The 70,419-nt window shown below is 40.9% G+C and overlaps 6 protein-coding genes across 10 annotated transcripts in view; 4 read left to right on the top strand and 2 right to left on the bottom strand.

Moving 5' to 3' along the window:
• LOC147145523 (protein AF-17-like) overlaps positions 1-17,509 on the top strand; it is a 28,890-nt gene extending 11,381 nt beyond the window's left edge. Inside the window, exons 6-20 of one of the 2 annotated variants that reach the window (XM_086034241.1) lie at positions 25-118; positions 352-456; positions 1,723-1,812; positions 2,426-2,573; positions 2,678-3,475; positions 6,176-6,375; positions 7,038-7,146; positions 7,338-7,404; positions 7,559-7,707; positions 11,858-12,055; positions 12,539-12,615; positions 12,812-13,173; positions 13,289-13,367; positions 14,691-14,900; positions 14,987-17,509. In XM_086034241.1, coding sequence (XP_085890367.1) covers positions 25-118; positions 352-456; positions 1,723-1,812; positions 2,426-2,573; positions 2,678-3,475; positions 6,176-6,375; positions 7,038-7,146; positions 7,338-7,404; positions 7,559-7,707; positions 11,858-12,055; positions 12,539-12,615; positions 12,812-13,173; positions 13,289-13,367; positions 14,691-14,900; positions 14,987-15,022 — 2,722 coding nt within the window. In that variant the 3' untranslated portion in view covers positions 15,023-17,509. Of the gene's footprint in view, positions 1-24; positions 119-348; positions 457-1,722; positions 1,813-2,425; positions 2,574-2,677; positions 3,476-6,175; positions 6,376-7,037; positions 7,147-7,337; positions 7,405-7,558; positions 7,708-11,857; positions 12,056-12,538; positions 12,616-12,811; positions 13,174-13,288; positions 13,368-14,690; positions 14,901-14,986 lie in introns of both variants that reach the window. The other variant, XM_086034240.1, reaches the window with a different exon arrangement.
• A 1,877-nt stretch (positions 17,510-19,386) lies between these two features.
• Positions 19,387-23,805, top strand: LOC147145522 (uncharacterized). Its single transcript, XM_086034628.1, has 3 exons — positions 19,387-19,583; positions 21,915-22,030; positions 23,513-23,805. Exons 1-3 carry the CDS (start codon positions 19,512-19,514, stop codon positions 23,700-23,702), a joined length of 378 nt encoding a protein of 125 aa, XP_085890754.1. The 5' UTR covers positions 19,387-19,511; the 3' UTR covers positions 23,703-23,805.
• A 5,013-nt stretch (positions 23,806-28,818) lies between these two features.
• Positions 28,819-31,132, top strand: LOC147145521 (uncharacterized). 2 transcript variants are annotated; one of them, XM_086032457.1, is made up of 4 exons: positions 28,819-28,981; positions 29,076-29,248; positions 29,683-29,799; positions 30,532-31,132. In XM_086032457.1, the coding sequence occupies exons 2-4, from the start codon at positions 29,150-29,152 to the stop codon at positions 30,709-30,711; spliced, it is 396 nt and encodes a 131-aa protein (XP_085888583.1). In that variant the 5' UTR covers positions 28,819-28,981; positions 29,076-29,149; the 3' UTR covers positions 30,712-31,132. The 2 variants fall into 2 exon arrangements, with proteins under 2 accessions (XP_085888583.1, XP_085888584.1); XM_086032458.1 differs by lacking the exon at positions 28,819-28,981 and having other exon boundaries at positions 28,988-29,248.
• LOC147145520 (polycomb complex protein BMI-1-like) lies at positions 30,995-43,675 on the bottom strand. Of its 2 annotated transcripts, none has more exons than XM_086032455.1 (9): positions 43,459-43,675; positions 42,701-42,828; positions 39,525-39,621; positions 39,401-39,456; positions 39,158-39,287; positions 37,025-37,064; positions 36,825-36,923; positions 34,383-34,463; positions 30,995-32,834 (listed from the first exon to the last, which is right to left on the bottom strand). In XM_086032455.1, the coding sequence occupies exons 2-9, from the start codon at positions 42,816-42,818 to the stop codon at positions 32,454-32,456; spliced, it is 1,002 nt and encodes a 333-aa protein (XP_085888581.1). In that variant the 5' UTR covers positions 42,819-42,828; positions 43,459-43,675; the 3' UTR covers positions 30,995-32,453. The 2 variants fall into 2 exon arrangements, with proteins under 2 accessions (XP_085888581.1, XP_085888582.1); XM_086032456.1 differs by lacking the exon at positions 43,459-43,675 and adding an exon at positions 43,322-43,420.
• Positions 43,676-47,418: 3,743 nt separating this feature from the next.
• LOC147145519 (phosphatidylinositol 5-phosphate 4-kinase type-2 beta-like) lies at positions 47,419-63,286 on the top strand. 2 transcript variants are annotated; one of them, XM_086032454.1, is made up of 10 exons: positions 47,419-47,520; positions 51,975-52,072; positions 53,197-53,293; positions 53,370-53,522; positions 53,717-53,863; positions 58,191-58,229; positions 58,417-58,530; positions 58,697-58,955; positions 59,079-59,182; positions 62,280-63,286. In XM_086032454.1, the coding sequence occupies exons 2-10, from the start codon at positions 52,008-52,010 to the stop codon at positions 62,358-62,360; spliced, it is 1,059 nt and encodes a 352-aa protein (XP_085888580.1). In that variant the 5' UTR covers positions 47,419-47,520; positions 51,975-52,007; the 3' UTR covers positions 62,361-63,286. The 2 variants fall into 2 exon arrangements, with proteins under 2 accessions (XP_085888580.1, XP_085888579.1); XM_086032453.1 differs by having other exon boundaries at positions 47,473-48,102.
• Positions 63,287-65,982: 2,696 nt separating this feature from the next.
• On the bottom strand, positions 65,983-69,129 carry psmb3 (proteasome 20S subunit beta 3). The gene is made up of 6 exons (XM_086034594.1): positions 68,978-69,129; positions 68,024-68,208; positions 67,847-67,954; positions 67,588-67,765; positions 66,314-66,408; positions 65,983-66,247 (listed from the first exon to the last, which is right to left on the bottom strand). The coding sequence occupies exons 1-6, from the start codon at positions 68,978-68,980 to the stop codon at positions 66,199-66,201; spliced, it is 618 nt and encodes a 205-aa protein (XP_085890720.1). The 5' UTR covers positions 68,981-69,129; the 3' UTR covers positions 65,983-66,198.
• Between the last annotated feature and the right edge of the window lie 1,290 nt (positions 69,130-70,419).

The following is a 70,419-nucleotide window of genomic DNA, read 5'->3' as shown; positions in this document are numbered from 1 at the left end:
TGACCTACTGGATGATGCTGTTAGCGCTCAGATGGCAGGCCTGCTGTGTGAGGAGGAAGGCCCTGAAGCTGACAATGTCAAATATTGTGGCTACTGCAAGCATCACTACAACAAAATGGTAGGAGCTCCAGCCATTCTTACTACCTCCTCACTGTGTGCACCAGTCACAGATACTTTGTCGTTGAAATCCAAAAATTGTACATGCTGTGTTGAATTTATTTAGCTTTGTTATTCACATACTTTAATATGCATGTTCAAGTATTTCTTTTCAACTATTTTTTAATGAAAAATTACTGACATGAGTCATGTCTAATGTCTTATTTTCCATAATGTTTACATATTTTTCAGCAGAAGAAAAGACGTTCCAGTGAAAATGCAAGTAGTGCCTTTAGTCATTCCCGGGGGCGCGCTACCTCTCCATCACAGGACAAACACCACCACCACAGGCAGAGGAAGGTAAACAGATGACTAATTTATTCAGTTGATATCCAAATTATATTGGCCAGTTTTTGTTTACTGATTTGTACTATTTTGCTCAAGGGAGAAGTAGGGCTAAGAGTCCAAGAGTAGTCGACTAGCCACGACTACTTGGGCTGCACAATAAATCGACAAAACATCGATATCAAGATGACGGCCTATACAATACGCATATCGCAAAGACATGCAATCATTTTCATCTGGAATTGAATCCTTTTATCCGAATTTGACAGATGCACACGCCACTCAATAGTTGGACATTATTTAGGGGGATTACAATTAAATAGCTAAGAACACATTGAACTTTCTGATTTTGCCAATGTGATATGCTGCAGTTTACATGTGATCCTACTATTGGTGATATCGTTGTGGCAGCCAGATCTGGGCATACCGCCTATGTGACGGACCGGTCCGCCTATCCGCCTATGACGGGAAACTTAAAAAAAACAAACAGTCGAACTAAGCATAGTCGGAAGCCCTTTTTTTCCATCTATGTAATCGTCTATTTTCGCTATTATGAAATTACACAACAACACTGACACTGAATTAACTGATCGTAACTTGGTAGCTGACGATCTTTGGTCACGGACCATTCAAGCAGGAGTAAAACAAGGGCTACCAACAAGCTCGCAGTTGTCCCACGTTTTTATTTGTTCAATTAAAGAACACGACACACGACATATGCGTGTCAAGAAGACGAAGAAGAAGACAAGAAAGAACGGAGATGGAGGACTCGAACGCAGGAGAACTCCACTAAATCTTCAAGCATCTTAAACTGTGAAAAAATGGGGATCTCTCAAAAGTAAGCCATTTTAAACTTATAAATATTTGGGCGTTTTAAGTTTGAAAGTAAAATAAGTGCACGTTAGGCTTTGTAAAGCTCTTTGGGCAGAATGATGTAGATACACAAAATAACCACATAATAGTGCCCTATCTGTTGGAATATGACATTGAGGTTGGGGGGGGGTGAATTAGACCGATAGACGGATCAAAATTTAGCTGTAGTTGGTCGCAGTTTGTCGGAAACGCTAACAGAAGCCCGTTTAAAAATCATAGGCGGACCGGCCCATTGGCGGGTACTATTTTTTTCCGGCCGGACAAAATGGCGGATAAACGGACGGGGGAAGGGTACCGCGGCTGTAGGCGGAAGGCGATAAACGGACCGTGAATTATTCGTAAAATACCCAGCTCTGGTGGCAGCCCTGGTGAGAAATGTAAACTGACCACTGTGTAATGTCTTGTCAGAGTCACAAGGACAAGATTCGTCAGAAGGAGCGCCACAAGAAGGCCTCTGACAGCCTGGTCCCTTCAGTGATGTCAAGCAATATAGACATGGTATGAAGAGCAGGGTGAAAGGAGTTCTTGGATAAACTACAATAGGGATAAACCGAGTATTGGTCAGGCTGATTGTCAGCCGGCCTTGCGATGGCCGATAAGAGCTCAGTTTAAAACTGTGTTAACGTCAGGGGACAATTTATTGAAGTTTTCAGTTGACTTTACAAGAGATGCTGATGACTCTGGGAACTTTGAATTTTTCTTTTTGTTTGAAATTCCAATAAAGTTAAGTGGAAATTTAACTTTTTTTTTTTTATTGTAGAAAACTAATGTGAGCTATTTCCTTGTTAAAGTGGAAGTCAACCTTAATATTTTCTATGCAAGAATATGTTCTATGCAGGCCCACATGGCATTTTGATTATTATTGCATTTGTGGAATATGAGTTAAGCATTAAAAGCCACCCGTTTTTAATCCATCTGAGGGGCGGCCATTTTGTCACTTCAGTTTCAGAAAATGTGTTCACCCGTTTAGGTTGTTACCTGAGCTCTGAGCAACTGTGGTGTCATTTTCAGTTGACAGAAGTGACAAAATGGCCGCCCACAGAGATTGCTAAAAACTTTGTCTTCTCAGTAAAATTTCAATTTCAATTCATTTTTGTGTGTGTTGGGATAGCTCTCTTCCAGTCACCACAGTTCCAAAGACAGTGAGGGAAAGTCCAAGAAGCTGATTTCGCACAGTCATGGTCACCACAGTAAGAAAACGGGAAGCAGCGGCAAGAGTGGCTCCTCTTCTTCCTGTTCCTCAAGTCCATTCAATCCAGGTATTACACTGACAGTTTAACAGGAGCAAGAATAAAAAATGTTCCGGCATCGGAAAGCTTGAAGAGGAGCATTGTGTTTAATCGGCTCTGTCTTGCTCATGAAGGCGGAGTCCTGTCTTCAGCTCAAGATTCCCATCAGTTCTCCTCCTCTTCCCGCCTGGAGCGTGACCACGAGCGCGCAGGTGGCGACCACAGCGGCGAGGATCGCAAAGAGCGTCACCGGAGGCCCGCCATCCAGGGAGCCCAACAGGACGGCGATAAGGAGGAAGACAAAGATGAAGATGAGGAGGAAGACGAGGATCGCAGTTATCATGAGCCGCCGGCGCTGACTCCTGCTGAGGGCCCCCTCGCAGGGTCACAGGGTCACGATCGCTCGGATGGAAACTCGAGCCCTTTTGAGAACAAGGTCACAATTTCAACTTTTGGATCCATCATGCGCATCACCTCCAACTCAGTGCTGGGTAGTAGCAGTAAGATCCGCAAGATCTCCTCTTCAGGAGACTACAAACCTTCCAAGTCTTTGTGCAAGTTGTCTACACTGAGCACACCGCCGATCCCGGAAGAAGCAGAGCTGGAGGGCAAAATGACCCCGCCGCACCTGTCCCAAGAGAGAAGGCACCGTGGCAACAAAAAGAGCCGCCACGGTCCAGGCCGACCTCGGGGAAGCAAGAACCGAGAGAGGAAAGAGGACACTCTTCATCATCATCATCATCATCACAGCACCGCACCTCCTCCTCCACTCCCACCAGTCTTCACCTCCTCACTCTACCCAAGCCCAATGTCAGTTCCACACCTCGCCTTCCCCTCCTCACTGCCCACCACCACCTCTTCCTCTTCGTCATTCTCATCCTCCTCAGCGAGCAGTTTTTCCACAAGCCGTGGCAACTCGCTGCTTGGCTCGGGTGAGTGGGTGTGTGTGGTCGCCCTCAAGTTTCCGGTGTGTAGAAAAAAGTGCATGCACTTTAGCATATTCCTTTGCAGCTTGACACAAAATGCTTGGTGAATGCCACAATAGCAGTTTATCTAAAGAACCCCCCCCAAAAAAAAATACCGTACTCATTTTCAGTCTGATCAACGTTTTCTTGTTAGAGATCTTTCTAAGGTTGGTATTTGTTGTGCTCAGTGTAACTAACTTCTACATCGAGTTATGCGCTCTGCCTGTCTGTCTTCGAAGCAATCCTTTAGTCAACTGTACAGACTCAGGGTCCAGGGTGAGGCAAACAAGATAAACAATGCCAAAGTACAACAATATGCACACACAAAATCAACTTTAAAAAAAAGCATCAAACAAGAGGCCTCTTTTCCAATATCTCCAAATCTGAGACTGCTATTTTGTAGTAGCCCTGACCCTTACGCTGGCATAAGTACAGTACATGAAAATGACCTTCTTAGTCATAAAACCAGCAAATAGTGTCGATTTATACGTTAGAATGACCTTAACTGAGCTGTCTGTGAAGTGTTGCTCTTGCAGTTAGAAACGTTTCACTTGCACTAGACCACTTAGGCCTATTGAGTTATATTTTCAAGGCATCATTAGAAGATACTTAAGTTTCTGTCAGCTAGTTTGACAAGAATGTGTCCACAAATGTGCATCATTTGTGCAACATGCTGAGACATCTTTACTCCAGCCATACGTGCGTGCCTGCATGTTTACTTGTCCAACAACATGCATTGATTTTTTGAATGTCTTCATCATCTGGCATTTCTTCTGTCGCAGAATGTCTGCGATGTCTCGCCTGTTTGACCTTATTACAGATAGTGATATATTTACACTGGTTAACATGTATTTTTGAAACCGATTTCTAAAATGTCTTTACTCTTTTTGTAGCACATCAGCTTTTTGAGTTATTTTCATTTTTGTGTTTTTAAGTTTGACCTAAAAAAAAGCTTGCGCAATACATATTGTTGTAATGTATAGCTATGAAGTTTCATTTAAAAAATTCTACCTATTGCTGAACCTAATGCACTCGTTTTTAGCCATCGCTGGGGGCGGCCATTTTGTTTTCTGGCGACTGAAAATTACATCACAACTGCTCACAACGACCAATCACGATGTGGGTGCCAGATGTGATCGGGTGCAAAATTGACTCGGGGGGGCCTCCGCGCGTGCGGATGACGTCAGTATATACGTACGTCACTCTATAACCTATTTCTACAATATATAATTCTTTGCCACAATGTTTGTTACCCATAGCTGTTGTATTTTTATATTCTGTGTTACTAAATAAAAACTAAATACAAAATTGCTTCGTGCCACATTGGCGAGACAGCGCCTACGTCACTTCCACTTATGCCCTTAGAATTAGCCACTACCTGTTTAAATGAAATGTTTGCGTTTCTCCTGCCGAACTGGCAACGATTTTGCGGTTGACTCAGGCTGCAAGATTCTATGTATATGAAGTGAAGTATTTCTTAATAAAACGTGTTTACCCTCCGAATAACCATGAACCACAATCTGATTCCCAAAGCCACGAATTGACGTGACGTTTTCAGTGGGCATGTAGGCCACCGAAGGACTATCTTCGCAAAAGTGGCAATAATGTACTTTATTTTGTTTTATTTTTTATTTAGTAACCCAGAACATACAAACAACACAATTAGGGGAGTGACAAACATAGAGGCAAATAAATATATTACAGAAATACATTATAAACCGTGATGTCACTAGCACGCACGCAGGCCACCAAAGGATCCCGAGACAATTTTGCATCCCGATCACATATGGTACCGACAACGGCTCAGATTCAGAAAACAGGTCAGCCGTGTTTGGTCGTTGTGAGCAGTTGTGATGTCATTTTCAGTCGACAGAAGACAAAATGGCCGCCCCCGGTGATGGCTAAAAACGAGTGCATTTTGCTGCTTAACTAATATTCCACAAACGCAAAATTAATCACAATGCCGTGTTTCAACTAGTGGGCCTGCTGGGAACATATTCCTGAAAAAAAATATGTTTGGGTTGACTTCCGCTTCAAGCAGTAAAATCCACCCGTTTTTGGACATCTCACGGGCGCCTATTTTGCCACTTGCTTTGGGCCGAAAATGACATCACAGTTGCTCAGATAACAACCAATCACGGCTCACCTGTTTTCTGAAGCTGAGCCGTGATTGGTCGTTACCTGAGCCCCGAGCAGTTGTGATGTCATTTTCAGTCGACAACAAGTGGCAAAATGGCCGCCCCCTCAGATTGCTTAAAATGGATGGATTTTGCTGCATAACTCATATTGCATAAAAGCAATATTAATCAGAATGCCGTGTTTAAACTAGTGAATACGCATAGAACATACTACTTGTATTGCAAAGAATTGTTTTGAGTTGACTTTGACTTTGATTCATAAATATTACTTAGTATATATTACTATATTAAGCATTATTATTATTATTATTATAAAAACCTGATGTGCTGGAGAAAAAACAGGGCAGATTTTGAATCAGTGCAAAAAAATCTACAAATGTTTATTTACATCTCTGACTAAAACAATTTTATCAAAATGTGTTGACCAGTGTTATATAGGCCTACCCGTCAAATCTGGAAAATGAAGATGTTTATCTTCTTGGACTTTCCAGACACATATAGCACATTTCCTTCTGTCTTTCACGCTCAGGTATCTATTCCAGCCTGAAGAACCCTCTTTCACTGGGCGGGGGCATCTGCAGCACCTCTGTCTCTCTGGGTGGAGGGGTGTGTAGCACCTCCTTGTCCCTGGCGGGGGGCATGTGTAGTACCTCTCTCTCGTCAGGACTCCTTCCTTCCCACGCTCTCGCAGTCTCTCTCTCATCAAGCAACGGTGTTTCAAACCCACAGGTATTTACGGTACATTTCATACAGATATTATTCTCATACAGTGAGATTACCACTTACTTGGATTGGAAAAAAAATGGTTCAGTATATAAGTGATTTTGAGTTTTGCAACCTCATTAAACAAACAAATAGTACTTTTCTCTAATATATCATTCATTTATGAAACATTATTTACACTTAATGTTTAAAACGGAAGTCAAACCAAAAAATTATTTGCAATAATATGCTCTATGCCCATTTACTAGTCTAAACATGGCCTTCTGACTAATATTGCGTTTGAGGAATATGAGGTAAGCAGCAAAATCCATCCGTTTTTAGCCATCTCGGGGTGTGCATTTTGCCACTTGCGTCCTTTAAAAATTCATCACAGTTGCTCAGGGCTCAGGTAGCAACCAATCACGGCTGACCTGTTTTCTGAGGCTGAGCCATGATTGGCTGTTACCTGGGGGCCTGAGCAATTGCCCTGTCATCTTCAGTCGACAGAAGTGACAAAATGGCTGCCCCCAGAGATGGACAAAAACAGGTGGATATTACTGCTTAACTCATATTCCACAAACACAATATTAATCAGAATGCCATATTTTGACTAGCAGGCCTGCACAGAGCATATTGTAAAGAAAATGTTTGGGTTGATTTACCAACTTTATGGATTTTTTCTTCTATAGGTACAAGCAGGTTCAAGCAGCTCCTACAGTGCGACTTCCACGCAACCTTTCATCAGTGGTCTCTCCACATTGCCACCACTACTGAGTCAAGCCCCAACCTCACTTCCAGGTATGAGGCAGAGTTGAAAATAGTGGTCCTCATACGTTCTTTCATTTCACAAATCCAACATGTTTCCTATTACCATTCACTTATTTGGATACCCTCTATAATGACACAAACAGAACAAATTACAAACATACTTTAAATTGATTAATATTTACTGGTGCCAGTCAATTTTAACATCTTGTTCCCTTTTACAGGGTCAGACCTTGATGACTGTCGCTTCCCATGTCAGGGAAACTCACCAAGGGAAAGTCTTTCCTCACAGTACGTCTTTTGTTTTTACCTAGGTATTTTCTCCTTCAAAATTGTGTTCAGATGATAAGAGAATTAATATGGGTGAGCAGGAATTTGGCAGCAGGTTAACACACCAAGTAACAAAAGAGACACTTCACCCTCTTGCTCTCTCCGCCACACACAGGTCTCCTATGAGCTCCCTTCCTCTTCTTTTTGACCAGAGAGATGGTTTAGGGTCAGGAGTTCATGCGTGTCCTGAGAACATCCCCCAGGCAAGCTCCCACATTGAGCTCCTGTTGGAGAAACATAGCAACGGAGAGATCGGCGTCAACAGTGAGTAACCTCGTTCTTTGCCAACTGTTCAGAGGAGTGTGACCTAGTGCCAGTACGAGTGCTTATTAAAAGAAAAGGTTTCAAAAGAGTTGAAAACACCTCACCAATACATTTACAAATTGGAGTTGTTCAAAATATGCAATCTGGTTAAAAATGATCCTGATTTGTAAATCCCATTTTTTGCTATCCAGGATCAGGTAACCCGTTTGACTTTTATGCCGTTTTTTTCCAAAGCAACATTGGATTGGATCACCCTCTTCCAGATACAGCGTTTTCAAAATTACCAAATCCAGATTACCAGTGCTTTAAATGGGACAGCATATCACAATGTGGGCTACCAGCAATGTAAAGAACAACAGATAGAAGAGCCAACATGGGGTCACTTTTGAGATAATACACAAAATAACAAACATCCACTCTATTTATGACTTCATTTATGTACATTTATCAGAGCCACAAATACACATAAACAAATACATTGTTAATATTTTGAAGAAGTCTTAAATTTAAAAAAGGGCTAAAATGTCACTGAAGGTCCAATAGTTAACAGAACAAAGAAGGTTGTTTCTTTGAAATTACAGCGTTCCCTCGCTACTAAGTCATCATCTACTTTGCGTAAATACGCTGATTGCAGGGGGTGCTTGAAATGTGTCCCTCGCAAAAAGTGAGGGAACACTGTAATATGCATTCCTGTTTGTTGCTGAAATCTGTTCGGTTTATTTTATGGGGACAAGATCATTTTTATTGTTAGTTTATTTTTACTTTGCTATACTGAAAGGTTTAACTGAAGCCCATGTCTACTTTTAGCTACTTCACTGTAGCAGTTGAACAAATCAAGTGCAAAATGTAAACAAAAGTATATATGCATAATGATGCAAATTGATTGAATTGACCAATTTTAGTTTTGCTACATTTTCTTCCTGAAACCCACCTTGAAATCCTTCCCCATGTTGGGATCAGGGTAATCCATTATTTTCTTGGATCAAAATTAATCCAGGTCCTACTGAAATCCTTTCAACAACACAGACTGAAGGTTTGATCCAGATTAAAACTAGGATTGGATTCCATTATCTAATCCAATTTCACAGTCCTTCTTTCCCTTTTGAACAACCCATTTTCAAGATTTGATCCAATTCCGATAATCAAAATCCTGTCAGATTGCCTTGGAACAAGTGGTCCCTTCCAGCCCTCATAAACACACAATATTTTATTAATTTCAGAAAAGCATGCGCTGCGCAACACATAATATACTACCAACTGTAAATTGGAGTTCCACTTGAGGCATTATAATGAGTAAGGTAAAATGTAAAAAAAAAAAAAAAAATCTCTTTTGTTCATCTAAAAACTGTATATGGGTAATTTTCAAAATTGTATATCTGATCCTAATTTCAAGAATTAACCTTTTCATGCATAGTGGTCACTACAGTGGACAGCTATTTAAAAGTTGCTTTCGCCTATATTAATTAATCTAAAGTTTAAAAAATATTTTTAACTCTTTCATGCATTAATTATGATTTAATGTTATTATTTAAAATACAAATATATTTTATAGATGAATTAATATAGGCAAAAGCAACTTTTAAATGTCTTCTGTCCACTGTAGTGACCACTTTGCAAGGGTTAAAAAGATGGACCTTTGATCTAGTCACATACTGTATTCATCTTTTGAAGTCAAACCCAAATGTTTTTTCAGTATACAGCAAACATAAAGGAATTAGCCTCACTGTTAATTCTTGGAGGGAAATGTATGACTCTCTCTTCTGTAAGTGGTAGTATTCAGTCAATTTTTATTTGTTATTTGATTTGTTTTATTTTTTTTAGAAGTGCCACAAGCTTTGTAAAGAGGATTTTTTTTTAGCTCACACATTTGAGGGATTAAAACTACAATGTCATGGGCTTTCTTGTACATTAATTCGATTTACTACTAGTCATAATTTTTGGGAGGGCCATCACTCAGTCATGCATTTAATAACGTAACAAATTTGTATGTTTTCATGAATACAAACTTAGCTTCATGATGATGAAAATGAAACAACATAAAATAAAATAAGTTCATCCTGTCATGCTTAGTGTATTGAGTTCCGCACAGTTTTGTTTTCCAATTCTCATATTGGACAAGAGGTGCAACGCTTAATCGATGAATCGACAACTAGTCGATAATCAAATCAATCATTTAGTTTTTAATTGTTTAGATACCTTTTTTAATTTAATATTGTCCAAATCCTCATAATTTCAGCTCCTCAGCAGTTAATATTCTCCAATTTCTGTCACCCTTCATGAAAGCAGAGGGATTAACATTTGCTTTTACTTAATTCACTGCCAGACATTTTCAGACCCACTTTTACCCTAATGTTTGAAAAAAAAAAAAAATATATATATATATATATGTATATATATATATATATATATATCTTTATATATAAATACATTCCGGGGATTGACTGTGAATAGACAAATAAATTTGTCTTTGGCACTGAATGAGTTAAACAACTTAATTTGAACAATGATCAACATTTTTTCCCCATTTTCCAACATGTTTTGGACCAAACTAGTTTCTGAATCAAGCACGGTACTGCACGTGAAGCAAGCAGCCCATCTTAGTCTTCGCCATACTTCTGGGACTGCTGTGGAGCAAGCAATAACTCGTCACCGCGGCCACAGTATTTCCCCAATTTACATCATATTTGGACATTTCATAGTCACAAGCATTTTCTTTCAGAAAACCCACTTTTGTGCCGCCCAAACTTTATTTTGTCCCTTTTATTTGTCTCGAAGCGAGGCAAAGACACAAAAAAGCTCCATTGACCACAATGTTAAGTTTACAGTCTTCTCCTGACATATTTGAAAAATGTACTTAATTTTACACCTGCTCTAATTTCGTCATTTTTTAAAAATGAGAACATGCTCGTGTTGCCCAAACACCTTTGAGAAAGCTGTATCTTTAACTATTAAATTGGGACAGCATTTTGTTTGGGCTGTGCGCTCACCCCTTATTCTCACTTTAAAAAACTTTAGAACCTTTAAGCGCATGCGTGTGTCCACGCAGGTTTACAATAATTAACTGACAGCTGCCTGTTCCATGACAAGCCCCTCCCGCCCTCTTTCACTTGCGCTCGGCAACTGCCTAAGCCTATCTCAGGTAGGGCTTCCTGTCATACTCTACAGCAGGGGTGTCAAACTCATTTTTGTCGCGGGCCACATCATAGTTGTGGTGTCCCTCGGAGGGCCGTTAGGACTATGAACCCATACAAATGTATGATTGCCTTATATTATCATACATACACAACAAATTGATGGATAACTAGTTTTGAAAATCAGAAGCCAATAAACAGTTTGTTCAACTGTTTTTCAATGTATTTTAAAGGAGGGATTCGTAACAAATGCTTGCAAGATGTTATGTTAACAGCGAAGACAATTTCAAAGAAACACATCAAGTCAATACACATGATTTGCCTTTGCGGGCCACGTGAAAAGATGTTGCGGGCCGGATCTGGCCCCCGGGCCTTGAGTTTGATAGCACTGCTTTACAGCTATCTCTCAGTTCCAACTTTAAACTGTTTTTTTGTACACAATAAGGTGGTCATATTGGCCAAAATATTAAGTACTCTCCAAATTCTTGTCTCTAGGCATCCCCAATCGGACGGCCATATTGGCCAAAATATTAGAGGTACACCCGGGTTCATGTCTGTCGCCGTCCCGAGTGGGGCGGCCATATTGGCCAAAACATTAGGTACACCCGGATCCTTGTGTGTTGGTGTCCCCAGTGGGTTGGCCATATTGGCTAAACTATTTGGTATACCTCATTTCTTGTCATTTGCTCATTGCAAAACATTCCAACTTCAAAACTGTTCAGCTTTCCACCAAGAGTCAGCAGTTCCGTTCAAAATTTCTGTGAGAATTTTGCAGGTAATTTATATTGTTAGAATTTGAAATACTGTCCCGTTTTTTAATAAGGGGATGGAAATTAAAACTTTTTTAAAATTCTGATTGATTAATTAATTAATTAATCAATGAAATAATCTACAGATTAATTAATACTGTATAATGGTGACCATGTCCACCAACTGGGTGATTGTCCATTTAGTGTCAAATGATGTCAGCAGGACAGAATGATTTCTCAGTGATATGAATTGTTTTCTGTCTCTGCCAGTTGTCGACATGCTCCAGTCACTTCACTCGCTGCAGCAGGAGAACCAGCGGCTCCAAGACCAGATTCTCAGTCTCACTGCCAAAAGGGAACGACTGCAGTTGCTCAACACAGAGCTGGCCGTACCTTTCCCTCATGCGCATTCTGTCCAAGGCTCTTTGCACACAGTGGCCCGGATGAACTTTCTGTCCTCAAGTCAAGGTCAGGATGTGTCATGTCGACGTTTTAACTAACGAGCTTTAACGTGACACATAATTATGGAGGTTTCCCATCTGCTCTTCGTGTGTGCATTTTTGCTTCATTCTCCTCCTTCATCAGCCTATACCTCTGCATCATATGCATGGTTCATTTTGAAGCATATATGCACGATTGTCTTTTTTTTGGTTTTTTTAACTGTCTGAGATGGTCTTGCGTGCCTCATAAATTGAGAGCTCCTGGTTTCGAACCTCGGTTCTGTGTAGAGTTTGAATGGTATTTCTGGCGCTTGCATGGGTGGTTTTTCCCCGCACGGTGGCATCCTCCCACATTCTAGAAACATGCATGTTAAGCTAATTGAATATTCCACCTGATGCCCAAAATCAGCCGGCATAGGCTCCAGCTCACCTTTGACCCTAATTGGGACCAGCGCTATGGGAAATGGATGGGTGGATGAAATGGGCTTTGACTCTGCCTCTCTTTTCTCAGACCCCCTAATCACCAATAAGAATCTCCTGTCGAAGAGCAGTTTCCATAATGACCCTTCCTTTGTTACCTCCTCTGAGGTGAGAAGCGGTTCTTTTCTCCAAATATATTAACAAATACAATCATTGTCCTTTCCTGCTTGGATGTTAATGATGAGGGCGGGCAGTGGCTACTTTGCGCTACTGCACAGGAATACACATCAAGATAAAACGCCAAAAGCAAGCCGGGAGGGGAAAAAGCTCAATTGGCTTTTCGTTTATGTTTCTATCTTCCCAGGATCTCCACTCTGGTAGTCCGTCCCGCAGTAGCTCCTCCCTCTCCTTCCAGAGTTCTCCTCCTCCTCAGCAAAGCCCCGCTTCCTTGAGTCAGTCCATGACGAATGGCCGAGGTTCATGCGACGGTTTGGGGCAAATCAGTCAGGCCGGCACCTCCACCCAGCCCGCGGCAGTCGGGCTACTCACATCTCTTGCAGGAAGTCCTCAGCTGATGAATGGGGCGCTAAGCGGTTTAAACGGGGTCATACATTCTCCTGTCCAGATTGCCTCCCAGTCGACACTTCCCGCTCTGTGCCCCCAGCCGCCTCCACTCAACCACCAGACGATGGCACAGAGCTTTCAGCTTCCCAAGAGTGCGAGCCCGTATGTATTTTGTTGTGCCCGTATCACTTCAATCATCCATTATTTTAGTATCTTTAGTTATTAGCGTGTACGTATAACTCATCAAAGCGGTTTCGTTTTATTGTCCATCTTTCAGGTCTTCTCTCCTGTCAGAGCAGCAGAAACAGATCATTCTGGAGCAGCAGCAGTTCCTCACATCACAGAACTTCACTCCTGTAATGTCTTATTTTAAATCTACCGAGCAAATTATGCATTTTACAGATACATACACACACTCATACATATATATATATTAGGGCTGTCAAACGATTACAAATTTTAATCGAGTTAATCACCGCTTCAAAAAATAATTGATCGTAATTCCTCGCAATTCAAACTACCTCGAAATATGCCATATTTTTCTGTAAATTGTTGTTGGAATGGAAAGATAAAAGACACAAGACGGATATATACATTCAACATACTATTCATATTTAATGTATTTTTTTATTAGAACAACAAATCCTCATGAGATGAAAATTAAAATTTTTAAATGAAAATTATTAACGTTCTTTCAGTAGTAGACAGCATTTTATTCACTACAAAAACAAAAACGCAAAAAGCCCTCAGAACAGTGACAGAAATATTTCAAACGTGTGCAAACAAAGTGTGTGTGTAATGTACACTTTTATATGTGGCCCTTGTAATATTCTTAGAGTTTATGTTTTCCGAGTGGTGCCTGAAGTGCACACGAATTTGATTGACTCACATGCTGCAGGTGGTATCAGCGCGTCGTGTGTTCCTCCTTTAAACTGACTTTATGATCACAAAACAAGGCAGCCCTCTTCTCTACTCATCCTCAGTCGCTGAGGCAAGCCAATTTATTCACATTTCTGAGATTTAAAGCTGGCGTTTCCTCTCAATCACAACCTTCCATGTCTCACTGTCATTGGAATATCCAAAAAGAGATACCGAGAATGGCTGCCATAATATCAGAAGGACACTCTCTTATTTTAGACCGTGATTCAACATGTCGTCAGAACAGTTGTAGACAACTGTCTGGTAAATATTATTCATTTAACTTCCTTGCGATTGTGCAGGCCGAAGGCAGTCATGCAAGGTGTTGTACACATTTCCACCTCTGTGTTATTCTTTGACTCTCAAACATGAAGACTGTCCATTGAACTCGCTCAGTCTTCTTTCCGAATCGCCACATCATTTTACTATTGGGTCACATGCAAATCCTTTTCTGACTAGCAGAAGCACACAAGTAAAGGCCACAGGATTTAAACGATGGCATCTGTTGCCCTTCTAAGTGGAAGACAACATCACACAACTGAGGGTGCGAGTCACTCAAGCATTTGTGTAGGCAGAAGCTGTGAGCAAAAGCAGACGTTTTCTTGGTCCGAAGCTTTGATAGAAAATGCAATTAAAAAGGTTGTTGTTACACACTGGCTACTCGAGGAAGGCTTCTTCTCTGAGTGGCGTTGATAAGCCTTGGGTCAGTTCTCGATGAACTCAAACTTTCCCTAATATGTATGACCTGGCTGTCTTGTTAGGAGCAGAGGGCGGTCGTTTGTCAGATGCTTCAGCAGCAGAGGCAGAGGGAGCTGCAGCGCCTCACACTGGCAGGAGCCCTCACGTCCACGCCAAATTCCCCCATATTGGCCCAGTCTCCCAACCTGCTGTCCTCAGCGACTGGCTGCCCCCTGCAGGGCAACCAGGGGGGAAACCTCTTTGGCCGACAGGAGGGCGCCCTTCACAAGCCAGTGAGCGGAACTGCGCAAATGTTCAGTCATCATTGCTTCTATTCTCTCATGAGGTGTTAAAGCTCCTTGACTGTGTCATTTTTCAGGCCGCAGGAGAGAAGGGTGGAGACAAGAATGGATGACATCCCCAATGATATTCCACCATCTCAAATGAAGATATCAATCATAGGTCCCTGAGGAATAACTGAGGTCAACTCACATGACACAAGGACGCCATTTCTACTCTGTCGTTTTTAATGAATGTACAACGGGATGAACTGAGGGTGAGGTTTTTGTGTATGGAGGTTGATTTACCAGAGGTTGTTTAATGGTTTTTATATAGGCAGCTTTTCAGAGATCATGAATACAGTGGTCTCTTCTTAAATTGCACTAATTTTTTTAGCTAGACCAATGGACAGTCCTTAACTCGTCCTGACAGGTGTGGTCTAGGTTTTTGGTTTGAAGTATATTCTCAAGCACTGACTCTTTTAATGAATCCTTTCCATGTCCGTTCAGTCTGTCGGGAATTAATGACAGAATTTCATCGACGTTAGCCACCTCGCGCATTTGTCTTCCTGTAAATGTTGTCTTCCCTTCGTGTTCACCGCACCCGCATTTCTTCCAGGCACTTGATTTATTCTTACAGTAAACGTTAAATTGAATATGATTTTCTACCGCGCTTGTGACTTGCTGTAGCGATTCCTGACGGGACAAGCCAAGCGTCACATCAACAATGACAATATGTGGTCAGTGGCATCTCAATGTTAAGATAGTTATTACCTCAAATTTTTCTACACTGATGTGTGGCTTCCATTTTGTGCTAAATCCTTTGACTACCTATACTGGATATACAGTAAATGACCACCGAAAATATTGTTATAAGTTATTTACTGATGTCTAAATATTCAGAATAGCGTATTGTTCCTCCCTGCAACTGGCATTGCTATGTACTTGCGTTTATTCAAAACCAGAGAAGTTTATATCTTTCTAATTGCTGTCGAGATTAAGAGGATGAAACCAAACATTTGGAAGTTGTTATTGAGAATTTCTTTTCCCTGAATAAGTGTGCACTTTGCATGTTAGTAGATTCATGAGCTATTTAGTCATTTTTTTATTTAAATGAGAATTGGCACTCAGTTTTTTTATATATATATATATATAGTATATATTTCTGTTCAACCTATTCTTTCTTTTCATGTCTTCTAACTAGCTGTTCTTTTAGCAATACTGGATAGATAATGCCTTAACGATGATAAACAGACAGAGAAAAGGTTGTGCCCAAAGGCACTCCTTTGGTAGTCTTTTGTATTTTCATTTTATTAGGGATACGTGGCACTCATCCTAAACCCATTTATACATTTCATAAGTAACCAATTTCATCAAAAAGAAGTGTGTGAATAACCTGACAGTGATAACTATAGTGTCTTTTTTTTTTTTTTTACTGTAATTTTTGTGTTCCGATACGATGTTCTTTAGTTGTTTGTGCTTCAGAGATATGAGAAAAAAGTACTCAATGGAAATCTTACAATGAAGCCTGCACAGTGGTGTCCTGGCAAAGGATGTAAAGTACAGTATAATGAAAATGCTGTCACAATAGTGTGTTATTTGTGGTGTTATCTGCTCTGAGGATGGTGAAATGAGATGCAGGTGGAGCCTGATTAGCTACTGGCGCTCCCATTCATGGCAATGGCTGATGGAATGCTTCTTCCATTCTGTAGCTCACCAATTCATGTTTTATTATCACAGGAAGGGAATTTTTTTCTTCTTTTTTTTGTGTTTTCTCTTCTTTTGTGTAGCAATATTGTCAGGGGTCTGGTTTTCTCGCCTCTTCGATTTTGAATATCGTCTACCCCATGTAACATCTTGAATGCTAGTTAGTGTTGTCTGTAGATGTCAGAAAGCAACTTAAAACAGCTCACTAGGAGGCGATTAAATACTGTAGCAATGACAGAACGGGAATGTTTATTATGTTGATTTAAAAAAAAATATGAGCCAACATTTCAATATTAAAAGTAGGACGTCTACAATTTACCAAGTACAGTATGTCCTGAGAAGACAATGTCCAAGGAAGGGAGAGGTGCAAAAGTTTTTTTTTTCTTTCCCATGTTGCACTGGGGCCCTATAAGCCCAATTTGTTCAAACGATTTTCGTTTAATTATGAGTTGTACTTTTTTTATGGTGTAGGACACATGTTCTTTAAAGCTTTGAAGTTGGGCTAACCAAGATAATCCATGTTATGAATGTCGTACTGTGTATCTTCAGTGTAACAACATACGAGCACCCGTCTCACAATGAGGTTTAATGGAAAGCAAGTTACTTGTTGGAATCAGAAATGCATATGATGCAGTGGTTTCTCAAATATATCATTAAATACAAAGTGAAAACTATGCATGATTTTAAATGCATTGTTCCCTGGCAAAGAAAAAAATAATTAAATGTGCACTTAATTTTAATGGCAAGCCTATTGTCATTGTACAGTGTAATTGCCTGAGGGAAGTGATCAAAAATGAATTTGACAATATTCAGATTAAATCCCTGTAAAGTATTTTGATACTTTTGTGTGTAAAATTAAAACGACGGATGAATACAGTCTTTTTTTGTCAATAAATGTATTTTGCTGATCTGTTTTACATGTTTCTCTTGAATGAGTTCTGTTGCAGGGGAAGCGCCATTGGAATGTATTTATATGTATGCTTGTCTGGCACAACATAATTGTGCTTATCACTTGAACACAGATTTGGACCTGTATACAATACTTTTAAGCAATATTAGGCTATGAATTGTTGAACCATAAGGCAGCTGCATCTAGCTCGGCTTAGCCTTGCCGATAAAGGATAACTTTAATGGTGGATGCACAATTGTTGGTGGTCTAGGTGGAAGTCCTTTCCATTATTGATTAATGTACAATTTACATTGCTCAACAGTCCTGGTCTCCATTGTAACATATTTTGCACATCATAATGCATCACACATTTTTAGTGGGAGACAGGCCTGGACTGCAGGCCGGCCAGTCTCGTACTTGCACTCTTCTCCCAAAAAGCCAAATTTCTGAGTGTTGGTGATATATGGCTTTCACTTTGCATGGTACAGAGTTATCTTGCATTTATAGGTGTGGCAAACTGTGATCTGGCACTGGTTTTTTTAAGTGTTCCTGAGCCTTTGTGGCAATATCACAATGAAGTTGGGTTTTAATGTAAGTACCACCTGATTTAATATTGGTTTTCTGCATTTGCCGCTTATCTGCAGAGATTTTGTCAGATTCTCTGAATCTTCTGATGATATTATGGGCCACGGATGATGAAATTCCTACATTCATTGCAAATATACGTTGAGAAAGGTTGTTCTTAAACTGTTGACAGTGTGTTCACAAAATGGTGAACCACTAAGCGTTTTGCGGATGCTCCTTTGTAGCCAATCATGACACTCACGTATTCCAAGAAACCTGTTCAGCTGTGAAATGTTTCAAACTGGTGTTTTTTTTTAGCCTTCTTAAGCTTTCCAAGTCTTTTGTTTCGCTGTCCCAGTTTATTGGGGATGTGTTGCAGGCAGGAAATTCAAAATTAGTGAATATTTTCCGAAATAGAATAGTAGTACAACTTGAAATGTCGTCGTATTCAGTTAAATATATTGTTGAAAAGAATTTTCAAATCATTGTAAGTATTGGTTTTATTTTCATGCTTAGGCTACTGATTTCGAATCAGAACTCACTTCTACTTTTACCAAATTTTACGAGGTATTTAACTTTAGCTCTGTCTGGTTGCTCGCAAACGTACTTAGAACATAACAACACAACGCAGCCAGCAGAGAGCAGTCCTCGCCGATGGGCGGCCGGGCCGGGAGCTGGGAGCGCAGCGAGCCCGGGCGAAGCGGGCAGCGGTCCGGGCAGGTCAGCGCTGTAAAGCGCGGGGGTGCGGCGGAACCCCATTCCCTTATTCTGGGAGAAGCACTACAAGCACATTTCATCGGTAAGAATGTCATTTCAAATTTTCCCTTAGAAGGTATTTCTCTGAGTGCTACTTAAATATTCGTCTGCATCATGTTGTCAGAACCATCAACAATGAAATGAAAGCAAAGCCCATCAGGAATAGATTTGCTGTGAAATGTAAAACTAACCATTCACAGCATTAAAATGTAAAACTACTCTGAATGGTCGATGCAAACAGTGAAGTTGTTTCTTTGAGAGGATCCAATCGGGGGAAAACACGCACTTATAACAATGTTTTCAGCGAAAAAAGAATAGTGGATATGTGAAACGTCTGCTCTCTGACTTCAGCCGCGATTTGCTAGTTCATACATATTTAAGTCCCTCATTTATGGAGTAAGATACCCATACCTGCATGGAAGCGAAACACTCTAATATGGAAAAACCTACAAGTCTTTTATTCAAATTGTACAAATATCACTTTTATTTAATGTACAAATGTAATGGAAACTCAGCTATTCACAATGCTCACGACGACATAATTTTGGCACAAATGGAACCCCATAGGATGAAGACATTGTACGTCGTTTTATTTACATTTTACAACCAATCCCTTGCAAGTTGCTCTTGGAGGCCAAAGTTGTAAAACTTGTCGTGTTGAAGTTGCTGAGCTACTTGCCTACTACGTTCTCACTCCATTCGTTAGCAACATGAACACCGTCTGGAAGGGATTGCAACATTTGAGACGTGCTCAGCCGCTGTTACCTGCTCCTTCCTCGTTGGTGAGACTTATGTTTAGTCCATCTATCTAGTTAACATTGTCAGTTTAATAATACAGTTTTATGTTTTGTTTAAGTTAATATTTTCCAATATGCATGTGAGTATTTTCGTTAAAAAAGAAAGAAAGAAAGAAAGACCAAAGTTGTTTGGCTTTATTTTGGTGTCAAGTTTGGTGTCACGCCTTTTTGCAGTAAGACTTTTTGGCTTACCTTTGGTACAGACAGCCCATTACACAAACATGTACTGTAAACCAAAACACCGATATCTAGTTTGCCTTCTGTCGAGTAGTTTAAAAAAAAAATCTACACATTTCCAAAAATAATATGGAACGTGAATTTTGCATTTTAGCTCTCGAGACAAAAGGAAATGAGACTGAGTAAGGTGGTCCGAGAGGCGTGTTTATTTAAGAGAGCTTTATGTTTCTGCTTTGTGAGGGAGCTCGTTTGCTGTGTGGTTGCAATGCAGTGGCTTTAGACCAGGGGTCCCCAAACCTTTTCCTGTGAGGGCCACATAACCTTTTCCTTCTCTGATGGGGGGACGGGGTCAGTTTGTAACAGAAACAAACTGACCCCAGTTTGTAACAGAAAAAGTGTGACGGTCTCAGGGCGGTGCTTAAAGTGACACTTGGGTGAGCTTAACATTGGCACTTATATAATAGGTTTGCATGTAAAAATGACATTAGTACTAAAATGCCCACCTCAAAAGACTCTGTAGTGATTTAAGGGCTGTTTTTGTGATTAGGTTTACAACAAATTTCCCCGCCCTTTTTTGGGGCGTGGCTCATGTTATGTTTTCGGTCTCAGCTGTCCACGTCACGGGAGGGAGCCAAGCGTGGTAATATTGCTCGCTTTGTCAGTTCTGTTGTCTAAAACGGTCACCGATCGCCACCAACATGCAAATGCACATTACTACTCTTGTCCACTTCAACCTCAACCTGATCTCATCATGATCACCTCCACAAAAACAAAAATACCGTGGCGATTGCTCCTTCACTTCCACAAGCTGAAGCGGACAAGAGCATAAATGCGCACACGAACCCCGACTGGTTATATTTCGGGCATTTAGCGACGCTGAACTCGTGTCTCAGGAGGGAGCGGGACGGCGGCTTGCAGCAGCAGCAGGCAGATTGGAGCTTTAAGTCCCCCTCTTCCTTCCCCGGCTAAAGGTAGGATAATAGGACGGCTAATAGCAACAACTAGCTTCAGGTCGTTAAAACAAAAGGTGTTAGCACAACAACATTAGCTCCTTACTCTGCGTCCAGCCTGCGTCGATCTTCAAGTCGCGGGGTTGCCACCCAAGCAGTCACGTGCGTTGTCAGACAGAGAGCGCCAGAGAGTGAGGTAAGCCCTGTTCAGCGAACAAAAAGTTCCAGCGAGGCTGACTCCACAACCGAGTGTAGCCGCATTGGAACCTTTTCGTCTGTTTACGTTTCAAATTGAACGCCGTGTTGTCGGTCGAGAAAATGGGGCCATTCCTCATCCAAATAAATGTGCACGTCTACTCATTCCCACTTCAGTCTCTAAATATCCTGACTGGTGTTAAATGCCTCGCTCGTCCGAACCGTGATCAGCAAAGAAGCAGTGTTTTTTTTGTTGTTTTTTTTTTTTTTAGCAAAGAAGCAGTGTGCGCTGGTCCAAGCCTATGTAGCTCTGCTCACTTCCACATTTCCTCATTCTCATATAAATCAGCTGCGGAGAGGTTAATCCTTTTGATATGTTGAAGTGGGCATTAATAGAGATGTCAACATACATTTTGGTGCCAATTGATCGCCGTTTTTGAACGTTATAAGCAATGAAAGTACAATGATTTCCAATGGAGAGTTTGGAATCGGTCCCTCGCGTGACTACGGCCGAGCAAGGATAGAATGGTCGGGGGTGCGGCCATTCTGCTCATTAACAAGGGGCGTTATTCATAGTCATTTATTTCCTAATTTCTCCCAAATTTATTGATAAAATAGAAAATGACAACTCTTTTAATTTTCCTGATCCAAAAATATATAACATGAACTTGTTAGCCCCACCGTCCCTTTAAAAACATAAACATTTATTGTTTTCCAGAAAGTCAAACATGACCAAATATTAATAAACCTTCAGGGATCTTCATAGAAAAAAAGTCAGGAAATAAATAACATCTGCCGAGAAGGCTTAGTCTTTAAAGAAAAAGGAAATAATACAGGGCGTTGATATCAATACGACATCTTCACGCAGACCTCATCTTCATAAATCAACGGTGCAAAACCAATCTACAAAAAATGTTTTGCTTTGTTGCGCTTTTCCAATCAATTACAGCTACATTCTCCTATTGCTGTTGATCTTAACTGTCATCCATTACAGGTGCACATTCGTTGTGAGTCTACACAGCCTGTCCCTGCAGCCCGGCTGCCCTACAGGGTGCGACTATGTGCTGGAAAACGCTACGCTTGGTGTGCATGCGGGCACAGCAAGAAACATATATATATATATATATATATATATATATATATATATTTTTTTTTTTTTTAAGCAGAGCTGGGCATCGCCTAACCAGCACGAGTTCCCGTCTCCATATTTAAAGCGACCCGCGTGGCCCCAGTCCGCTCCTCGTCGGCGACAACCAATCGGCGTCGAGAACGTAATCCTCACGTCACACGCAGGCGCCGCACGAGCAGACGCCGCCAAACAAAGAGAAAATGTCAAACAAAACCCGACACACGCAGTGTGATCGGTCAAATAAAAACAATATGGGGCACATGTCATTGCGTCTATGTGGGACCGCAAGGTACACAACACTATTTTTTATTTTTTCCCTTACTTGGCTGAGTGTCAGGAGTGCAGCACCTGCGTGTGACGTAGTACAGGTTAAGTCCGTTCTTGGCTCCGTTTGGCTGACTTGGACTGACTGGGACCACGTTGGACTCTGTGGCTGTTAGGCGATGCCCAACTCTGATCGTAAGGTTGCCTCGAAGACTCTTGTTTTTAAAAAAAAAAAAAAAAAATTCTTTTACCAGAGCACCTTCTTCCACATGTTTGGTGTCTCCCAGATGGCTTTTGACAAACTTGAAACAGGATTTTTTTTTTTCTTGCCACTCCTCCATAAAGGCCAGATTTAGACCATTGTCTATGGACAGATTCCCCCACCTCTGCTGTGGATCTTCATCCAGAGTGATCATTGGCCTCTTGGCCGCATCTCAGTGCTTGCCGTATTTTGGCTGAAAGTTGAGAAGTACGGCAGGACCTTGGTAGGTTTACAGTGGTCTGATACGCTCCCATTTCAATATGATTGATCGAACAGTGCTCAGCGAGATGTTTAAAGCTTATGAAATCTTTTTATATCTTAATCCTGTTTTAAACTTCTCCACAACAGTATCTCAGACCACCCCGGTGTGTTACTTGGCCTTCATGATGCTATTTGCACTTTAAACAGACCTCTGAGACTACCACAGAGCAGGTGCATTTTAATACTGGGATTGATTAGACACAGTTGCACTCTATTAATGATGGTCAATTAGGTCAACAGGGAACTTCTGGAGTGAGTAGTCTGCATTGACAGTAAAAGGGCTGAATAATGTAAGAACGTTCTACATGTATTTTTGTTATTTAAAAAAAAAAAGTTTAAAATAACCTTATGAATTTCGCTCCACTTCATAATTGTGTCCTATGGTGTTGATTCTTCAAATGAAAATCAAATTTTATATCTTTGTTTGAAACCTGAAATGTGGTAAAAGGTTCAAGGGATACAAATACTTTTTGCAAGCCACTGTACATTTAAAATGATGATGATCTAAGTTGTATACAAAATGTAACCCTGTCAAGAAATGCATTTTGTATGCTGTAGTAAAGTTTGTGTTATCTGGATCTTTTTTTTTTCTGATGAAGTTGAATTGAAAGAGTTGTACAAGGTATAACTTCTAGACAATTTCCATTTTTGGGTTCACAGCTTTTTCTTTCCATCAGCCTTACTGCGATGGAGCTCACAAGACCAAGGCACCAAACTTCTCTCCACTCCGCTTCACCTCTGACAAAGACAAGACTGTCATGGTGTGTGCATGCAAGCAAACAGCAAATGCTCCTTACTGTGATGGCTCACATTTCAAAGTCATCTACAATGATGTGGTGAAGTCAGTAAAAAGACTGTTTAAATGACCAGTCGTCATGCATACAACAAATACCTTATGTCATAAGAATGTATACTTCTTAGCAGTCCTGTACTCGGTACCTCACTAAATAAAAATGTTTTCAAAATTAACACACGAGAGCACTCGGATTATTTTTTTCCGGTGAAAAAAAAAAACTTGGAAAACATTTGTGTTGCAATTAATTGTCACTAATGGAATAACTTATTTACATATAACTTATTTTTAATGGAACATTAAGCTAGGGATACGTACGTTTTTACTTCCTACTCCTTTTCCAACACCGCTACTTGTGTTTGTTTGTTTGATTTTGTAATTGGTCTTCAAAATAATCTAATTCGTTCATATTGATTATCATTTTGAATCCAATGTCTATGATTTCATCCTTATAATTGCTGAATTTGCATATTTCAATGAAACCTCTGTCTGGTGCAGTGGATGTTTTTCAGCAGCAGTCACTAGGAAACTGGTCCGGGTGGAAGGCTGTTGATAAATACAGTGAAAAATCCCAATGTGAAGATGTGGCACTGTACGTACTCTGCGGCAGCCCTACCTAAATGTGCAGGAACCCAAATAAAACCCACCCTCAATCCTCTATTCTTGCTTCTAAACAAATTGTGATGTAGTTTGTAAATTAAATCCAAGCAGCACAACTCAACTAATTCTGCGCTGCCAGACTATCTGCTGCAACCAATGTATTATCTAGATTGTATTCCTGAACAAGGTGTCTCCAATATTGCTAAAATTTCAACTGTACATACTGATAAATTATCCGGAGTTCTTTTAAAGTCGACATCAACGCATTTTTTTTTTCAAGAATATCTTCTATGCAAGCCCACTAGTTGAAACACGGAATTCTGATAAATATTGTGTTTGTGGAATAAGTGTTAATCCACTCGTTTTTAGCCATCTCCGGGGGCGGCCATTTTGTATTCTGTCGACTGAAAACAACATCACAACTGCTCACAACGACCAATCACGGCTCAGATTCAGAAAACAGGTCAGCCGTGATTGGTCCAATCAGAATTTTCATTATGTGTTGCCAAGGGCAAAAAGCTTTCTGCCTTGGCAGAAACATCTTTGACTAGAGTAGAACACTGAGCAAGATATGTCATAGTTAAGGCTCAAAATGAGCTCATCTTTAATCAGTTCAGCAGAACATTTTCACATATTTGTCCACTTACGCTTCCTAAAAGAGAAAAATAATGTAAACAATTTATTTTTAGATTTATTTACTATATTTTTAGTTAGTATGTAGTATATCGATGCCTATACAGTAAAAATGATGCATACTGTATCTGTTTGAACTTGTAATAAATGTAAGGCTGTGTGTGTATTCTTTATCTATTATTCATCAATTTATTACTTTTATGTATTATTAATGTATCTAACGTACTTGTCAATCAATTGTACTTGTTTATTCCACCCCTAAATCATGTTTTCTGTTCATACAATGCTGACATTCATTGCACATTCCCATATTAACCTTGATGGGATGATTAAGAAAACAAGTAATTATTTACATACCATATCTATTTCTGGCGTTGCCTGGTGGACAACAAATGTGTCATGCCGCTTTGTTGACTTAAGCTATCTACTTTGGCAAGCGACATTAACTCGACCAATAAAATAAGTTGATTCTGTATCCTGATATGCACGAATGTGCTGTCACCTCATTGGTCACAGAGCAGTGGAGGGCCTAGGACCGTTACCGTAAATTGCCATATAAAGGGAACTGTTGTTCATTAATTCCATTGAAAATTTACACATCATTTTTTACTCTGACGATATTTTGCGGGACAAAGTGCGTCCCTTTACACTGGCGATATATTGCGGGGAAAAAGTGCGTCACTTTACAACTCAATACGGGACGCGTACTGATTTACCTAAATACGGGACGATTCCGTTTTTCAAGGGACGGTTGGCAAACCTAGCTGAACATCAACACTTATATAATAGGTCTGTATGAAAAAATTATGTCAGCACTAAAATTCACCCCCCTAAAAGAATCTGTTGTGATTGATGGTCTTTTTCGTGGTCACTAAAGCCGCAAATTGGCACGCTCACTTTGGGGGCGTTTTTTTTGTTTTGTTCTCCATCTCAGGCTGTCAACATCATTGCAGGGAGGCTTGATCCGTGTTATTCCTTGATTTGGTTTGTGATGTTAATTTGTCGCCTAATGTCTGAAAGAGATTAATTGCCACTAAAATTAATTTGCACATTCCTACTCTTGTCCATTTCAAACTGTGAAAATATAAAAGTGGGCGGCACAATATTTAATTTTTATTAACATCAAATGTGAGCTCCTATGAGGAGATCTCGTTGCGGCAAACGCTCTAATTCCGTCCAGCCAGAGATACAGCGGCGTCGCCGTGCGTGTGGGCCGGCCCGTGTAAGTCAATTTCGGATAAATACAAGCCCCGGAGGTCAGCTTGTCGAAATGTCAAGGTTGGACTTGGAAAGGTTTCAGAGCACCGGACTTCCAGCGAGGCCGTCCCTTCAGCCGAGCATGGCCATTTAACGCAACTCATTTTCGGATAGGGGTGGACCTCGTTGAAAAAGCTAATAAGCTAACACTTTAAATGTAATCTATAACAACCTATGAGCAATTCAGCTAACGAAAAAGCTTCTCAGAACGCAATGTGTTTGAGTGTCTTGGTGACTTAAGACATGAAATTACGTATGTGACAAGTGCACCTCAGCTGCATGTAGGCTGCTCATTTCTTGCTCTTTTTGGCCAGACATGGAAAGGCTAATCGTTTTGTGATGTTTTCACAGGTTGAAGTGGGCCTAAGTAGAGACGTCCACATGTATTGGGGCCGTTTGATCCGTGTTATTTTGACAATATTAGCGACGTTATTTACAATGACTTTGAATGACAAAATGTAATCGTCCCTATCGTGACGTCACACAAGGCATGGAGGGAGGGAAGGGGGTGTGGTCTTATTGCTCATTAAGTGTAGGCGTTCCTGAACATGCATGTTAGTTTTGTACTTATTTCTCCAAAACGAATTGATAAAAGTTCAAATGCAAGCTAATATCATTGTTCTGATAAAAAAAATACATAAATTGAGCCTGTTATTGAAAAATTGACAGTGTCGGCTCTCTGATCTCTTTTAGGTTTTTTAATGCATATTAAACGTTTTGGACTGTACTGCAATGCACTTTATTTTGGAGTCAGCCAGTCCTCCCTCAAACGTCTCCAGTTGGTCCAAAATGCTGCTGCCCGCCTACTAACTGGAGCTCGGAAGATCGAGCACATAACACCAATTCTGGCCTCCCTTCACTGGCTCCCAGTGCATTTCAGGGTCCAATTTAGGATTCTCCTATTTGTCTTTAAATCATTAAATGGCCTCGCCCCCGGCATACCTCTCCGAGCTCCTCAACTCCTACACACCTTCCCGCAGCCTCAGGTCTGCGGACCAGGCGCTGCTCGAGGTGCCGAGGAGTCTCAGAGGGGATCGAGCCTTTTCAACTGCTGGTCCTTCCCTCTGGAATGACCTCCCATTGGTTGTTAGGCAAGCCCCCTCTCTGTCCATTTTTAAAACCCGGTTGAAGACACATTTCTTTTCTCTGGCTTTTGATCAGACCTGAACTTTTTGGCTCTTTTCCGGTGTCAATTGTATATAGCGTTTTATGTTAATTTATTGGCTTTATCTATTTATATTTTTATTTATATTGTATACATTATTTATTTATAGCTATATTTATTAATACGTGTATCACAGCCTTTTATTTTTTTATTTATTGTATTTTCTGTAAAGTGCTTTGTTACAGCTCTAGCTGTTATGAAATGCACTATATTAAAAAAAATTGTATTGTGTTGTGTTGTATTGTACTGTATTAAACAAAGGAGCGGTCCCTGTTTCCTTTGAGACGATTAAGGAGTTAGGGCGAGAGTTAAACATCAACGGGCGCTCTGCGATATTGTCTACCCTACACTATTCGTTACCCTGTGACATCGAACGCGGAAGTGCTGCGTGCATTTAGGCCCAATCCCAATACCCACTCTCGCACCCTACGGTCTTCGCTGAAGTGCACAGGTAGTCGAAGTGAACGAAGGGCTCAAGAGCGCAGGTTACAAAGTGGACAACATTTGCAGAATTAGTATACTTTGTGTGACGTCATCGACGTATAACTCTGCGGCAACGAGCATGGTGGTACGCGTTGTTGTTTTGGCAATTTTGCTGTTTGAAATTAAATGAAAACTTCAGTAAAGTAGCAGTATAGTAAAACCCGGGCTCGGTCTTCCAGACGATAGGAGCAATAGCTCCATTATTTGGAATTTTGGACTATTTGCGGCTGTGCACCATATGCGGCGCATGCTCAGAATGTTGCTAAGTACGGTAGCTAAACTAGGACATAATACGTAGGTAACGGGTAAACGGTGACACTAAAACAGCGATTGAAATCATACATATAGTAACGTTAAACCTTATAATCAGATACTACACTTGAAGGGACATTATTCGACACAGGCACATAAATTCCACTGAATGTCGTTGGTTTCCTGCTAATTTGGTCAAAACTGGAATGAATCCCGGGTAAAATGCTTCGTCCGAGGGGCCATGGATGTGGTCATAGTCGAAGTGCGGAGCAAGGACGAGTACTTCGCAAAATTGTGACACCCTACACCACAGGTGTCAAGGTCCGGTCCTGGAGGGCTGCTTTCCTGCATGTTTTCCAATGCTCCCTGCTGCAAGACGCCTGTTTCAAATGATCAGGATACTATCAGGCTCCTTCAGAGCTTGTTGATGAGCTGATCATTTGAATCAGGTACGTTGCAGCAAGGAGATGGAAAACATGTAGGGAAGCGGCCCTTGAGGACACGACTTTGACACCCATGCGGCCTACACTCGTACACTCCGCGGGACACGCAAGTGAAGGGCACAAGGGTGCAAGAGTGGGTATCGGGATTGGGCCATAGTCCATTAGCAACCTTGATCTCCGGCCCCAAAAGTATCCGCTTTACATGTTGTTACCAAAATTGTGTTATCTTCTGTGAGTATTTGTAATTTTCAATGTTTCAAAGTTAATACAAAGCATTAAAAAAAAAAAGAAATATCCGCTTCCGCCTCTGGTTTCGGCACCACCCCATCAACCAATCACATTAGTGTGTGGTCCACTGCTGCACACGTTTCATTCGCGCCTATTACCTTGTTGACCTGCCACTCAAACTGTATCGGCTTTCTGATTGCTTTGATGAGTGACACTTGATTTGCAAGATACTGTAAACTAAATCGCCCAACCTTCCTTGCGCCTTGATCAAGATGACACAGCTGATCCCAAGTGAGTCCACCGCTATAATTGTTTTCATAATAATGATGTCGCTGTATTAAGCGGCTCTGACAGAGAAGCGCAACCTTTGTCATTTCCTGTGAAGGTCCTGGCGTGTTGTGTTGCGTGAGTGAGTAGACTGAACGAGAGGATACGATTTTTAACAACAGCTGTGGAAAGATGTCAATAGAAAAATTGAACACCCTGATCGCCAAATTAGATCACAGATGGATTACTTCAATTTTGAAACAAGCTCGGATAAAAACTATGGATTCCAAGGTAAACTGAAGTCTGCCATTGTTTTGTGCTTTGCGTTTCTTAACTGTTACGAAAATACTGACCTGCATGCATGTGCATGACGTATTTGTCCTTCTAACGTGTTTTCAAGCGGCATTATTTCAAGTTTGAGCGTCTTATTTTTTCGTTTTACAATTAACCTAAATTTTTAATTGTGCGTGGAATATACGTCACCTTAATTACATTAAAATTATGTGTAAGTTGGACGAGCGGGTGAAGAATGTGTGCAGTGAGCATGTATTCACGCACAATAGAACAATACAGTAGATGTATAATTTGATGCCGTCGTCATTTTTCCCTTCCAAAGTCTGTTGGGATAGGCTCTCACCCGTGACTTTAATGAGGACTAGGCTGAAAATGGTTGGATGGATTCCTAAAGTGTTGTCAGTAAAAGAAATGTGTGCAACTGTCATCAGGTGCATCTCTCCACAATTCCTCCTGCACCGGTCATCCCGTCCAAGAAGCCTTTCAAAGTGGATCTTGTTGGTGGAAAGCGTTACTCTTGGTGCACCTGTGGACACAGCAAGAAACAGGTAAAAGCTAGATGTAACTAATACATGTATAGTGCACTTTCTAATGAAAAGTTCATTAGGTACACATGTACAATTAGACCATACTTTTTCTATACCACTTACGTTGTCACGGGTCATGGGGAAGGCAAGTTAATAAAATTAAATCCTCTACAACATATAATGCACAATTTTGTTTTCACCCAAGGGGTATTGTTTTAATTAGTGGTCTGACTATGGTATAATATATACAGTATAACGTGTAGAACTGCACCGCATCATATTTCGTGCTTAAAATATTTTGCCACACGTAAGTAATTTTCAATTCCCCGATTTTCCAATCCAATACTGATTTTAAAATTACAGCTCGCATCAGTGACACCAACTCGATGATAGTGCAAATAAATACACCTAATGAAAATATAGTGGTAGACTGGTAGTAGTATGATTTATTTAAAATTGAAGTTTATTGAGGTAGCAGTCAGACACTTGCCATTTTATGATACTGGGTACACTCGTAGAGAATCGATTTTGAGGCATAAAGACTTGGTATCAGAGGTATTGATATTGATATTCCGCACATCACTAACCACCCAAATGTGGTAAGCCTCTCAGAAGTTCTGATTCCTGATTGATTCATACTTTTCAATGTCAATGAAAAGGACTTGGTTAAAGGCACAATTTATGATACAGCTCTTGTGCGTATGGATGTAAAGTACAATGGTGTACATTGGGTATTTTTTGTGATTCTTTCAGCCTTTCTGTGATGGATCACACAAGACCAAAGCCCAGGGCCTGTCCCCACTACGCTTCATTCCGGAGAAAGACGCAACAGTTTGGCTGTGTGGCTGCAAATACACAAACAACCGTCCATACTGCGATGGCACGCACAAGCAGGACTTCATCACATCTGCCCCGCTGCATGAACATAACTGATAGTTAAACCGTTTCTTACTTCCAAAAGGGCTTTTTGCCTTAATTGGGTAGTGTCCAACTTCACTTGGAAGATTGAGAACAAATATGGCCTGTGGTTGTAAAGGCAGGTTCACACGTTTTTGCCATACTATAGTGTAGGCACATTTTATAGAGATTTTAAGTGTTACAATCTCATGTGTTGGTGATCCTCTACAAAGTTTGTGAGTGGTGGTGTCACGGAACAGTTGAGTGAATGTTTTCTTATTCAAAACTTGTCTTTGAGATATAGATAAATTAGGCATAATCGTCTTAAGAAAACTGCCAGCATTGAACTTTATTTCACAGTATGTTTCACAACTTCCTGATGTTCTCAGGAAATGATTAATTGGACACTGTTAAAAAAAACCTAGTAAGTAAACATTTTATTGACCTAAAACATGCACATATGGCTGTTTTTTTTTTTTTTTAAAGCATTGTTTTGTTGTTGGAACGGAAACAAAAGGAATGCTGTATTTTATGAAACAACATACATGGCCATGTATTCAAATCCCTTTCGAGTTCTTCTGACATGAGACAAAAATACGGTCATCTGACACACACACTCACAGGAGAGCAAGCGATTGTGGGAGTGCTTAAAAAGCTTCTCATGGTGGCAAATACTTGTTGGTTTGGACTGTGGCCAGAATCAAGGAAAGTGCATCAACAGTTTTTGTCATGAACGTGTTACCTCATGAGTGCTTGCTTATACTGGACACTTATACAGCAGTTATTGAATGATGAGGCAAAAATTCCTTTTTTTTTTTTTTTTTTTTTTACCTTTATATCCAAATGGTGCAGTAATTTTCACTGCAATCTTCTGCAATTTGTCAAGTTTTACAGAAGCCAAATCAACATACAAATTTAACGGTGGAAATGAAACAACCACTGCATATACAAATACAAAATGATTACAACGTCTTGTATAAAAGATAAGTTTATACATATGTACGCACACATGACTGTACAGTCCTCATGTGTGCATGGTTCTAGTCTAATACACGCCAGAGCTGGGCATTTTACTAAAAATTCACGGTCTGTTTAATTGCCTTCCGCCTACAGCCGGGGTACCCTTACGCCGTCTGTTTATCCGCGATTTTGTCCGGCCGGACCAAATAGTAATTGCCTATAGGCCGGTCCGACTATCAACTTCAACAAACGACCACTAGCAACCCCCCTGAGCTATATTTCAAACTAAAGACTCACTGCGGCATGGAAGCCTCACCACGGCCGGACTAAATTCGTCTCCTTTTAGCACCTTCGAGGACCTTTTTTTTTTTGTTTAGTGTAATGTACCTTGCAGGACCTCGGAAGTCTCGCATTTATTCCGGCCGCGGTGAGGCTTCCATGCCACGGTGAGTCTTTCGTTTCAAATATCACCCAGCAGGGGAGCACGGAAATAAACAATTACATAGATGGGGAAAAAATGAGCTTTCAACTATGCTTAGTCCTACTATTTTTTTTTAAAAAAAGTTTCCCGTCTATCGTTTATCGCCTACAAAATGGGCATCCGTCATAGACGGATAGGCGGACCGGTCCGTCGCACAGGCGGTATGGTATGCCCAGCTCCGATACACGCACACACATGTATCTTATTTGGCTGCACACTTGAGTCATGAAAACTGCCTCTTAAGCCCAAAAAGGAAGAAGGCTCCAGTTTGTATTTTTGCTCTGTATAAAGAAGGGAGCAATCCAAACACTGTCCTCCCAGGTGTCATGCACAGACATTAGGTTGTAGGAGGCATCCCGCTTTTTTCTCCTCCCCTGGCCTCCTCTTTGCTGGAAGCCGAGCTTGTGCCATTGACGGTCACCTTCCGAGCGGAGGCTCCCTGTTTGGAGGTGAGAGCGTGTCGCTGAGTGTTGTTGGGCACAGTGGTACCGTTGGAGTTCTGGATGGCAGGAGAGAGGGTGTGAGGCGCAGGGCAGGATTGCGTGGAGGCTCGGGGGATCTGGGCCGACGCGGGACTGTGGACTTTGTCGCTTTGTGAATCGCTCTCTGAGGTCGGGCTGGTGTTGACTCCATCAGAGTGGCCCTGGACGGCGGACTGGGACGGCCTCCTACGCTTCCTTGTGGGTTTAACCAGGTACTGCAGGGGAATGGGTCCAGTCTGCACATAAGTACACAACGTAGACGTTTGCTCCAGTCATTTGGAACTAAAGCGGGCCAATCTGAGATTTGTAGTTGTTCATAAACAAAATACCTGGTGAAAGACAATTTGAGTGTTGCCTATTTGACATTTGCCAAATGGCTAAAATGATCAATTACAACTATAAAACTATACTACATTACATTGTAATTACCATGTTAAGTCATTTGGGGCCCTATTTTGGTAGGCCGGCGCTCGGCGTAAAAGCGGGCGTAACTTCATTTTGCCAGCGCAAGTCTAGTTTAGCGTGCTTGTGTCCATGTTGCACCTGTCTGGGTGAGCCGGCGCACCTAGCAGCCTCGCCCATCCGATGCACTACAGAAAGTAGTCTGTGCTCACTGCTCAGTGTAAAAATGGGTGCATCTTCATTTTCGTGCTGGGGCAACGGTCTAATTCACGGTGTTTGAGAATTTGGTAGATGCGCTACGCTTCACTGGGCGTTCCTGCTGTACCCCCCAGCGCATCTCGCAATTTGGTGACAAAAAGATTTTTTTTCATTTTAAAAGACGAGTTTATCTGGACACAAAGCATTTCATGAAAGACGCTTTACACCATTAAACTAGTGATCGATGTACTGTGCCAAACAAAAGCAACACAGACAAAGATCCAGCCGACATGCCCCCAAAGTAATTGCAGGCTCTTGATAGCATCAAAGTCCCCCCAAGCAACTGCCTCCAATGTGGCGATGTATATGTCCTTATAGTGACCTTTTTCACCAAACTAGACATAAGTAGACCGATGATCAATAACGCTAATAATGGATAAGGCTTCTCCTCGTATTTTCCTTCCGCATGCGGCTCCCAAATATTAACGCTGCGTTCAAATAATGATACCAGTATCGATAACCGGCATCTGCGTTTTATTTGTTAGTACCGGCCGATCCGATACCAGCGTTTTAATGCGGTATCGGGTCACTTTCCACTTACATAATATATATATATATTAATAATATATATATATATATATATATATATATATATATATATATATATATATATATATATATATAATATAATATTATATTATATATATACATATATATATATTTATAATATAATATTATTATATATATACATATATATATTAACAATATAATATTATATTATATATATACATATATATTAACAATATAATATTATATTATATATATAATATATATATTAACAATATAATATAATATAATATAATATATATATATATATATATATATATATATATATATATATATAATATAATATAATATAATATATAATATATATCGGAAAGTTACCAGATTTTTTTTTTTTTCTTTCCAAAGAAAGGTTAGCCCATCAGTTGGTGTTAAGTAGGGCTGCCACAAACGATTATTTTGCTCGTCGACTAATCACTAACAGTAGTCGCGATTAGTGAACTAATCGGATAATATATAAATCGCGGAAAATCGCAGCAGCAACTATGCAAATACTTGTTCACAGCGCTGAAACTCAGCCAATAAAATACAAAGTAAGATGAAGAGTCTCCCTTACTCACCCGTCTCCACTCATAAAAGTAGGCAATATCCATTAGCGTGTAGTAGTCTTTCAGCGGTTCATCCCCATACAACACCTCTACCTATAAACACACACGTTATGCTACATTAACTGCAGAACATTGCACCACATTTAGGTCAGTGAAGAGCTTTAAATAGTTGGACAACATACTACAATAAAGCAACTACTACAGTTTGACCTGTTCTATGATGTTTGACACCTATATTATTTGTTAGAAGGGAAAACATTAGTTGTAGTGATGTAGATTTGAATTTTTATTAAAAAAATAAACAGTTCCATGAAAAAAGCATGTCATTGGAAAAACTGTGGTAAACTGTAAATTGTTAACCAACAAAGCTTGTCAACATTACATACTACAGTTTTGTGTCAGCATCATTTGTACAAATATTGTACACTAGCCTGTATTCTTAAGCTGCCCCATGGATATTTCCAATGAACTGGCAAGTTCATATGATGGAAACGTTATAGACCAGGGGTCGGCAACCCGCGGCTAGGGAAAATCAATTATAAGTGTCCGATTGAAGTGTATTGTAACGTCTTCCAGAGACACCGACGTTAGACGTAGCTTTAGTTATCTCGCTTTTTAATTCCAACTACAGCGCAGCAACAGTCCCATCATAAGTACCGGTAGACACGGATCTCTTCGTCCTTCTCACCGTCCGCTCATTCCTCTCTTATGCTACGTTCACACCAAACGCGTTTGACCGCGGGAAAAACCTGAAATGCTGCAGCCGCTCATTCGCTCACAGCGGAGAGGGGAGGGTCTTTGCTTGGTAGTAGACTACGACAGCATTTTTCAACGTCACAATCAAATGGCCGACACACTATGCTAATGCTAACAATATTGCTCTCTTGGTAAAGTTCAAGAACTGTAAAAAAAAAAAAAAAAACCGCCGAGTGAACAGGACGCCATTTGGCTGTGTGTGACGCAGTATGCCCGATGCTGATTGGCTGCCACAGTATGACACATGCTGATTGGCTGCCGCGAGGCGGAGTGGCGAAAAAAGTTGACTTGATTGATACGCGACGAATGGACGGATTTTCGGTGCTTTGCTCCGCGTCCCACCGCTCCAAACGCATCATTCGCAGCGCCCGCCCGCGTGAACTACATTGACTCCAATACAAACGCCCCGCCAGAAACGCATCATCCGCGTTTGGTGTGAACGTAACATTACTCGCACACCCCTACCATCCAGCGAGTCGCGTGATGCATTCAGGAACCTCGGAAACAACACAACTCAGCAAAACACAAATATGTCACCACAACACGGATGTGTTACAGTATGTTATTTGACTCAAAAACGTGTATCCGTGCGCCTGCGAATTCAAACAAGCTGTCGTTTTTTGGGAGGTTAATGCCAAACAGTTTGCGGCTCGCAGTGCTCTCTTTTTCGTGCAAAGCGGTTCGAAATGGCTCTTTGAATGTGAAAGGTTGCTGACCCCTGTCATAGACGTTGCTATGGTACAGCCATGTCTTAATGATTAAAGCAAGCTTATAGACAGATACAAAGAGGTTAGTGAGTAAGGCTGATCATAGGAGACAGGAGAGCCCAGTGGACAATGCAGATGAGATAAAACTCTTTCAGCTCCTCTGGCTTTTCCACCAGTGCAGACTGACCGCAACCATAAGTCAGCACATCCATGCAGCAAGGAAGCGCCCATGTGTTGTTAAAGTGGAAGTCAACGCAAACATTTTTTTTCAAGAATATGTTGTATGCAAGCCCATTAGTTGAAACAGGGCGTTCTGATAAATATTGCGTTTGTGGAATAAGTGTTAATGCACTCGTTTTTAGCCATCTCTGGTGGCGGCCATTTTGTCTTCCGTCGACTGAAAATGACATCGCGACTGCTCACAACGACCAATCACGGCTTGGATTCAGAAAACAGGTCAGCCGCGATTGGTCGTTGTGAGCAGTCGTGATGTCCTTTACAGTCGACAGAAGACAAAATGGCCGCCCCCAGAGATGGCTAAAAATGAGTGGATTAACACTTATTCCACAAACGCAATATTTATCAGAATGCCGTGAGTCAACTAGTGCGCCTGCTGGGAACATATTCTTGAAAAAAATATGTTTGGGTTGACTTCCGCTTTAAGCAGTCCTAAAAACGATAGTGTCTGGATTTCTGCTCCAGTTGATCAGGCATTGCTCTAAATTTGCATGTATATTAGAATAGATGATGAAATACAGATGCCTTGTATAGGCAGGCCCCCCTGTTTCAAGGTTACTCAAGTGGATCGTTATAAGGCTGTGTGTTTCAATCATACTTGAAACGGATACTGGTCTTGAGTCATAATCAGGCCCAATTTTATGATTCATCTTTTCATTTTAGACCTATGTCTTATGCTTACGGTTAGACAAGACGCATTAGCAACATTGGATCATTTCTCCATCACTTGATTGTGTGTCGTGTGTGTGATTACCCTGTAGTTGCTGGGTATATCCATCTTACTTCTGAGGAACTTGGCTAAGTGCATGACGGACATGGCTGCTGGACACTGCAGGAAGCGTTTGCCGTTGGACTGAGAACAAAGCACAAATCCAGGGTGAGGACTACAAAAAAACAACATGAACACAGGATGTAGGCTCTGATCCTTATCTCCTAAGTGAAACCAGGTTTTACCTTGTCTCCATCCACCTCTGCACGCTGCCGCTCATTAGTTCTGTTGGGACATTAGGAAAATCAGAGTGCATAGTGTGAATATTGAACTCTAACCCATTAAAGTCAAAGTCAACCTAATACATTTCTTTCCAAAAATATGTTCTCGGAGCCTCCACTAGCCAAAACACGGCATTCTGATTAATATTATGATTTGTGGAATATGATTTGAGCTGTTTTTGGCCATCTCAGGGGGGCGGCCATTTTGCCACTTGCTGTCGACTGAAAATGACATCACAGGGAGACAAGGTAAACTATATGGATCCAAACCATACACACATGTTCTGGGAGTGCATTTGTATCCAACCCTTTTGGGGGAACATCCACTCAGCTCTCTGTGATGTTCTGGGATATGTGATGCCAAAGTCTGTTTGATTTTATATTTGGGACAGTTGAGAGATGCGACGCATAAAGAAGACCAATACTGTTAGTCTGTAATTGTGTGTTCTGTACTATTTTGTCCGCCTCAAAAAAAAAAGATGCCTAATTATGTTGGTGCATTTTAGCGAGCTGTAATTGTTCCAAAGATGAAAGAAAGATGTGATTGTTGTGCTAAACCAAAGTATAACATGAAATGGTGAGAACGTCACAGCACAAAGGGGATCACCACCCCGAGTTTGCCTATCCAGAGGCACCGCCCCCACTGTCCACGTATTGTTGCAGAGGTCAACCAAGACAGACTACAACATCCAACAACTCTCAAGAGGAAGCATTCAGAAGCCCAAACTGTGTGTTTAGGCAAGTCCAACTTGATCTAGTGGCAATCTCTCGACGTATAAAGCTCAGGCTTCCCTAGAGAGCCACATCCCTAGAGTCAACTTCTGGAACTGGGAATCAGCTCCCCGACCTAACATGCCACTGAAAATTCATTTTACTTCATTCTATTAGAGAGTGTCTATACTATAAAAATTAATAGTGCAAATATCAATGGCATCTGATTCAGTGACAATCCATCTTTTTTTTTTTTTTTCAATTTCTTTTTTTTCCCGTCAGTTTTTGTATATTAAGTGACGTTAATGTTCTCTCAGAGGTGACGCTTACGTTGTGAATAAAATCATCAATATTGTGACTTTAGTTCTACTATGTTCAGGTTTGTTTTGTCCACGCATACATAAGTGCACAAAAATTTTGGTGACAATTGATCACGGCTTTTGTACATTAAGTGACGTGATGTTTTTTTCTCTACGAGATAATAGAAGAGGCAACTTTTTGACGTGAATAAAGTACAACAATATTGTGACTTTCGTTATATTTTCAGGGTATGATTTGGCCACGCATGTGCGTGCACATAGATTTATTTTGTTGACAATCACGGTTTTGGGATGCAGACGCATAATGGAGGCTTGCAGACTCAGCTGCATTGCCAGCCATTGATGCTGTAAATGTGTTGTTGTTTTTTTTCTTTCTGGAAGGAAGAACATGGAACCTGAAGAAGAGTGCTATCTAAAATATGTCAATACGTGATGATGCCATACTGCATTTTTATAGCAAAATCCACCAGGAAGGAAGTAAAAAATGACGTATGTAATACATCAGGTCATAGGGATGACGTGAACTGTCCAATATCCAAAAATGTCCAATAAATATGGCGGTGTAGAAGGTAAGCCTTGTACTTTTTTCAGATTCCATTGATATATATTCTATTAATGATTATATTTATACACACTGCCTCATAGAATAAAGGAAAATGAACTTTCAGTGGCGTGTTGCTTTTAGCTACCACTCCATGGGTCAGAACTGGTGTGATTCCCTCCAGCTGTTTAGAACACAGGTGTCCCAGGTTGGCCATTTTTCACAAGCTAGGAAAGTAACCACACACACACACACACACACTATTCTACATTTCTATCTTCGCTTTTCAACATTTCAGCAGTACCTGAACCTCACTATCGCAAGCACTAGATGATATTGGCTCACAATCTGCATATTGACAACCTGTATGCAGATTTCTTTCATCTGCAAGAATGATAAAGTGTAGCACAGGCTTTAAGTTTCTGCTTTAGTCAGGCCATTGGGGCCTAATAAGATGTGTCAATGTACATTTTGTCCGTTTAAAAGTTGATTTTGAAAATACCAACAAAAAAAAAATCTACTAACTTGCTCCTCTCATAGAACTGTATTGACAAACTGATGATTTCATCTTCGGCAATGTTAAACGTCTCCACCACTTCCCCTGGTTCCAGAACACGATTCTCTGAGTAGAAATCTCGCCTCCGCTTCATCTCATCTGTGAACAGTGGACACCGACCGACACGCTTGAGTGATGCCTTAAAGCCATTTTCTGGTAAAGATCAAACATATCAAAGGTGCTTTATTACATGAAGAAATGGGAGGTCTTACCTTTGAACAATCCCGGAACAAGCTTATACACTATATCTTGTAGAGTTTTGTCCGCTCTAAATTAAAATATTTGTTTGATTAACAAATCAAAGTCTTTAATAAATGATAGTAAATGCTTGCTTACCTGATGCTGAGCTGTGGACATGTCTTGTGAACTTGGACATCGCATCGAGGGCAGAACTTGTTTGTCTCCAAGAAGGCAACAATGCATGTTTTACAAACTACACAGAGGGACACAACACAGGCCATTACTATTAATAAAACTTTTTTTTTTTTACAACACTAGGTACCATTCTTATCAGTCCTCATGGCAGCTTTGGCCTATGAAATTGTGCACAAGTCATAGTGCGCTGGGGGTTTTAACTAACCTACACTAACGCATTAGTTAAGTCATAATTACAGTTAGAGGTGGCCGATATATATCGTTATCGATATCATCGTCAATCTTGCTTTCACGATGTGTAATTTTACATTATCGAGTATTAAAACTGCCCCTGACTCAAGTCAGTCGACTGCCGCAAAGTATGAGGAAATGCTGAAAAATCTGTGCGCATTGACGGCAGAGGAGGAGGAAGTGATAATCGTTCGCCGAATCAGCGTGCAGGACCCGGTCTCGTGACTCTGACTGCACTGCAGCCGAGCTGTTTCAAACAGAAGAGTTTCGAGCGGGGATTCATAGCGAGGCACGAGTCCACATCGTCCGTAGTCTGTAAATGGTTTGGGGTTGACAAGACTGACGTCGGTGGGAATAACATTGTTAGATGTGCCAAAACGGTCACCATGAAGAGCAATTCTGTTGCACCACGAGCCATATGGATTACGAGGAAAACGTGGCGACCGCGCAAGCACGCTAAACAAAAGCTTAAACACACACACTCAGAAAAGAGGCGCCGAGTTGAACCAACAAATATAAACGCACGCACGCACTTACACACTCAGTACTTTAGCGAGCAAGTCAAACGTGACATCCTGAATGACCGGTTAACATTCAGTTTACACGCTTGTAATTCGCATCATTCATAACTAGCCTGTATTCCCGAGGCATGTTGTTGCACAAACTACGCCTGTTTATTAGTGTGACGCCAGCATCCACCCAAACATGAATAAAGTCACAAGTCTACATATCACAGCGACGAATGAGTGGGAAAATGCACTTTTCGGTAAATTGCAGTTTTGTTATTCAACTTTATTCTAAATACGTTGGGCAATGTATGAAAACGGGTGTTGTATTGACAACGTCTTTTTTTTCCCCTCGCTGGGTGACACTTCGTCACACGTGACATATTAAATAAATTTGTTCTCATTCTGATTGCTGTAGTTAACACCTTTTTCTCATTCTGATTGCTCTCGTAGTTGGCGGTGGTACACCAGTACTTACTGCAGCTCAAAATGTGACATCATTATGGAACAACAACAGAGACATTTAAATGACATAAATATTCCCAAAAATCAATGTAACTCTATAAATAATTTTTTGTTCTTTTTTGTTAAATATTGTCATAGAATATCATTATGTTTTGCAGAATCTGTATTTAGCAATTCAAAAGAGATGTTGTTCACAAACCCTGTCTATCCACAATTGGTCTGTGAAGCAAGTGCAGATTAAAAATATTTTTTGTAGAATATTGTCAAATTATTGTTTTTTGAAAAAAAAGAGGGGTTTTTTTGCCCATATCGCCCACCCCTAATTACAGTTTGTTTCTTTGTTTATTTCTTATTTAGTGTCATGCACAATTAAAGGTGTCAATTAAAGAAACAAAAATAAACAGTAGGCAGCCATTCACAAATATATCAAACAAAGAGAGTCCCACTACGTAAGATCCAAGCACGTGATAGAAACAGAGTCAAATAAAATGTCTTATACTTAAAACAGATACTTGAGTCTTTCTTCCTCTGACATTGCAAACATGTATGCAAACATATATACAGCCACATCTGAGAGTTTCCAGAATAATTGCCTCCTCAAATCATGATATAAAGGACAATAAAACAGAAAGTGCATTTCATTTTCAATATCATTTAAATGACATAAACAGCAAGCCCGCTCATCCTCTGGGATGGAGTGGAAATGACCAGTTTCCAAAGCCAGTAACTATTTGTCTGAAAACACTTACACACCATAAATATAAAACGATGAAATCAATAACAGTATAGCAATAACTGTGTTGCTTTTTGTGCCGGCACTGAAACTCATTCTTTACGCATTATTCATTAACTCAAAAATCTCCTATGCTCGACTCAGTCAGAAAAGACTTTTTGTCTAAAAAAAAAAAAAAAAAAAAAAAAAAAACTCAAGTCACAATTATTTGGATTTTTCACCCTAAAAAATGATTTACCCCAATTTACCCAAAAATTGGTTAAAATTGACCAATCTAGTTGTTAGTTATGTGTCCGACCGATCCTTTGGTCAAAACAACCAATCTAGAATGGATAGTCTTTTCAACCAATGTATATTGGTGGTAGGACCAACTGATGCAAACTGGTCATTTTGACCACAATATTGGTTAATCTGTGTAGAAACCTAAAGGAAGCCACCAATATAAACTGGTTGGATTGGAACCATCTATATTGTGCTGGAGCCTATCACAGCAGTCTTCGGGCAGTAGGCAGGGTACACCCTGAATTGGTTGCCAGCCAATCGCAGGGCACACAGAGATAAACAAACATTCGCACTCCCCACACAGGAAGGCCACGATTCGAACCCACGATCTCTGCACTGTGGCGGACGCGCTAACCAGTCGACCAACGTGCCATGGTCCACCAGTATTTCTTCCAGAACCATAAGAATAATTTAATTTTAATTAACATGAATTGTGAATTCATACACTTATTTTGTAAGTCTATATGTACAGCACACTACGCAGCAAAACAGTTGGGCTAGTTAAGTGTCCTTTCCGTAAACAATTTCATTGGTTGTTTGGCCCACCAATAAAATTGGTATGCCCATAACCAACTGGATCGGTCAATGTCTGACCAATCTATTAGTTAGGCTAACAAATATTGTCTTAACCCACTAGATTGGTAGTTTTTTAAACCAATCCGTTTTTAATGTCTACTTCAGGACTCATCATCATACAAACATATACTCAACCTTTTTCTTTTAGCCATTCAACATAGTTCAAAAGACAAGTAGTAATTTCGTTTGACATTATTAAGTAGATTGTTTTGTGGTGTACTGTGAAACATCTTATACTCTACCTATACAGTATCATGAATAATTGCAGGATGCCCAAACGTGACTTGGTCATCTACGACCTTACTCTTGGAGTGTAATAGACGTCAAGAGGGGATTGTACTTACAGGAGTGGAGGCATTCTACAATGGTCGTGGCATCAACCAAGTAACCAGCACACAGTGGACAAGTGAGATGTATATTCAGATCTGTGATTTTAATCCTATTGGGCTGCATTTTGTCCATCTGGGGAGATCTGCAAGAGGAAACAAAGGTAAATGGCATCGTTTTTGTTGTATTCTCTAACATCACAGGTAGGGTAGGTGGATGCTATCATGCTTCATGGAACTAGTAGTTATCCGTCATATCTTCAGTGCAAGCGTGTCGCACAGACAATGTCTGCAGCTCGTCCTCGGACAGACAGGCTGCAACAAAGATAGCCGATCGCCGTAAAAATAACTGCAAATACATTGAAGCGATAAACGAAGCTTTGTCAGGGTGAGCCGTGCAGCTAATGCAGCCCGAGTGGTGGTGCACAGCAGCCGACTATTGAATAGCTCCTGTGTGGCCTCCTCTACGGGCATCAGCTTCGCTGTTTGGCCACAGCACCAACAAAGAGGGAGCCCGTTTGTGCGGAACTCCACCGTTCGAGCTAGCGGCACGACGGAATACATCGGGCGAAAACAGCCACCACTCAGCAGGCGCAGAGCTTCAGAAAATCACACTGGTACACAAAGCAGCCATCTTACATTCACTGACAGGGCTTGTATCAGGAGGCGAACAAGAGAGGCTCAAAAATGTGACACCGTGCAGGGGGATTTCGCCGCAAGCAAACGAGTGGCGCGTCGCCACGCACAAAAATCTGCTGGCCGAGCTTCATTCTTACCTGATTTGACATCGACGCTTCCTTCTCCTCCCAGCGAGGATCCAGATACGTTTTTAGCACTTAGTTACAATTTGCAGCAGCGCCAGAAAATGGCTTTTTTTCAGCCTCGTCAGAGGACTGCCCATTTTGTATCACGTGATATTATTTTGTCGCCTAGTTCACGGGGCACACGGGGTGTCCACTCCACCGCTAGCCTGTGTGGGCCGCTCTCCCACTACTGTCTGTCTGTATGTCTGTCTGTTTGTCTGTCTGTATTTTGACTATGTCTGTATTTTGACTATGTAAGCACTTTGTGAGCTATACAGCACTAGTAATTTACTAATTGCTTACAATATGTTTCTCAAACAGAGAAAGAATTCGATGGGGTTTGCCGTTGATGCCCATTTGAATGCAGTAGTTGACACACTAAATGTACATCTACATTTGCATTCTGTACTAATTTGTAAAGACAGAGCAGAGGTTAGTGGCAATGTTTCACAAAATATGATCCAACATTATTTTACGCATTTTAAATGTGGAGTCTGTAATCCATGCAGTCAAAATCTCAACCAATAAACCAATTCAGCAAAATGCCATTAAATATCATTATACCACATCTACGTGCAACAACTTAATCTTTTGTTTCCCTTGTGTGATGTTTGTATTTTTGTTACTCAGCAAGCTGTTGATGGGTCTGGTGGACCCTAGAGCAGGGGTGTCAAACTCATTTTTGTCGCGGGCCACATCGTAGTACGGATTTCACTTGGAGGGCCGTTACGACTGTAAACCTGTAAATGTATGTTCGCCTTATACACAACTAATTGATGGATCACTAGTTTTGAAATCAGAAGCCAGTAAATAGTTATTCAACTATTTTTCAATGCATTTTAAAGGAAGGATTGGTAACAAATGCTTGAAATATCGAATATGTTGTGTTAACAGTGAAGACAATTAAAAAAAAACATGTCAAGTCAACACATGATTTGTCTTCGTGGGCCACATAAAATTATGTCACGGGCCGGATCTGGCCCCCGGGCCTTGAGTTTGACACCAGTGTGCGAGAGTTTTGGGTTTTCAAAACAACTCAATCGAACCAATTTCTGCTAAACTACTCAACAGATGTTTACTACATCCCAATTGAAAGTATTTAATGTTAAGTATCTAATATTTGCCCTTTACCTTTGTTAGATCACATTTATGAATTAATGTGCTACTTGTTAAAATTAAAATGTAATAATCTTATAGTTTCTCCTGTCTATCTGTTTGTCTGTCTATAGCCTTAGTCTATCTCACAAACACTTCTTTGTCTGCCTTCGATGTGCCCCTTTGCCTCTCTAACCTTTTATCATGTACAGTACAGTTGTACATGTTTTCACAGTGTTCCTCATACTTTTTATGTAGATGTATGTCGGTGTGTATATACATGCCTGCCTGCCTGCCTGCCTGCCTGCCTGCCTGCCTGCCTGCCTGCCGTCCTGCCTGCCTGCCGTCCTGCCTGCCTGCCTGCCTGCCTGCCTGACTGCCTGACTGCCTGACTGACTGACTGAATTGAATTCTTATTTTGGATTTTTTTTTTCATAGCCTGACAGACGGGAAATCAAATATTTTACTATTTTAAAATATGACTATTGAAAATCGGTTTATATTAGTGTCTAAAATATATTTGAGACGTAAAGTGAGACAGAACAGGAACTTGCAAATAGCCTTTGGTTTTTACCAACAGATGGTGCTATAGTTAAACTGGAAAAAAATGTATTTACTTCATGGCTCAAGCTTCAGATAACAGGTGTGCCGTGACTGGATGTTACCTGAGCCCTGAGCAACTGTGATGCCATTTTCAGTTGACAGAAAGTGGCAAAATGGCCGCACCCTGAGATGGCTAAAAACTGGTGGATTATGCTGCTTAACTCATATTCCAAAAATTCAATATTCATCAGAATGCCGTGTTTAGACTAGTGGAGGCACATAGAACATTACTGTAAAGAAATCATTGGGGTTGACTTCTCCATCAATTCTTCACAATTATAAACATTGCTTTTTACTTAGGTTTGTTCCATCTTTTATTATGAATAAGGGGCGGAGCCATGGGTGGGCCTGGGTGTGCACAGGCCCACCCAGATTGACAGACTGCCCACCCATTGAGATTCATGAAAAAATATATACTTTGACATTTTTAGGAAATTATGAAATTATTTTTAAACTTTTGTTTCGTTGTGTTTTTTTTATTTGATTGAATATTAAGAATGGCATAATTGTGGTTGTCTAAGGAAGATCTGAACTTCATATTATTCAGTTTGTCATTTTATTTGAATACAAGATGTGTCGGGATAGGAGGATTGTGCTTCCCACCCTGATTTTTCCAGGCCCACCCATGAGCCACGTTCTGGCTCCGCCCTGTTATGAATTTGTGTGCAAGTTTAGTGTATGTGTGCTGCGTGCATTTTATTTCATGAAACCATGAAAGTGAATGGTATGGTATACATGTTGTTTGCTTGCAATGTTGTCCCAATAGTGATTTTGATTGACAGTGACTGTAAGAATTTAATGTTCTTTATCAAAGACAGATTCTTTTAGAGTTTGCATTCAAATAAGTTGCATATTTAGTCTTTAAATGTTTACTACAGTTGATATAAATAACTTGTGGCAGACCATCAAGAGGTCTACGAACTTTGTGTGATGTGGAAATGTGAAAATGGCAGAAAAATCACAAATATCACAATTTCTCTTTTAGGTGTGGGCGCGACCAGAGAGTGACAAGGGATGGTCATGGCCACCCCTGGCCACCATGTAGCTCCGCCCCTGATGAGAGTTAAATGGAGTGCCACAAGTAGACAGGGAAGATTTTGTCCCAGTCGGCACGATGCAGAATTCTCACAGCAACAGTCTCACTTTGATCATCAGAAGCGGTGGTAAAACAGGCCAAAATCTAGACATCAGGGGGGTAAGGCAGGGAAAGTGGCTATTTACATACTTGGTGTTCGAGAGTCAAAAAACCAAATGTTAAACCGAGATTTGAACATTTCTACAGAGGTAGCCTCTCAAAATTTTGAGGGTAGGGCATTGCAGTGTACTGGATAGAGAATGTAAAGGATTGAGCAATCCTAAAGTATGGCTGGGCTGCTCATTGCCGCACTCTGTGTCTCCCATGTATTTAAATGGTATATAATAGTAGGCAAATTCAGCAATTTTCACTATAAAAGTATGGATATTATAGGATTCCAAAAGAAAATCAATACAAAGCACGGACCATGGGACTAAAATGGCAAATTTTATTTAATCATTATTTGTTTTGTTATTTTAATGTTCAAGATGCAGGTGAGGCTCGGTCTCCCCTGTCTCCCCTGACTGCACGTCCCTGGTTCAGCTCATTACACATGCCTCTGGGTGGCAATAGCTCCGATGGCACCACTAGTAAACAAATCCTTCTCGATTGACTGAGGCAATCGGGTAAAAGGCTGTAGGTGAGGTGGAAATTCAGTGGTAGTTAGTTAGCAATAGCATGAGTGGCTAATAATTGAATTTTCTGTTGCTCGGATTAAAGGCACAAACGTGTTCTTTTAAAATGAAATGAATAGTTTACCGTTGAGATGACATTAGTAACAATGATCGTGTTTTGCTGCATTACCCAAAGACAACCCAGCCAAACATCTCACTACCTGTGACAAAATGCCATCCACAAAACCGATGATGGAAGTTTGGTTCCAATCTTGTCTGTTTACACATTCACTCACTTTTTCCTCCTCACTCACGTCATGCCATATTCATTTATTTTTTAAGTTAAAAAAACAAAAAACAAAACAAAATCTAGAGTGTAATCCCAAGCACAACAACTTTTTGTCATGTTTTAATTTCTAGTCAGAGGTAGTCACTTACTTTCTGGTACCCTGGCCTGGTGGCAGTTGCTTACAAACATTGCATTAGGCCCTTTTCCACCACCACCAATATAAATAAATTCCTGCTTGTGAAAAGGTTTGTTGGCCTGATCAAGGTGAAGTGGGAATCCCAGTAGTTCACTCGGCGGCCTGCTGGAGGCGCTGTTGACTAAAGCGCGCAAGACGCCATCTTGAGGAGACCTCGAAGCTGGTTGGTGATGACTGACAACAATTTTAGGCGCATCAGGATGAGATTACCGAATTCAAAGTGAACCCGAGTCACATGGGCTGTGGGCTATAAATATTAGGAGAAGGGCAAGAGGAGCTGTTGGACTAATGTTCACCGTGTCGGGTTGTTTTTAAGACGCAACGCCCGCTGTAGCCCGATGGCCGGCTAGCTGCTGTGTGGACCCGCGGCCTGTTCGGGAGGAGGAAGGGTGGTGACGGCGCAAAAATGCTCGACTACCCCTGAATCCCAAGCAGACAGAGACTCGCCTCGAGTTGAACGACGAGCACAATGCACTTAGAATTTTTTTAAAGCTCTTCACTTTCCGATTTTTTAGGGGGGGCGTGGGGGGGTGTTTCCTCTTTAGACGCTCCGAACGACATTGAATGCCGTGGCGCGTGCTCTGAATTGCCAGTCCGAGACATGTCATCCAACTGCACCAGCGCAGCGCCTGTCAGCGCTAGCAAAACCAAGACGAAAAAAAAGCATTTTATAGGACAGAAAGTGAAACTGTTCCGAGCAAGCGAACCCATCCTCAGCGTTTTAATGTGGGGTGTGAATCACACGGTAACTTTTTCCTAAATCTATTTACTTACATTGACTTATGAGTGGTGTGTTTATGTTGCTGTTTTGATTTAGCTCGTTTGTTAACAACCTGTACTTCTCTACAAACCAGAACGATGTGAGCGTAGTTCCTCGACTGATATTGATTGTATTTGATTTTAGTTGTAGTATGATGCTTGTGTGCTTCGGTGGGTGTAAGACTGATTCATTTATCAACCCATTGCAGTGTAGTTTTAGTTTAGCTGTTGCGTGTGTGTTTATATGCATGCCACGATGCAGATGAATATACAAAACTGAGCCCGACCTCATTCGGTTGCAAAAAAAGAGCGACCATCAAGTCGTTACTGTTTGCATGTTGTCAGTGTTATGGACTAGAGAGCGATAGCCGAATGTGCAGGCATGGTGGGAGGGGTGTGACCGGCAGCTGGAGCAGCAGGTTTCTCATTTTCACTTCCGCTGCTTCAGGAGGAACTCTGTTTTTAATAGACACTCACTGGACACTTCATTAGGTACACCCGTGCATGCTTCATCATAGATAATGCCATAGTTGCATCAAATGTGCCCGCTGATACGAACATAACATTTATTTTTGCGCATTGTACCTTCCCTGTGGTCAGAGTTGCCTTTAAACCGTGTTACCCCTTTCATAGGCAACACGGCGAATGAGTGGTTAGCATGTCTGTCTCACAAATCTAAGGTTCAGGGTTCGACTCTCAGCTCCCGCCTTTCCTGGATGGAATTTGTGTGTCTCCGGGGCAGTCTAAAACGCGTAACGTTCAAATGTTTTTACTTTAATGCCGGAATACTGTGATCAATTATCACCCACCTTTTGGTGGACATCTCTCCTCATACCAATTTCAAACTCTGACAGTATGAAAATAGAGGTGCAACTATGAATCAATTAATCGACAACTGATTGATTATTTTTGATAATTCATGAATCATTTGGATACCCTTTTTTGTTTTATTTTAAAATTGCTGAAAATTTTTGCTTCGTAACAGTAAATACCTGATTTCAGTAGTCCTCCATGAACGAAGACTTATTAGTTTTGTGTTGAATCAAAATAAAATATTTGCTTTTACTTTGGGAAACAATGATAGAATTTGTTTTATAGGTTTTGTATTTTCTGACATGTTACGGACCAAACCAGCACATGAATCATATTTTTTTTCCTGCACTGTTAACTTGAAATAATGTCCTCTTTTTGAATAAATGGATGGAAATTAAAACTTGCTTTTTAAAGAAATCAGATTCATCGACTAATTGACAAAATCAGAGACAGATTAATGGATTATTGATACAATTAGTTGTAGCCCTATATCAAAACGATAACCCAAATGTTAAGGATGCTAAACACATTAAACGTTTTCCTGTCCATAGACACTCACTATACAGAAAAAGCTTAAAAACTGTGATCAGTCATCACCAAACTTTATGTAGACATCTCTACTCATGCCCACTTAAACCTCTGGAGATATCAGAACAATAGTGTTTTACACTGTCCCTGTACTTCCACCGTGCTTGGGTAAAAATTTTTCCATCTTCTTTCCACATTCAAAAACATGCCTCTTTGGTTAGCTGAGGACACAACATTTTTTTTGTAGGTGTGAATTAGAGTGTCTATACATGGCCATTGATTGATGGGCGACCAGCCAACCTCATCCGCACTATAGAAAATGGATGAATGGATTTGCCTTTCATGCGGCTAAATAGATTTCTAAATTAATCAACGCCATGCAGTGCTCTTCAACACCACTCCAAAACAACAACCACAATAACAAACACAAATGAATACCTCCCTGACAGTGTAAACTGGGCCAGGGAATGATTCTTTATACTTTTTAATGGACATTTGTTTCCAGCATCATTGCCAACCCAACTGGATATGTACTATGTGTCATGGGCACAAGGGGAAAAGAATCTAAAGTTGGATGCACGTCCACAAAAAAAAATGACAGTTGTCAACCGCTTTATGTAAATGATTCCAATTTACTGGTTTTGAGTGTGACGTTGTCAACCTCAGGTTAATTATAACAACAGGGCTCTGCCCTATACTTTTATTAACCGCAGAGCAATTTACAAAGGCCACACTGTACCTCTTTAATACATTGTATGCCACTAAAGGAAGGAGGAGAAATCTACCACTGTCCAACATTGACGACTTAAAAAAACCAAATTCATGGATACAGCACTTGTGTTGAATCTTGTATGATTGTGCAGCTGTTGCGAATTTATTTGGTGAGCAGGCATCACCGTCACTTTTTGCTGAGCCTATTGGAATGCACAGTATCAAGAGTGAAGGTTGCAGGTTGTCTAATAAGCAATATTTATTTTAAATAATGAAAAGTGCCCATGCAGATCTGCCTGTTTACTGTACGCAATGTATATCGGTTAATTTATCAAAAGTACGCAATGATAGATTTGACTGCATCTCTGATGTTCAGTGGATGAACTTTGGCAAAGGGTGTGTGGGCGCAGCTCATGAACAATTTTGATTTGTGTTGTGGGCAGGAAGCCATCAAACAGACAATCTTTCCTCCTCTCGTGTGTTTGCAAAATGTTTGTACATTTTGAAATCTAATGGGGACGAATTAGGAATGTTTGCATTTGATGGCACTCCTCAGTCAGTTTTAATATTGTTTCAGAAAGTCATGCCTGAAGATGATTTTCTTTGAAACGGTAGAGTCGTGTTACTTCGGCAAGTGCTTTGAAAGCGCATGACAGTGCAGTTCGTTTTACCTTTTTAATGGTAAGTTTAGTAAAACTCTTCTCTGGCTTGTGTTTACCCCGCAGCGAGAGTATGGCAAAGCTGTGTTACCTACGGAATTTATGTGAGCCAATACAATGTGGAGCCGAGTAACATAACACCGTAAATGGTTGATGTCTTAGCATTTGTTGTTCTTTCTGCTTGCCAAGTATGTACTGTAATTCCAAAAAGAGGCTTTGTTTAGCAAGCATCCAGTTAAGATCTTTTTTTTTTGTCCTAAGAGAAATTTGTCCCGCTCTTTTTTTGTTACATAACTACTTAGATGGGAAATTCAGGTCCACAAAGTAAAAACCGTGCCACAGTTTGTCTTGAGTCACAGGTGCTTCAGATCAACTGAGCTCATTTACCTGCCGGTTGAGTCGTACGTAGTTACAGGTGTGTTGGAGCCTCACAGCCTGACATCACAGCTGACTTGGGGCTAGAGGTGGCGTACTGTGTACCCTGGACTATTGGCCAGATAATCGCGGGGCACATCAAGACAAACAACCAAGGGCAATTCAGAATCTTCAGTTCACCTAACATGAATGTTTTTAGAATGTGGGAGGAAGCTGGAGTATGCGGAGTGAACGCGCTTACTCCACACAGGAAGGCCGGAGCTTGGGGACGAACCCACGACCTCCGAACTGTGAGGCAGATGTAGCCTTCACGGAAAGTTGATGTTGGAAATCTGCTGTAAGGAAACTCGCACACTTCACAATTTGTGTTCTTCCTGTCGCATCCTCATTGTTGCGCAAAAAGGGACAATTCTCTGTTGAGCAACCAACAGACTACAGCCATACGTGTTGCATCGTTGTGTTTAAAGGACTACTATTGAAAGATTGTTGTTGTTGTGTATGAATAGCTTCTTTGAGTTTGAAGTCATACTGCGATTGAACAAAGTTTTTCTCAAGTGTTTTTGTTCGAGCACAATATTGTGATTTCTGTAGACAGCAGCTTGATCTGATGTTAATGATTACTCGCGTGCAACACTTTGTTCAAGTTACGTGTCCTTTTATCGGGGATCATGTTCATGCTATTTCTTTGGTGTCTGTTATTCTTACAGTGCTGCCAATATATCTCTCTCTCTTTCTCCGAGTTGTCTGACCCATTGTTCTTTTCCACCTTCAGATTAACGAGTTAAGTAATGTGCCTGTACCAGTAATGCTGATGCCAGATGATTTTAAAGCCTACAGTAAGATCAAAGTGGACAACCACCTATTTAACAAGTAGGTACATTGATGTTCCTGTGCTCTCATTGCCCGTAAAGGCACATCAGAAAAATGTTATAACATTGTTGCTGACTGATATTTTCTCCAAACCTTCAATAGTGTTTGACTGCTTTTGTGCTTGAACTGGTCAGAATGACTCATACTTCCTCTGATCTGATCACAGAGTCAAATATTTGTTTTTCTTTCGTAATCCTCAATTTTGTTGTTGGGAAACACCATCGTGCATTTACAATCTAATGCCCCTCCCCAAAAAATGTATCTCGAATATTAGTCACAACCGTTACTGTGATACCATGTAATGAAAGGAAAGGTGTTCTTTTTTCCTACAATTTCAAACAGTTCACTTGCATACTTTTGTCAAAATTCCCAAAGGATCACACCGCCAGACACAAATAACCCCACCCATCAAATATTTTCTGCTTATCAGACATTAATCTGTGCTTCTGACAAAACTCAATGCAGCTCCGCTTACCATTACCTCTGCTGCTTTGTTTTGTCACAGTCTGGTGAAATTTAGAATGACTCGCTCACAGACACGTTTTCGGGAAGTAGGCAACTAAAATTTACTGGGTTGTTTCATTTCACACCTCATGTGGGGTTGGAGGTCCTCCAGACATCCAACCATTTGCACACAAACAATAATATATTTTCCATCATGTCGTCGCTGTCCTATGAAAAACACTTATGTCCAATTTTGGAATTAAAAAAAAATCACGTTAATGGGATGTGTGCAAGGGGGAAACCCCATTCACATAAAAATGACAAAAATTGACACGGGTGTTTTTCACAGGACAGTGACGATATGCTACCTAAATGTTTCGGTGTGTCTCAAAACTGGAGCCCAAAATGTAAATCGGAAAGTGTTAGACAGTGCAGGTGTACCCAATGAAGTGCGCAGCGAATGTGGTCATCCCCTTCCAGTGTGACTAAAGTGTGTTACTTCCTTGTTTGTCACACTGTCCTGAAAGTGTTGCATCTCCTTTTGAATGGGCTGTTGGCAAAAGGATGCAGTAAAATTCTCATCCAAAAGGCACAAACGCATTTGGAAAAGATTTGAAACATTGTGTCATACAAAATGATCAAACGTAACATTGCTTGACTTTGTCACTCTCCATTGTCAGAGAAAACCTTCCTAGTCGCTTTAAGTTCAAAGAATATTGTCCCATGGTGTTCCGAAACCTGAGGGAGAGGTTTTGCATCGATGACCAAGACTACCAGGTAAGCGCTTAGTGACAAGAAGTATCCTGCGTTTATCGGAAAGGTCTTGAAACAATCCTGCTGTTGTCTCTGGCAGAACTCGCTCACGCGAAGTGCTCCCCTCAACAGTGACTCCCAGGGTCGTTTTGGCAATCGCTTCCTCTCCAGCTACGACCATCGATTTGTAATCAAAACGGTGTCCAGTGAGGACATCGCTGAGATGCACAACATCCTCAAAAAATACCACCAGGTAGAATTCTTACACTTGAAATTTGGTTGACGCCATATGACTCCATTGGGCAGATATTTTGAAGAAGCATTTGCATTTTCTCCCTTCTGAATGTACCTTAAAGTAACGCAGCACTGGGGAGAAGAATAACTTTGCTACCTCACTGCCACGCTTTTGTGTCTTAGACTTTCCTCTCTACTCTCCGTTATCCACAGTTTATAGTGGAGTGTCACGGCAACACGCTGCTCCCTCAATTTCTGGGTATGTACAGGCTAACAGTGGACGGGGTGGAGACGTACATGGTAGTGACCCGGAATGTATTCAGCCATCGCCTCACTGTTCATCGTAAATACGACCTCAAGGTATTTGGGCGAGTGTGCTCATGTGTGTCTGAATCTGATTTTTTAAGACGGAATAATGCAGCAGCGGTGATAGTTCGGCAACATATGCTATTCTATATGTGGGTCACTAACCTGCCATCGAAACAAGACCTGCAACATATGAATAGATGGATACATAGATAAGAATCAGTTAAGCTTGTTCTCCACATCGCATTCGCAATTCCTGCTTGCCCAAGCCGGTTAACCGTCGACGAGTTCGTAATGAGTTTTCACGTTTAAAGTTAAGATTGAAGTGCATTAGCAATACAATTCACAATATGATCAAATGCAATTAGCTAATTGCAAAGGATGCAATTCGACAGGTTAGTAAGAGCGGAGCCGTTCAGAGCAGGCAGCGACGTCAACGCTGTAATTAAAGCCTGCTTGGTGTACTTACTTTTCGTTGAGGTTTCCGTCTCGGTGCACGCTACTTGAGCGGTGACCAATCGAAATGCATCCTCCGGTCAAAAGATGTGAAAATGGAAGCCCCACTGCGAAGATTTTAGCAGTCACATGTTAAGGGGATAAATATGTCCACCTCTGTGTGGCCAGATGTTGCGCCGTCCGATTTCATGAATGAAACTGAAGAGAGACGAAAACATTTTACTCCTCATTTAATTAATTAGACGCCGCTACACTTTGTAATGCCTGCTGGCGCATCTCCATATTTGAAATTGGAAGTTGTTACATCATATAAACAGGTATCATTGTACTTTAACTACACTGACGCATGCTGATGTTACTGATTGGAGATCAGTAGTCTTTCATTTTTTTATACATCTATGTTTTGATTTATCAATCTAGATCAGGGGTCGGCAAACTTTAACACGCAAAGAGCCATTTCGACCCGTTTTCCACGGAAAAGAAAACACTTTTTGACAACTGATATGAAGATATTAGCATGTTCATAGATAACCGCGTCTATGAAGTCCATATTAAAATGAACCGGACTTACCTCACGAGACACAATTGAGGAGGGTCTTTATGCAACGAAGCGTCTCAGCGATCCATACAGTATTAAACAAACAAGCCAACATAATCCAGCGAACCTTACTATTTTCACTCGTATTGTCTAAAAAAAAAAAGGAAACCAAAACACTACACGGTAAACAGGGGCGCTTATCACACCACACAGCTTCCACAGTCCGCATTGTGTCACACACACCTCGGGCTGTGAAATTGGGCTTCATTTGAGTATTTGCTATTTTCACCGCTTTAAATTGGCTAGAATTGCATACAAATTACAGACGAAGTTTCGACGGACCATTAGAATCGATTTGTGAAAAAAAATGAATTTGACCTTATTTGGGCTTTTGAGGTTGTTGGCCGACAGTGACTATATACAATTTTATTTTAATATTTCGAGATCACAATAATCTTACAATTTACAACTACAATGAAACAAACGAACAGAGACGAATAAAATACTTTGTTCAGATATTGTGCGGTTTTGGTGTTGCTGGCATGTAGCAAGCGTGACTTGAGGCAGCCGCGCATGTCAGTTGCCGTCAAACGTTTCTGGAGAAGGTGAATGCTAAATTGCACAAGGTCTGAAGAAACATGATGACATGATGCACGTTTATGAGGCTAATAACGTACACTTCAATCGGACACTAATAATTTATTTTCCCAAGCCACGCAGAGCCGCAACATAAGGATGAAAGAGCCGCATGCGGCTCTGGAGCCGCATGCGGCTCCGGAGCCGCAGGTCGCCGACCCCTGGTCTAGATGCTTCAGAAGTTGAGTGTTGAAGAAGTGCAGTCCACATGTTTACATATCATCTTTGATGAAACATGAAGTTGGAGGTGTAGAAGTGGTAATGCCACAGATTTGTTTGCATTATTGCCGCAATATGCTCTTTAGTTTGTGTGATTTCTTACAGATTTACAGTACATCAGATACTTAGGCTAGGTTCACACTGCAGGCAAATGTGACCCAGATCGGATTTTTTTTGCCCTTATGCGACCTGCATCAGATTTTTTTATGGCAGTCTGAATGGCTCCATTCTGATTTATTATTATTTTTTTTTTCAAATCTGACCTGGGTCGCTTTCATATGTGGTCCAAAATCGGATATGTATCCGATTTTTTGCAATGTGACCGCGGTCTAAACGGCCAGGTCACATGTATCCAACATTGATGTCATCCAGAGCCCAAAATGTGCTGAAAGTGCTGGCAGCAGGGGATCGAATCTGCAAAGTTGTTTTGAGTAACACTATTGACTTTATGTTTGACTTTAATTTGATCCTACTTGAAACATGAAGCATAAAGTGGACATTTATGGTGATAGTAGTAGTTCAGACCGATTCATTTCTTTACACACGGTTATGATGTGACGTCATTGTTAGTGATGTCTCCATGAAATGAGAGAGAAAAGCCTAGCCTCATAATTTCCCCCAAATACTGTGTTTATTTCTGCCTCCTACCTAATCGCACAAAAAGAAAATCTGATTTTTTGCAAAAAATCCGAATTGAGCATTTAGACCTGCGGTGTAAACCTAGCCTTATGTTTACGCCACACTTGTGTGGCAGAATTTTGTTATCTCGGTGAACACTTACAAGACTGCACACAAGTATCTAGTAAGTTTATTTCTGTAGTTGTAGTAGGCAAGTCAAGGCATCTTTATTTACATAGCACATTTTCTCCACAAGGCAACTCAATTTGCTTCACAGTTCACACAAGCAAAGACACAACACCTACAAGCATTTACAAACCGTTGATGACATTCAGAAGCAAAGCAGAGAAAACAAAAGTAGCTGACAAAAAGTACCGAAAGAACATACCTTTGACATAATTTAAACACATTAACAAAAAAATTTAAAGAAATAAGAGTCGGTTTTCTAAGTAGTAGATAATATTAATTGTTTCATTTGCATTTTAATCAGTATACTTTAATTAATAATAGAGCTGATATTGTTTCTTGTATTTAATTGCTTGTGTTTTTCGAAAAGGACCTTGAAAAATAATTGCATTCAATTGCAATGGCAATATTGGGGGGGGGCGATCACAAATACCAGTAGATTATTTTCCAACGTCGTTCAGCCCTACTTAAAGAGGAAATAAACCCAAACACTTCTTTTTTCAAGAATATGTTCCCAGAAGTCCTACTAGTTGAAACGGGGCATTCTGATTAATATTGCGTTTGTGGAATATGAGTTAAGCAGCAAAATGCGCCCCTATTTAGCCATCTCTGGCTTTCTTCAGAAAACAGGTCAGCCGTGATTGGTCGTTACCAGAGCCCTGAGCAGTTGTGATGTCATTTTCAGTCGACAGAAGTGACAAAATGGCCGCCCCCAGAGATGGCTAAAAACGGGTGGATTAACTCTTATTCCACAAACGCAATATTGATCAGAATGCCGTATTTCAACTTGCACAGAACATATTCTTGAAAAAAAAATGTTTGGGTAGATTTCCACTTTAAGGTGTGTCGGACAAGCTAACGTTATTGCAGTTCTGCAATCACTGCTTTGTTAAACACTGTCGTTCCCAACAGGGGCGGAGCCATGGGTGGTTTTCCAACAGTTTCATTCACTGATGAAAGTCTAATTGGAAGGTCCAAATGGCCAATGCAAAACAATGAAACATCTGATGTTGCGGAAAATACACTTCATGCTTCAGCTTCTAAAGGAGAAAATTCATGGGTGGCCTGTAACCTTCTGAAAATGCGGGGACCATCCTTTACCAAGATATGTGAGGGTGGATCCTAGTTGACTGTGTTGTATCTTTTTAGTTCACGATAAAGCAAAGCGATCGTAATTGCATTTTAATTCATATCGCCTGCATGAAGCATGTTCAGAATGAGTCAAATAGAGTGTAAAAATGTTGATTCATTGATTTGTGTTGAAATGGATGTGCATTGAATTGCACTTGTCGTTCATAGAAGACCATAGAGGGAGACTCAGAAAAAGTGATTGACACAGTTGTATTTGCTTGCTAATTGGAGTAAGGAAAACAAATAAAAAGCAACTGGAGAATCCTGTCCATGTTGTTTTGTAGAAACTTACAACTAGCCCCCACAAGCCTGTGCCTCCAAACCGCAATACTGGGAAGAGATTCCTGCAGAAACTTTACTCTACATGGGATTACAAGTTCAGTGAATCAGAGAGGTGATCTCGGGGGGGGGTCATACAGTATGTCATCTTTTTGTAGGGAAAAAATAGGACAGATTGTTGGCAGAGATCTTTACAATGCATTTGTCTTAATATATATACACTGTTGTTCCTAAACTGTAACAAAGTATTTTCAGTCATGCCTCTTGTGTATCATCTATTTGTGTCATTTCTATTTATACCGCTATTTCTTCTTTCAGGGTTCCACAGTCTCAAGGGAAGCAAGCGACAAGGAAAAGGTACATTTGATTATCATCAAAACGTGAGACAAAAACAAATGAAGAGATGAATTTTGATCTATTTTAGATGAACGCTTATTGTAATCAGGGAGGTGTGCTGTGGAGACCAACTAGATTTGATCCATGTTTGTTGAAGCCAGATGTTGAGGAAAGTTCTGCATGGCCTATTGTTGTCCGCTCTCCTTAGGCGAAAGAGCTCCCCACTTTAAAAGACAACGACTTCCTGAATGAAGGCCAGAAGCTGCAAATAGGAGATGACAACAAGAAGTACTTCTTGGAGAAGCTAAAACATGATGTTGAGGTAAGTTTGTTTGAAGTCCTTTGCAGTTTACTCCGTGAAGCAGCAGTTTGTGAAATATGAAAAGAAGGGAGCGCTGTAGCTTTTGAGTTTTTCCTTGAAACACGTGCGTTTGGAATACAGCCCTGCAATGGATTGGCGGTACAAAATGGAATGCTGTGTGTTTCAGTTCCTGGCCACTCTCAAGATCATGGATTACAGTCTTCTGGTGGGGATCCACGACGTGGAACGAGCGGAGCAGGAGGAGATGGATGTGGAGGCCGGTGTGGATGAGGAAGAATATGAGAATGATGGGATGGGTGGAGGCGTGCTCACTGGCTCCTTTGGCACACCGCCCGACAGCCCAGGAAACCCCCTGAACTGTGGATTCTTCGGGCCCGGGGACTTTGACCCCTCTGTTGATGTTTACGCAATCAAGAGCCATGACAGTGAGAAATCTCTTAAGATTTTGATGCTGTTGTCTTTTGTTCGTTTCCCTTTTTGCATGTAATTTACTTACTCTTTATCTGCATTTGCATAGAACCAACTTATGAGTGACTTTTTGTCGCCAGGTGCGGCCAAGAAGGAGGTGTACTTCATGGCGATCATCGACATCCTCACACATTATGACGCGAAGAAAAAAGCTGCACATGCTGCCAAAACTGTGAAACACGGGGTGAGTGGCATGACTTTTGAATTGGCTTTGTCACGATTCATTGATTGAAATCTGGTTACATTGGCCTGCATCTGGCCGTTTGCTCACTCAGACGTTCGACAATAATTTGCGTCAGTGACCAACGGCCGACAAATGTTCTAGTGGTGAGTAGGGATAAAATGATTGTGGTTTACCAATAAACCATTATCAAATTTCATATGGTTGGTATTACATCTTAAATGTTTGATTATCCCTAATACTGGATTTAGAACAATGTGCTTTGCTGTGGACATGGAGAGAGTGTGGGAGCAAGTGGTGCTCGGCTAACTATGCGTGTGGCACGTTGCACACAAACAACAAAAGTGGTGGTTCCTCAGAGAAACCTGCAACCTGAGCCCGTGTCGTTTTCGGTTTGCCTTTTTCGCTTCCGAATTTATCTGTCCTTTCCTATATGTGTGAGATAATCCGAAAGCACTTGGAGTTCATGTTATTTGAATTCTAACAATGCTTTGGAGAGGTGCCTCAGTGAACCTTTTAACCCACGTCAGAACTGCCAAATGTTCTGGATCGTCCATATTTTGTCACGGAAATCAATCAATCAACACTACTTTGTTACACCCGTAACACTGATTTTCTGGATATTTAAATAAATCCAGCAGCTGACATTAATGCTGTCCAGTACAGCACTGTGTCGGGCCACCCTGGCCAGGACACATTTCAGAAACGCGAAGAAATTAACATTATATCGTTAAAAGCGATTGGGTGATACAGTACGCTCGTCACATAGGTCTGGCTAGAACCGCGTTATAGTGGAGCATAACCAACTTCGAACAGCAAAATAGCAGGCAAATTAATAAGTGTCTGGAGAGCAAATAACACACAATAAACACACAGAGCCACAGAGAACCGTAAACCAATTAGAACAAATGTTCCCTCTAATTTTCAATGCCAGTGAGCATTCACACAATATCCCTAATGCTCACTCACACTGTGGCCAAACCAGTATCTCACCGGTCCAAAACCTGAGATCATAACTCACATGATGTAGGTATGTTACAAAAACATCAAACGACCTGTGGATCAAAATAGATGACAGCATTGGGTAGAGATTTGCACCACGATTTATGGGCTGTCACTTATCTACCTTGGGTACTCAAAGCGCTTTGCACTGTACCTCATCTACCTACTGATGACGCAGCATCAGGAGCAACTGGGGGTTCAGTATCTTGCTCATGGGTACTTCAACATGGTCACAAAGGCTGGGGATCGATCCCACAACCTCCGGGTTGGGAAACGACCACTCTACCACTGAGCCATGCCGCCCCCTATAGCACCCCTTATACCACTAATAAAATGAGCCTGAGTTTGTAAGAATTGTTTAAGGATGAAGGATTTTATGCATCTTTTTAATGTTGTGAATTGGCCCGAATTGACTTTTCTAGAAATCAGTGGAAGTAGATGGTAATACACTAAAGGGATGGTAATCAAAAGACGCCTTATGACAACAAAAATCAATGGATTCCGTTTTCCCTTGCCCAGGCGCGGGTCACCGGGGCCCCCCCTCTGGAGCCAGGCCTGGAGGTGGGGTTCGTTGGCGAGCGCCTGGTGCCGGGCCTGCACCCATGGGGCTCGGCCCGAAAAGGCAACGTGGGTCCCCCTTCCCATGGACTCACCACCTGTGGGAGGGGCCAAAGGGGTCGGGTGCCCTGTGAGCTGGGTGGCGGCAAAAGTCAGTCACCTTGGCGGTCCGACCCCCGGCTACACAAACCAGCTCTTGGGACATGGAATGTCACCTCTCTGACGGAACGAGAACGAGCTGGTGTGTGAGGCGGAGAAGTTCCGACTAGATATACCGGTAGTCAGACTCGCCTCCACACACAGCTTGGGCTCTGGTACCAGCCCTCTCGAGAGGGGTTGGAGACCTTTCCACTCTGGAGTTGCCCAAGGTGAGAGGCGCCGAGCAGGTGTGCGCATACTTATTGCCCCCCGAGAGGGTAGCCTCGCTCCGCCTTAGGGTGGGGGGGATGGGTCCTGACTGTTGATAGTGCCTATGCACCAAACAGCAGTTCAGAGTACCCACCCTTTTTGGAGTCCTTAGACTGTGTGCTGGAGAGCTTTCACTCTGGGGACTCCATTGTTTTGCTGGGGGGACTACAAGGCTCACGTAGGCAATGACAGTGATTGGGAGGAACGCCCCCAAGTGTCTCCTGGATGTTTTTTACTTTTTGTCCAGCTTCGCTAAATCGGATGCATTTCACTCTCTCTTCCACGGTCACGATCGCCGTTCTTCTTCGTTTGGACGCCATGAGCTACAGACGAAAAATGTAAATGAATACATTTGAAATCTTTCGCAATTTCAGTAAAAGGCATGCCAAAGAAGTAACTTACATGTCGCCGTTTTGGATCCGATGATGGCGGAGCGGTCAAAGTTTTTCCGTGGTATCGAGCGGGGACTGCTTGAGTTTGCGCTACTGCGGGCTTCGCTATGGGTTCCGGACAACGTAACTTCCGTTGTAAGGAATCGATCGTTAATGCAATATAGTAGTAGACAATATAATGCATACATTTTTTTTCCGCGTGAGGGAATTTTCGTTTGACAGAGGTCAGAGGCAGGTGAGAATACTTACTGTAATGCTTTTAATAAAAACATTATACGTAAACATTATTATTAAAACGTCCAATAAACACACTACCAGTAAAGTACTGGCAAAACAGTTGTGATTTTTGTTAGGTGGAATTGTTGGCATCTGCTTAAAGCAATAAATAAATTTGTAATTTAACTTAGTTACTTTTAAAAACAAGTAATCAGTAAAGTTACCTAGTTATTTCTAAGAAAATCAATCAATCAGTAAAGTAGCTAAGTTACTTTTTCAAGGTAACTGTGGCAACACCGCTGATGATGCAGCATCAGGAACAGCTCGGGGTTCAGTATCTTGCTGAAGGACACACTGACATGGTCACAAGGGAGGTGGCGGTTGTGTATGCGCGCGCGTACGTGTCCGAGTGTGCAGTGAAAGCTGTAGCATAAGAATATATCTATACTGCATTTGGTTTGTTTGTAGTGCTTAAGTCAGGCAGTCATCTTCCAAGTTTTCATTCCCTGGCTTGTGTTTTCCAGGCGGGGGCCGAGATCTCGACGGTGAACCCAGAGCAGTACTCCAAGCGCTTCTATGAGTTCATGTCCAATATCTTGTCATAGACTCTTCTCCACTCTGCCTGCCCAGCCAGTCACACATCTGTCACACACGTACACACAATTTCTTCCACCCGACTCGCCCGTGTAGGACAGCCTCTCTTGTCTTCACCCTCTTCTAAGAGTCCATGGTTAGGTCAAGTTATGTATTGAGGCTGCTACAGAGCCCCAAACGCAAATGAACAATCCCTCCCACTTTTGGAAAGAACATCCTGATAACCTCCTTTTGTTTAGCTGGATTTTCGTTTGAATTATTGCTCCTGTTTGCCCCGTCCTACCTTATCACATCTCTCGCCAGCACAGGAACTGTCTCACTGATGCCTTGAACGAGTGTCCGCGCTTCAGCAGTCTCTTAGCATCGTCTTCTCACTTTCTGTTCATGTTGTATTCCTTTGATATCCTTTAGACACATACACAAACACAGATTGCATGACACATCTTGACAGGCTTCTCTTTCAGTATCAACAACAGAAAAACCAACCTACTGCTGACAATTTGGAACAAGCGGACATAAACATTCATATTGATGATGAACTACAATAAGTAAATGAATGCAGTTATCAAAAAATGCATGGCTGATGTGCACATGAGACTCCACCAGTAACCACTGAACTTAACATCTGAGTGTTTCAAGGAAAACGGGAAAAACAAACAAAAAAATCAGTGTTTGATTGTTACGTTGCCATATTGGTTTTGAATATTAAACATAAGCTTGGTGAAGGTTGGTCAAAGAAAAAAAGATGACTTTAAAAAAGGGGAATTCAGCAGCAAATACATGTTTTATCACAATAAGAATCTTTTTTTTAATATCTTGTTTACATTGATGTAGCAATTTTGTGTTTGTATACAGTATTGTTTTGTTAACGACAGACATTAGAAAAAAAATGTTACTTGAAAAGGATTCATTGCGTATTAAAGGGAGTTTTATCTTGTGTCTGATTGTTTCTTTAATAAATAAATTCTTAAATTATAGATTGCTGGGAAGTAAGAAATGCCCTACTTGGAGATTCTGAGGTCCAACATCAAAGAGTTTCAGTTGAAGTTTAACCCCCCAAAAGCATGGCTGCTGAAAACTAAAGGTTAAGCTGACTGCAAACCATCTTGTTTTAGGATGAAACAAGATTGGGCATGCGGTGGCTGACAAGTAAATAACACCAGCTGTGATGACCACCCATGAAATGCTTTAAAGTGGGCTCTTTCGTAAGCAGTTTTTATTGTTTAAGTATGAGGAATTCAAACTGAATTATTTTTATTGCTTTGCAAATTTGAGCAGTTTTGCATGGCTACTCAAGCATATTCAAGCTAATTTTTCTGTTCAGGATTTCAATAACTATTTGACATCTCACAATACATCTTAATAGCGCTTTCACAAAAGCTGCAGCTGCAACAAAGCGCTTTACAAAACATTTGACATAAAATAAAACAGAAAACAATGGCACTAATGCAATCCAGAGATCAGAGACGTCATGGTCACAGCGTGCATGACGTCACACGTCTAATACAAGCTAAGTTTGAAAGTGAGCAAGCAACTGCTGTGTCCGCTGGCGAACAAAGAGAATGGTTCAATTCCCCTTTGCCATTGAAATCTAGCCTGGCAGGCCACACCCACTAAGAAAGTGGTTCTTCAGACCAAGACCTTCATCGCGGCTGGGTCTCGTCCAAACGAGCAAGCAATCAATCCATCAAATTAGTTTACTTGCTGTGACTATCGTTCGTGAGCAACGTCACCCATCGCCGGGGGTACTTAGTCCAACATTCAAAATAGCGCGTGGGAGAGACGATAGTTTGATTTATTCAGTATTAAATTTGGTTTTAAATGACACACAGAGTCATTAAAATCCCAGCATCTGACGGCACTGAAAGCACTTATCTAAAAAGAAGACTTGGGGTGGGTTTTTTGACGTCACGTCCGCTCTTCGCTGATTGGTTTCTTCGAAATGTCTCTTTGCTCATGTTTGCCCTGCCTCAGAAATGCGCATGATGCGACAATCCACCAGATTCAATCGCTGTACCAGCGTCTGGATTACCAAGATGATTTGTATCCGCTTTGATTCCAAACGCCGACTCACAGTTCCACATCCACGCTCCACGCCCCTCTCTCCACCACACATCCTTCCGGCCTTACCAGCGCAGACTGGAGTGTCCAACAGCGCCCACATCTCAGCCGAATTCCTTTTTCTTTTTCCAATTCCTTTTTTCTTGTTCGCTTTTCTCCCGATTGCATTTTTTTGTTTAGTGGTTTGCATTTGTGTTTCGACATTTATAATTTGTTTTTGTGTGTGTGTTTGGCACCGTAGTATAGTCTCCCTTCCAAGCACTTTGATTTCATACATATCCTACATACGAAAGTAGTCCGATGTGTGGCATTAAAGAAGAGCATTTCAAACTTGAAATAATAACAGCGTACTCAACACAGATGGCAATGCCTGAGCATTTCAAGTACAAACTCTGCACCGGTGGAAGTGTGCCACCTTGTGGAGTAGCAGCCCCGAAGATGATTCTGTATAAGATCGCGTCACGGGTTCAAACACCGCTATTTCATTTATGATCATTTTGTTTTACTATTTTTATTTTTACAATGTCTTGCAGCCAGTCGGGAATTGGAAAAGAGCCGTTTTGTTTAACGTGTTCATTGAATAATTTAACATGCAGTTGAATTTATTTCAATGTAGTTTGTGAAACACACACAAAAAAATGAAATGGCAAAATGATTAAGGCCCCACAAAAATATATAGCTTATGGTTAGGGTAGGAGCGGCACACAAAATACCCCCCCCCCAAAAAAAAAAAATTCTGGATTGAACCAAGCCACTCAGCAAATTAATGTTGGTTGACAGCCTCAAATGAAAGTTCAGTTTTTTGCAACTTCAAAGGGAATTTTTATTCATAGTCTTGATTTCGTCCTCTATCTTAAATCAAGTTTCTGTGAACAGAGTGAAACAATTAGAAGCGATAGTAGCCGAACCAAATAAAGGATGGAGAAACTCATTCATCACAAGGCCTGCATGATGGCTTTATGGAGGTGGATCTACAATCTGATCGGCGGGGGGATAGCATTCGACTCAACTATTCATTTGATTGCAAAACACGCTTTTCGGACACTCTTAAAATGGTGTGCTTTTGGCAAGCGAAATGGCTGAGTAACATCTCCAATGTAGACCTACATGGCCAATTTATAGTTTGGGCTTGTGTGGCAGCGATTGCTTTGTGTGTGGTCCATTCATTTACCTTTGAAATGGTAGTGAAAACAGATTATTTTATATAGACTCAATAAAAAGAAAATGTAATCAAAATTAAACTGCAAGCCGTTTATGTTTTGGATTCATGAGAAAGTTAGCTAGCGGATGAGTTATAATACAATAACTATAAATGAAAAAATTATTGAAAAAGTGAAATAAGAATTTACTAAAATAATTGCAATTGAGAGAAAAACACTCCAAAGAAATACCATCTGATCCTGCGCATTTTAGCCTCTTCTGTATTTTAATATTCATTAATTAAAATACATGCTTTAGAGAGGTACCATTGCTGAGAATAGTTTGCTGTTTATTTAATACTTGTCATTTAGATTTCACTCCTGCCTCTTGCAGGTGAGTAATTTGTTTCAAATACTAATTTACCATGAGTCAGACTGTTTATACAATTTTATTTCACAATATAAAGAGGGGTGGGGGAAACCACGTAAGTGCGCAACTGCCAATGTGGAGAAAAGTGTTTTGACTGGCGAATATGTTTGCAAGTACGTTCAAACATATTTGCCAGTCAAAATTTTTACTCCACATTGGCAGTTCCACACTTTCGTAGAAAACAAGAAAGTCATATAAACATTTGAGATGGGTGGGATTTCAATCCATCCTAGCCTTCAAGCTTCTTTTGGTGATCTTGTCTTTCTCACTGTAAGAGAAGACGAGCCTGTCAATCACCGCAGCTCTCATTACTCCAACCCATCGACATACTTACATGACGTGTACGACGACGCCCATGCCGGACACTGCGTCCCGATCAACTGCATTCAGCATGGCCTGCGAAATTGTCTCAAACAGGTCCTCGGGCTCCTGTGTGACCAAACAAATTTCAAACATGCACTTTACAGCGAACCACTGCAACGTCGTGGTTCGTGAATTTCTATGTGATTGTTTCTTGATTACGTGATTTTTTTTTAATGGTCTCTATTAGGGATGGTACGATAGATCGGGCACCGATCATGATCGGCCGATTTTCGTGAACAATGACGTGATCGGAATATTTGATCAAAGCCTTTTATTGCCGATCAAAACATCCGATCACCCGCAGCTCATTCTTCGCAACCTACAGCCGCGTTGTGTCCCTCCCCCTCAGCTCGCTGCGGAGGCGAGGCTGCTACGTTCACACCAACTGCAATGGGAGCATTTCTGGCGGCGCGTTTCAATTGGGGTCATTGTAGCTCGCGCGGGCGGGCGCGGTTGCTGCGGCGCAGCATGAATGATGCTTTTGGAGCGGTGGGACGTCGTCGTCGCGTATTAAACAAGTCAACTTTTTTGCCATTCCGCCTCGTGGAAGCCAACCAGCATCGGGCATACTACGTAACTATGTCTCTCACACAGCCAAACAGAGCCAGAGCTCGAAGGTCCCCCGTACACTGCGGTGCAGCCAAACAGCTGTGTGTGAGACGGAGATGCCAGATGCTGATTGGCTGCCGAGATGAAAGGGCAAAAAAGTTGATTTGTTGAGTACGCGACAACGTCCCACCGCTCCAAAAGCATCATTCGTGCCGCGCCACAGCAACCGCGTGAGCTACATTGACTCCAACTGAAACGCTCCCACCGCAGTTGGTGTGAACGTAGCATTGTATGCTGTGTGGAGTTTGAGTCTTGTAATACCGTATATGCCATGAAAAGGTACCTCGCGGAGGGGAGCATGGCCAAAAGTTTCAACAACCAACTTAATCCGACATTTATAGAACAAGCAATTGGGAGACTACGATGAGTTTACGAGGCTCACTGCATTGAATAAAGTCAAGGCGAGCAGACGGTGTATGGCACGCATGCTGCAGCTTGTTATGCATGATGCGTGACTGTCACAGCACAGTATAGTCACCATAAGTAAATGGAAAAATATGCAGATATTCCATGTGATCAGAATCGGTATCGGCCTATCTCACTCATGCATGATCGGTATCGGTGTCATAAAACCTGATCGGAACATCCCTAGTCTCTATAAAAGGGATTTCTCAGATTCCAGGTGGCAAAACATACCAGGTTGGGTTCCCACAAAGATTCACACATGCCATACATCTGTTCCGAGCAGGTCCCGCTCACGACAAAGTCCTCCGTCACCATGGGACATCCGATCAAATCCAGGGAGCAGATGAATGGGTCATATGTCTTTGGGTCTAGCCCGGCAATCACAGGCTCAATGTAGTAGGGTCCGAATCTATCAAGGAAAATCAACATGATTTCATATTGTCTGTATGCAACTTTTGAGACTAATGTGCAGCAATGAAAACGCACACACCTCCTTTCATACAGTAGGTTAGACACCATGCTCATGAAAGTCTTGGGTTTGATCTGGCGGCCCTCCTTCAGCTCATAAAGGTTCAATCGGAATTTAAGCCTCTGGGATCTATACGAATGATCAAAGACAGAAATTATGACGGTGACGACTTAAACCCCAACTGTCTCATACACTTACACTGTCTGAACATCAGTGGCCAGCCCGGCCAGCCCGATGTACAGTCTCTCGCCCATGGGGAAGATCTTCTCAAAATCGGTTGTGACCATCTGCGCCTGAATGCCAAATCTGCGGTCGGAGGCGATGGCTACACAGTTCTTCCCCCTCATGGCCATGACGGCCCCTCCATTATATGACATAATAGACTGCATGGAGGAGGGCAAAAGAGAGAGACCACAATTACAGTTTCTAGCATAAAAAATGAGGACAATCACATAATTCATGCAAGAAACAATATGAGAGAAGAATTACAACATTTTAAATTAACTTTTATACTGGTCTGTACTCACTCCTAGAACAATTATGCCCCGTGTGTGAGCTCAAATACTTCTGCACAGTGTGCAATTATACAAGTTACATCGTTATGTACAATCAATACTATGCATAGCAACATAGCTACTATACACGGTTTATATCATCCACATTTAATCTTCACAATTACCACTTCATGTTCAAATATGACTTTCAATGTGCAATTGAACTACATTGCAATAATTGCACATAATCATTTTTTCATACACTGTACGTATGGTTATACATCTGTTTCGTTAAGTACCTTGGTTAAATAAGATACTTATTTCACAGTGTGTTCTCGGTAATAAGATTGCAATATAGCTAGCAATTCATTCATCATGTAAGCGTGATAACGACGACGCTAATACCATCACAAGCTAACAACGATGTATTTGCCTTTGACTTGTCCCCCAATACTTTCTAGCATTGTTAACCACTTTATGAAATATCTACATGATACTTCCCTTTTTTAAAATTGAACTACATGATACAATACAACAAAATCCTATTTTGGCAAAGCTTCACGGCCATGCTAAACGATTAGCATGGCCGAGATGTCCATAGACGTAAAATTAGTTTCAAATTTCAACCCCGCCGTTCAATAATGTTGCGTGTACCTACCATTGTGACGATATTGTAGTCCAACTGTCACAAATAGAACTTTACACTGAGCCTCGCTGTTTCTTTCTTTTTTAAGACGAGCTTCCCGGGGTGACTACACAATTTTGAAAGAACACTAAGATCATATAAACATGCTCGACTGTGTTACAGTGTGCTCGAATATGATTGGCTCCTTAAGAACGATTTCATTGGCCGTCTCGTTGGTCAACATAGTTTCTTTGAGGCGCGTTAAAGTGAAATTAAAAAGATGTGGCTAGTAATATGGGATGATATTTGTGCCACTAGAAACTGACTGAGTAATGTCATTTGAATTTGAATAGCGAAACTTGAATAATTGAATTGAAAAACTGAATCTGAATTGCATAAATTGAATTTTTATTGTTTAATTTTAATCCTTACTTTAAAAAACGGAGACTGAATTATACAATTTGAATTTGAATTCCTCACTAAAAATTGAATTCAGCCAATTTTTTCACATTCAGTTTTAAAAATACAAATTCAAATATTTTCCACACAGATTCCGTTCGCTTGAATTTTCATACCGTTTCACGAGTAAAAATTCAAACTTTCAATGCTCGCTTTTTTCCATTGCCCATAAAAAGAAATTACCTGCTAAAAGAATATACTCAAGAGATCAAAAACAGAATTAGAATAAGGTACCTCATCCTACCCAAATCACCAAAAGAAACACATTTTAAGATGATATTACGTGGTACAAAATTGTTGTGTGTTTTGTAATTGTGATATAAAGACTTTGGAACATGATTTTTTTATAGTATATATATATATATATATATATATACATACATATATATATATATATATATATATATATATATATATATATATATATATATATATATATATATATATATATATATATATATATATATATATATATATATATATAAAACATTTGGGAAGATTTTCACAATTGGATGGAGTACAAATACATTAAATATGGGAAAAACATGAGTAAAACATATGAAGGACATGTACAACGTTTTGATAGGCGAAACAGTTCATTCATAGGTGCAGATTTTTAAAGTGTCGCCTTGATTTATGTAAAAGAAATGGGAAATTTTATAAAGATATTGTACCACACTGTCCTTTGTGGTACAAGCCATCGGGTCACGGAGGGATGAAAAGGTGCTTCCTTTCAAATTTAGGAAAGGAAAGTGTACATTCAGCAACGTATCAAAGTGAAGCGCCGTAGTCAGTAAGTACTCTCGATATCCGAGTTGGTTTTATTTTCAAACTTTAACGCAAATTGAACTCCATGCCTTAGGCATTACTGACACCAAGGGGTAGAACCAGCGTACAGCATGTATCCAAAGACAGTCGGGGCTCATTACTACAATTATAGCTCTCTCAAGTGTAAGAAAATGCCCAGTTTTGACAATTCTTTGTCCCCTTTTCATGAAATATGGACGTTTTAATTC

The sequence above is a fragment of the Filicampus tigris genome, chromosome 6 (genome assembly GCF_054856515.1).
Source record: "Filicampus tigris isolate MCC_2025a chromosome 6, RoL_Ftig_1.0, whole genome shotgun sequence".
In the NCBI taxonomy this organism is placed as follows: domain Eukaryota; kingdom Metazoa; phylum Chordata; class Actinopteri; order Syngnathiformes; family Syngnathidae; genus Filicampus; species Filicampus tigris.
The sequence above is the reverse complement of the archived record's forward strand: the minus strand, read 5'-3'. Positions and strand labels throughout refer to the sequence as shown.

Coding starts and splice junctions, on each gene's coding strand:
- LOC147145522 (XM_086034628.1), top strand. CDS start 19,512: ATGAACACCGTCTGGAAGGGATTGCAACATTTGAGACGTGCTCAGCCG. Junction 19,584..21,914: donor TACCTGCTCCTTCCTCGTTG/GTGAGACTTATG, acceptor CATCCATTACAG/GTGCACATTCGTTGTGAGTC. Junction 22,031..23,512: donor TGCGGGCACAGCAAGAAACA/TATATATATATA, acceptor TTCTTTCCATCA/GCCTTACTGCGATGGAGCTC.
- LOC147145521 (XM_086032457.1), top strand. CDS start 29,150: ATGTCAATAGAAAAATTGAACACCCTGATCGCCAAATTAGATCACAGA. Junction 29,249..29,682: donor TAAAAACTATGGATTCCAAG/GTAAACTGAAGT, acceptor AACTGTCATCAG/GTGCATCTCTCCACAATTCC. Junction 29,800..30,531: donor GTGGACACAGCAAGAAACAG/GTAAAAGCTAGA, acceptor TGATTCTTTCAG/CCTTTCTGTGATGGATCACA.
- LOC147145520 (XM_086032455.1), bottom strand. CDS start 42,818: ATGGACAAAATGCAGCCCAATAGGATTAAAATCACAGATCTGAATATA. Junction 39,457..39,524: donor TGTCCACAGCTCAGCATCAG/GTAAGCAAGCAT, acceptor ATTTTAATTTAG/AGCGGACAAAACTCTACAAG. Junction 37,065..39,157: donor CAGTTCTATGAGAGGAGCAA/GTTAGTAGATTT, acceptor ATGTCCCAACAG/AACTAATGAGCGGCAGCGTG.
- LOC147145519 (XM_086032453.1), top strand. CDS start 47,959: ATGTCATCCAACTGCACCAGCGCAGCGCCTGTCAGCGCTAGCAAAACC. Junction 53,294..53,369: donor TCGATGACCAAGACTACCAG/GTAAGCGCTTAG, acceptor TGTCTCTGGCAG/AACTCGCTCACGCGAAGTGC. Junction 58,956..59,078: donor CGCAATCAAGAGCCATGACA/GTGAGAAATCTC, acceptor TTTTGTCGCCAG/GTGCGGCCAAGAAGGAGGTG.
- psmb3 (XM_086034594.1), bottom strand. Junction 67,955..68,023: donor GCCACTGATGTTCAGACAGT/GTAAGTGTATGA, acceptor TCATTCGTATAG/ATCCCAGAGGCTTAAATTCC. Junction 67,766..67,846: donor AACCTACTGTATGAAAGGAG/GTGTGTGCGTTT, acceptor TTTCCTTGATAG/ATTCGGACCCTACTACATTG.